Source organism: Daphnia pulicaria, chromosome 7, assembly GCF_021234035.1.
Source record: "Daphnia pulicaria isolate SC F1-1A chromosome 7, SC_F0-13Bv2, whole genome shotgun sequence".
NCBI lineage: Eukaryota > Metazoa > Arthropoda > Branchiopoda > Diplostraca > Daphniidae > Daphnia > Daphnia pulicaria.
The window spans coordinates 7,266,111-7,335,561 of NC_060919.1; the positions used below are offsets into that span (position 1 = coordinate 7,266,111).

The window sequence follows — 69,451 nt, forward strand, 5'->3', positions numbered from 1 at the left end:
TGAATCAAATAGTCTCTAAACTCCTGTCCATCTTTAATAATATTACAGAGAGCCCAGACAGCTGTCTCGGCAACATCTGAATGGGGCGAAAAAATAATTATTTTGAAATAATTAGAATATTTTTAGGTGCAGCAGTTGACGAGAAAACTGCTGCACAAAAAAACGAAAAAAAGTAAAAAATTCATCTACCCCCTCCAAGTTTTTTTAAAAATATATCTCGCAAACTACAAAAGCTAGGTGATTGCGGTTTTTACCAATCGACTACCGAAAAATGTTGCACACAACCCATCATCTTCTTAACTTTTAGAACCCCCAGCGACGATTTTCGCTTAATCAAAACCCCTAAAACGGTCTCTTAGAGTAGTAAATCGCTTGTTAAAGCGAAATTGATAGAATACCTAGATTCTGTAAAAAATGTTTTTTCAATTTTTTTTTACAAAATCCAAATTTGTTTTCTTTCGCAAGGACTTAAAAAACGTGTTCAGACATAGTTCTGGAGAAAATCCGCTTGGTGTCACTACCATTCATCGTGGCAACCTGGGATCCAGGCTTATGTGAAATTTATAGTAAGTGAACAAACCATTACCTCTTTTACTATGCTAGATGGCAGCACTCGTGATGCGGGAGATACCTCGGCCTTCTTTTATCTACTGTTTAGGCCTTTCCGTTTCCCTCTCTCACTTGTCTGCTGGCCCCACGCTGACGAACAGCTTTCTCTTGCAGAACGTACTTACACTCCTCCACATTTTCCTCAAATTCAGAAATTATTCCATCCGTGGGTGGCAACAACGATTTTTTTGTCCTTGTTTAAAGTTTTCGGGGCCAAAACTTGAGCTACAGTTTTTTTAACGTAAAATAAAAATATTGTTGATGAAAAAATATGAGACCAATTTTTTTTTTGTCAACCAATCTGTCTAAGTGATTCGTTTCCCTTTTCAGAATACATTTTTTTAATTCTAGATTTTTCATCCTGTAAACGAGCAATTATTTAAATGGTCTAGAATCATTTTTAATTATAAAATCATTTACATTCCTACAATAATACAAGAAACTATACTAAAAGGGAAAATCACTGAAATTTGCCAAACATTGCAATAGAATTTGGAAATAAAAAACAATTCAATCGACAGTCAAAACCTATGTAATCACCATACCTCAGTCTATTCACACCAGAACAAAAAAAAAGGAAGAAGCTATGCATGACACAACCGGAGAGGGGGAAAATAAAATATAAAAGCGAAATCGAGAACCGAACGGACTTGCCTAGTGAGCCAGCCGAAGGGATCTAAACTGTGTTCTGCGCATTTCAGTCTCTTCAGAAACTTTCCTTTAGCGTGAGAATCATACAAAAAGAATTGAATGTTTCCCAAAGACATTTCATTCGATTCAGCCCACAGTCTACCCAGAATCGCGCTAGACAATAACATTCTTCGCAGCAGACATAATATGACATGTAGACAATAGCAGCGTTAGTTTGGGGAAATGCCGAAATCAGTGGCACATATATGTGTTACGTGTAAATGTGAGTAAAGAAATTATGGCTCAATCAGCGGTATAAAAACCGCCGTGCAGCCATGGAAACACGTAGACAATTAATCTTTCAATGTGAATTGTCTTGCCTGTCTGAGTAATCTGGCTCCCTTAGACAGCTTAAGTTGCCTCCGTTCAATTTTTGGGTTGTCCGCTACTTGGTTGTTGTTCAAGACGGGATTCAGCGAGTTTTCTTTTTCCGGTGGTACCACCACTTGGGCGAGAAACTCTCTCGGTATTATCGATGGCACTTCCAAGTAATGGGTGTCGCCTTCCGTGAAGCCGAGCTGGATGGAAGCCACTTTCTTGTTAGTCTCATTTTGGGAGTTGAGAGACGGCCACACTGCAAAAGTACCATGTAAACGTGAAAAAAAATATTTCAACATTAAAATTTCACCGAAATATGGAAATTAACGGGGCAGTAATGAAATGAAACACAAACAGCACGACGAGTACTGGAAAAAATTAACTACTCTCTACCTTCCCTCCGTTCCAAAAGAACCCTCAGTAAAGTTCGCGACAAAGAGCCGCAGTTCCCGATGAGCCCGCTTTCGTGTGTCAGTTTCTCCTTGCCTGCTTCCTCCCCACACTGTTTAATTACAAAAAAAAAGAAAAAAAATGTAATTAAAATACGAGAAAACGACATTCCCGACCGTTAAGCACAAAATTAAAGTATTTAAAAAAATTAATGTCAATCTCACCATGATGAGCTTAAAGCCATAGCAAAGAATCAGAGGGCCGCAGTACAGGGAATCAGGCACCTGGAGGGGAACCTCGACACGGTTAACGGCAACCTCAACAACCACCCGTGATGTTTCTTTGCTGCCGTCATTGGGACGCAATTCATCTTTGATGTACTGCTTGACCCGATCAATCACTTTTAGGGACGCCACTTCATGCCCAATAAAAGAGTCAAAAATGTTTAGCGTGAGCCTAAACAGGGAGAGAATGAAAATTAGTTAGGGCCTAGCGGCCTAGCGGCAAAACAAAGTTATTATTACCGCTTCTTTTCATTGAGCACGTGCAACAGCAACCAGTGATTTCCTGTGCAGACAGGAATCAGAACGTTGGTGTAGTTGGCCAACAACTTACAGCCGGCTCGTTTTTGTTCTCGCATGTTCAATCCGATTTTTTCCAGACCGCACCTGTAAGCGGATAGGAAAAACAAATTAGAACAACGCAAAGGAAATTTTAAAACAAATCACCAAAAAATCAAATATTTACCTATCCAATTTAGCGTAGAAATAGGCAGAGCACACAAACAGGCGCTCGAGCTTAACGACAAAGTCGTGGATCGCAACATCGAAAAAATAATCCACGATGCTGCAATTAGGAGAAAATGATTAAAATTTATGACAGCGACAAATTTTCAACGGCTAACTCGTGCATTGCAACATCAAAAAAATAGACTCACTTGTCGTTGAATTTTTTCCAGGCTGTAACAGCTGACGGTCAGACGGAGTTAGAACTATTCCGCGACAGCCTAGGTTGTCAACGACTGCAACTACGTTAGAACTCTCTTCGGCAGGGTCGCTCGTGAGCAAGTCTACAGTTTCCGGCCCACACGGAAACTCGCCAGCTTTAGGCTTGACCCCCACTAAATTGTGAGTGTCAACTTTAGTAATACTTTCCTGGAGTTCATCATCCTTCTTTGTAATTAAGTTCTTTTTCGATTTGGGAGGATAACTTGCCTATAAGAACAAAAACACACACATCTGTGAATATTCATTTTACATAATGTTAAAAATTATCTACCTACTTCATTGTTATTGATGTCATTCTTTCCGTCAAACTCGTGGATTTCCCAATCCATTTTTGAAAATTGAGAACCTAATCAAAGTAGGTGTCAAAGTAGTTAAGCTGGAATAACTGATGGATTCAATTGTTCTTCCGGCCTTCCGGTCTTTCAGCTCCATTGGAAATGCAGACAGTTGAATTCGCCGGAACAGTTCCAATTCGGCACTCTTGATTTCAGATTCGGACAGTTTACCGAATTGACGATGCTGTTTACTTTTTCGGGCGTTATTGACGAATCTCTTGACATATCGACGACGCCAAGTAAAACGGGGAGCGGTAAATTTTCATAATTAGTTTGTCGATGGAATCTGGAACGCGGATGGTCGTGCCAACCCATTTCGTACAGCGAATTTCGACATCCTCCGTTTCGTCAACTTCTTTCTTTAAATCCGGAAAGATTGGCCAATTTTCTAGTGATTCATAGAGAAATGGTGGTCCAGTATAAAAACGACGATCGGTTGAGAATTCGGTGGCTAATACACCACGGCTGACGTCATCTGCTGGATTTTGAGTGGTGCGAACATAACGCCATTACTGAGGGTTGGACAGCTCCAGTATTTCACCTAGCCTATTTCCGACGTAAACATGGAAACGATAGTGAGGAGAATTAATCCATCTCAACACTGTAGTAGAGTCCGAACAGTTGATGGTCTGATCAATTTTGAATCGGATTTCTTTAGAGAAGACTGATGCTAGACGGGCTGCCAGGAGAGCAGCGAAGAGCTCGAGTCGTGGAATGGAGACGTATTTGATTTTAAAGTAGTTGAAGAAGCTATTGGTTTATTAAGTGATTGTTGATGTGTTTTCCCACAAATTTTGACACATCTTAAAAATTTATCTTCATGAGGAACATTTTGCCCTTGTTAAATGTTTTTTCAAGGTGGTAGAAGAGGTTTATTTTTTTTAATGGCGTCATTCTTCCGGGAATTTTGCGTCGTACTTCTCTTGCTTCAAAATTCGTTTGAAAGCCTTTTTTTTCAGAAGAAAATTTTCGAAAATTGCGACAAAAATCTCAAGACAGCTTAGGAAAAAATCTGACATCCTGGTATAAGCAACTTATTGTTCCCCGGTAGCTCAGTTGCAAGAGCAAGTGGGTGTTAACCCTGAGTTACTGGTTCGAATCTAGCCCGAGGAGCCAACCTTGAAGCTTCTCTTATCTTTGAGCGAGAGCCGCTGTGGCGTAATTGGTTAAATATATTTCCGGAGCCAAATTTTGCTCCCATCGGAACAGACATTGAACCTTTGGGTCATGGCATCCTTTATTTGCGTTTCCAGTTCCTTGGAAGTCTTACTCTCCGGTATGACTTTGTGAATGGCATCTAAAAGGTTTGGAAATGAGAAATGCATATAAATGAAATGTAATAAATAAGGTACATATATATAAATCTTTAACGAAATTACTTACCATAAATTTGTTGCAATTCTGTTCCAGGTAGCGGAATTGCAACGTCTTCGCAATCGGGACGTTTTGTTGGCGTGGCGGTTCTTTTGTGCATCTCCATATACAGCGGGCTGTAGAGCGCTGCCAGTAGGGCGGTTGCTGCTCTTCTCGCGAATGTCTTCGTGAAGGTTGTCTTCAGCTGAGCAATAAAGGAAGGCTTGATGGGAAACGCACCCTATCAAACAGATTAAGTAACATACATGGAAACCTTGAGTTAAATGTAACATATACATGGTTCGTTGCACATATGAGTATATATATGTACACGACATCTAAAAATAAGGTTAAGATTATGGTACCTCCAGTGGTCTCAATCCATGGCCTTCCTCAACCTCAAACTCCAAAACACGAAGCTCCTCCTGTAGTTGTTGTAGGATGCTTTTGGCAGCGACTGGACGTTCTCTTTGTAGATTTTTATGAATGTCGACTCGGGTCAGAAACACCCGCGCGCAGGTCATTCGAGCCACTTCTTCCTATACATACAAAAAAATATAAACGCCATGATGTTACAGATGGTGGAAAACAAATAAACGTTTTTAAAATGTAAGTTATGGAATTAATGAATACTTACAGTGGTAAAAGATGAACAGAACAATCCCGATTCCGAATGGCCGGCGACGTCATCACTAAATCGACTAAAATCGACGTCCATTGCAACTGCATGGTCCTGGTTACCGGCCGAAGGTGGAAATTCTACCGTCATTTGCGGCAAAACAGCTAGAGGATCGGCAGAATCTTCATCAATATTTTCCTAAACAGCGAAATGATTATAAATTTCGAGAAATATTAATTGACAATGGAACAAGAGTGTGACTTACTGGACAGTTGTCAACCGAGGCGTACTCAAAATCCATCTGTGGTGTGAAATATGTTAACAAACCAGAATGCCAGTTTCGACGGTGTAGGCCCGCTCAATATACGGGTTGCAGTGTTGCTGCTGAAGAGGCGGAGTGGTGTTATCCGAAGAATGAACACGTAATAGGGAGGGCGCGAAAAAAATAACACTAGCTCTCTTCGGAACTGCACCATCTAAATGAAATGTACGATGTAAACTGAAACATGTAACGTAAACTAACTATAGATGTTATTACTTGTCTTCGGCATCGTCGTTCCGGGAAAAAACGATCCAACGGATGATGGGGCCGCAAAATAACCACTGGTATTGCTGCTGTTTGGGACCCAATCGGTAATTTGCTTGTCAAAGAGTTGAAGTCATTTCAATTTCACCTTTGAAATTTTATTTTTGGGATTTCTTCTAACGTCAGGTGTGCCGTAGACGCGGCAGACTCAAAATCTGTTATTTTCAGATGTGGGAAATTAGTCTCCAAGGAGGGGCACCACCTTTAATACCTTTCAAAATAAGGAACTCAGAGAAAAGAAGCGCTTCAAAGTTCCCTTAACATGGATCTGAATCTTTCCCCATTGATGATCATATGATGACTTTTTTAAATAGTGTAATACATTAAAAAAGTTAGAAGCCTTAGACAAGCCAAGGAAACCATCACGTATCTAAAATCACAAAGCGTTTTCTTGACGGCCAAATTCCCCCTTCTCAAAAGGCAATCATTTTTTGGGACGATGAGTTAAAAGGCTTTGGTGTTGTTGTGTGAGCAAGTGGCCGGCAAACATATTGCCTGCAGTTCCGAAACAAAAATCGCGTGTTAAGGCGCCTCGAGTTGGAAATTCACGGACAGATCACAACAGAAGAAGGGCAGGTTCTAGTGTAGCAGAATCTTGGGGCTGTAAGTCACGAAGAGAAGACAAACAAAAAGGCAATCGTGCACTTGCCTTCTATAAGTGACCTTTCACGTGATTATGTCAAACATTATAGGAAAAACAAACGTCCCAGAAGCTAACAAGAAAACCAGAAGCTCCTCCGAAACCACATTATTCCGATGCTGGGTGAAAAAGGTAACACCTGTCACGCCGAGACATCAAAACCTTCCTTGCATGTTTAAGACAGACTCCTTATCGAGCTTATCAGGCACTTGCATTTGTATCAAAAATTTTTTCGTTAGCTGTCACATGGAAATGGCCTGAGAAAAACCCTGTCAAAGGGATGCCGTGGTTTCCAGAAGAAAAACGGGCTTAATGAGGAAGAAATTGCGCGACTCTGGAGTATTTTGGACAACTACCCAAAACAACCCTCCGTCTTTTTCTTTAAACTGCTTTTGCTCACAGGTGAAAGCAAGAATGAATGAACTGTTGAAAGAGATACGGGAAAAATTTGATTTAGAGAAAGGTCTTTGGATCAAACCCTCTTCTCTGACGGAGAAAAAAAACGGGAACACCTACCTCTTTCGAGTGAGGCTATTGAAATTTTGCAAGAACTTAAGAATCTGAATTAAGAAAGCCCTTATGTGCTTCCTGGTCGTAAAAAAGTTCACTCAATGAATGTTCAAACTCTTTAGAGTTTTCTGATTTAAAAAGTGTCTCATTTGGTTTCGAGTGGATTTCGCTTAATCATTGTTGGCAAACTCCTTGGCCAAACCCAGGCTTCCACGACGCAGAGATACGCATATTTAGCAGATGAACCCATAATACATACGACTTCTCTTTTTGGAAATACGGTACAAGAAGAAACTGCAAAAGCCTCCTCACCTTTTATAAGCTGCACCTGAATTTTCGTGAGGGGAAAATTCCAGGAGATTTTGATTCACAGGAAGTACAGGTCCCATACTTGCAAAGATCACAATACAATCATTGGAAACACCAAACTTATACGTGAATTATCGGTTAAAGATCTACCTCAATACAGGAGTTTTCCTGCCCTCTTAACTGCCATTAAAAACTGGCAAATGATGAATGCATCAGGGGCAGCTGACAGAGGGTCTGGCTTTATTAAAAGCTCTCAAGGATCCTTGGTTTTCGCCTTAGAGAAATTTTGCCTAAGGCTTTTTTTTACCAAGGGGCTTTGGCTTCTTTTATTTATATTTTAGTGACTTTTTTTTGTTTTGAAAGATCTTCCAGCTGAGATAAAGACAGCTCAGTCCAGAGAGATACTAGCTCCAGAGGTACTTCGTCTGCGATCAATTTAAGGGTTAGATTCAGCTTTTCTTGCTGGATTCCTTCGAGCTTCCCTTCCATCTTTCCCTCAAGTCTTCTTTTTTGATAGCCCTCTTTGAACAATTGCTGACCGTATGTCATGAACTCTTCCTTTGTTTTTTAGCCTGGTGTGAGAGCCTCTGGAACCATTTCCCTGAACGTCTCCTTGTCAGGAAAATTCTCCACAGCCACTGCATAAGTCCCTGCAGCTTTAATAAAAACGTAATCCCCTTTCTTTGCAATGGCGTCCAATTTCTTAAGCTCTTCACCGAAAATATGGGGAAAGTTCGGCAATCATATCATACCAGAGAGCATCTTTAAAATCTGTCTCCGATTATTTATTCACGTCAATCGTTGGAAAAGGCGACGTAAAAATTTGTCTCTCTTACTCTTTGAGTCTTTGTGTTCAAAATGAGAAAAGTATTCGTGGAATAGGTGTATATTTTTCTTTCCCGTGTAAAATTGAAAAGGATAAATGAGAGGAAGCTATATTTTCCCTTTTTTTCAGCGTTCACTTTTTCCAAAGGTCCACCATTTAACGAAGCAACCGCAAGGGAGCTGATTTCTACCCTTCCTTCCCCTTAAATTGGACAGAAAAGATAAAATCTGTAATTCCCTTGTGAAGGGTGTCTCTCAAGAAGGAATCTTTGAGGGGCTGTATCGCATTTAAATCCACGTTCGCCCTCACTTCAGGAGGGAGGTTTTGCTCAAACAATTTCTGGATCAAGCCCGGATGTTCAATCATCTTCCGGACGAACCGGTCAAAAAACGACAGTTTTTAATAAGCTTGTCATACATCGGCAATAAATCCAGGTGTTTTTACCCACAAACCATAAGCTTTCCTTATCCTTAAAGCAAGATTGACCTAAAAGACAAAAATCCCCAGATCAATTTTGAGTTCCCCGAAAATAACCTTGCCTTTGAATGAAGCAAAAATTCTCCCTTTTTTAAAAAGCCTTAAAATCCTCAACAAAATTCAGAATTGACATTGCAGGTCGTTTTTCTCCTACAATTCATCTAGGATTGTCTTCAAGGGCTTGAGAAAATTCAGGAGATGGATTTTTCAGGCTGGGGCCTGACCAATGCCTGGGTGGACCATGTTATGTCATTAGTCTTAGTGAAGTCATTAGTGAACTTGCTTCCTTCTTTCGATTGCCTGGAACTTCCTTCTACTCATCCTTCACCGCCACGTTCTTGGCTGGTGAGCGGTACTTCTTGGGGTAGGGATATATCATATTCTCTTTTACTTCATCATCAATTCCCCATTTTATTCCATTGATGTATTCCTTCTCCATATAGCCCCATTTTTTTCTTTCCCGATGATTAAAATAAGCAATTAAAATTTCAAACATTCAGCTTCAAAAACATTCGTGTGAAAAATATCATATTACTCAGAGTATGAGTATGATCTTGTGTATCTTAACCTTTGTATTTGATGGTTTATTGATGGTTTTATTGATACATTTGGTTTATTGAAATTTGTCCTCGAAGCAATTTGTTGACCTGGAGCTATACTGAATTCAAACATTTCACTATAACTTTAAGTTACAGTGAAATACAGAAAGAAGAATAAACCCAAGAGGTATGACTAGTGAGAAAGTAGTAAGACACTGGGCTACACGGTGACATTCTGCGACGGATGAGTCAGAAAGAATGAACTATACAATAGGATTTTGCCTTGGTTTTTATACCAAAAGATATGGACAAGTAATGTTAACTTATTCCAATATTATTTTTTACAACAACAAGGGTGACTTTCCAAATGTTAGGCTTATCGCTTCTTGGGAAACTTTCGCAAAAAGAGAGGGTGACTTTGTAACACCACCCGCTCTGTGATGATATCTGAGTCTAGACGATTCTTAACATCATTTAGGCAATGTAATCATCGTTTTTAAATGACTGAGATGTCATGTATTGTGGATTCTCCGTTGCTTTTTCTGATGAATTTGAAAAGTTGCTGCTTCACTAACCTGAGAATGAAAATAGAAAAGTGGCAAACTGCTCTTCTAATACACCATTTCATCAAATGTTTAAGATCCGTGACATTCAAGGGTATGCACCCAAATGGGTCCTTTTTTCTCAGAGGAAGACATCAAGTTTTTAACCCTTCAAATTTAACCGTTGTTTTTTTGCTTCAGTGCAATGTGATTCGATTAGGACTGCTGAATGACATTCATCATTCTTCGAAGAAACTTCCCCAATGAAACAATATGTATGAATGCCAATGAATAGTTTGTTCATATACCAAGCATTCGATCAAAAATTAATAAGTTGTTTTAATAGTTTTTCCAAGGTGCATAAAAGATGGTATATAAAAGGTATGGAGGTTAAAGGTATAAAAAGATAAATAGAAGATGTAAAGCTTGGCAGTGCATTTTTTACCGAAGATAAATAGATAAAAATGATCTTTATTTTAGTGTTTATTTAGGTCAACTCTAGCTATTCCAACATGTTAAAAAATTATATAGACAATGTTTTCTTTGCCCACTTTTAGTTTTGGTTTCAGATATATTTTATTTACTTGAAGTCTAGTGTTAATTTCTGAAATCTTCGATAATCATTTCTTGTTTAAAATACAGAATGTTATTGCTTGTCCACACGATTAGTTTTCCTTGGTTTTAATATTTTTTTCTTTCCTGGAACTGAGCTGAGCAAGAGAATATTTTAAAAGACTAAAATTTAAAAACGCCTTAAAAAGGCTTGATCAGAAGAAAACAGGGAAAGTAAAGAGTTGGAGGAAATCTAATTAGAGATGAGAGAACAATATTCTGACAGAAGACTTCTTGTACCTTTGTCATCCAAAATTGCCGTATGTTCAGAATGATGCAACATAGAAGTTTTTATAAAAAGTAGACCCTCTTAATATTGCATTGGGGAAGAGGGATTTATCCAATAAAAAATTAATTAACCAATCAGTATTTGAATAGATTTCAGATAAAAGTCAATTGCGAAACCCCACTCCATTTTTGTTGCAAACATTCAGAAGTAGATAATGATCAATTTGCAGCTTTGCCATTAAATTTAAGGGTTGGAGGGTAAAAAACGGTGTAAATTAAACCTTTCGAAATGTGCATGTAAATACTTGACCCATTGACTACCTTTTTCAATGCAATTAAATTATAATAGGCAAATCTGACAAGTGGTGTAGTTTCCAGTGGAAAGTCAGAATCTGAGCTTTTACTAATCCTCAATCATTTTTTTAACATCTTTTCTATAATAGGGGAGTTTAATTATAGACAAAGAGAAATTGTGATTTCCGATTCAAATTGAATACCCGATTCAAAAACGAAATTACTTTTGACTAAATTGGCAGAAGTCATAGCGGAAATCCGTGTGCAACTCATTATATAACGCATAGATGCTAAAACAACACGAAAGAAGTTTTGGCCTTTACATATGTCATTTTCTGAAGAAGAAGATGCCTCCAGTAGACTATTAAATCAAAATTAACCATCAGTCGTAACGATCGCAACAGTAACACCAATTTCATGTTTTCAGCTACATCATATTTATTTTTCTGAATCAAAAAAAGATCTTGTTAATGAATGAGAAGAACAAGTCTGCAGCTTTAGACGTGTACAGATGAAATGAATGAATAGACGTATTATTTTTAAATAAATACACATAATAAACATAAATTTAAAACACCACATTACGCTCTTGATGTCACGGATGTCACAAATGGTTTGACAAAGCCAGCAGTAAGTGAAACGAAGCATTAATTCCACTATTTATGAATCCAATAATCATCATTTAGGAGATTGGTTCGAGACTTATTAATTTCTCAATTTTTGGAGCACGGTAACTTCCACTTAAAGTACGTGAATTCGACCACAAAAAAAGTAAAGTGATTCTAAAAATAAATTTTTTTGTCTCGGAAAGTTTCACTAAGGCAACTACCCTTCAGTAATACAACAAAAAAAATGCCCGAAACCATCAGTTAAATTTTTTAAGAACAAAACAAGCCACAATAATACTTACAATGAACTTCATGGAAGACAAGAATGAATCAAATTTATAAATTTAAACTGGAAAAGTTTTATCCATATGCATTGAAGTAAGAAATCTTTCCATTGTTCGGGTTTACTGCAGCACAAAGGGTTTTACACGATCTTCAATTGCATGCACAATTGCTTACTAGGAAAAAAATATGTCACATGGAATGGTTGCAAATCTTTTGTTTATTATTATTACTTGCAATCCATAGCAGAAAAAGAAAAGACAGCTGGTAGGAACCCCGAAATTTTTACCATTAAGTACATTGGGTAACATATTGGAAAGTTATGAGATTTGTAACATTGGCGTATCATTCCACAAATCGAAGCCTGTCCTCGGCAAAGGACTGGCATCGACAAAGGCGTCCAAGTGTGCAATAAACTTTTATCTAAAATGTTTGTTGATTTCCCTTTTTTCCGACATGCAGAATTTAAACGAGCTTCACGAGAACTTGAGCTTTTGTTAGCTTTGAGCTTGAGTGCGCTCTTTTAAAAAAATTGCGATCTTGAGCTTGAGACATCTGCCTCATGAGCTCATGAGGGTTTCTAATTGAATATTTGAAGTGCCACGAGTTCAAAACTGCCTACAACCAGAAAGAGAAAATAGAGTTTTTATCTTTTACTATGAACTCTGTGTACAACGCTAGAAAACATATGGAGGTATTTCACTTTCTTTCATAAATAATTTGTGGTCTTCAACTGAAACTGAGAATTAAATTGTATGTCTAGAAGAATTCAATTCTCTCTGGTCCGAAAAGCAAAAAGGCCCTAAGAACAAAAATGCTGACAAGTCACACTTGAAGCAACATAAAATAGTTGGACATTTATTGGATGGCACTTTAAATTTAAACAGATAAGAACTCCAGATGAAGATAAAGCAATTTTGATAAGTTACTTGCACTTGCCTCAACTTAGTTCAAAATCTATGCTTCATTAATTCAAAAAGGTATTGGCAGATTAATTTTTCTTAGAAGCACATCATCACTGATCTGTTTTCTTTTAGTGAAGTGGATAAAGATGGTTTTAATTAGCTTGTTTGTGGCTTGATTGGCCCAATGTGTGTCGTTCCCATTCCCATGTCCCCATGTCAAAAGTTCCTGAGAACTTCAGGGTGCTTGAATTTTTAAAGCTTCTTCCCTTCTATAATCAGGTACCCGACGTTATTGTTTTTTTTTTATGATCGACTGTTTTAAAGGAGAGATTTACCACCGGGATCGATCCCAAACGCATAAAATGAGGAGGAAGGGGCCATTTTTCTGGATTATAATTGATTTCTAAGTCAAATAACAAAGAAAATTCATTGCCTTGGAAATCGTTCAAAACACCGGGACTGAAGGGAACATCGATAAAGAGGAATTTTTGTGGAAAAATAAAATATTCCATTAAAAGACGAAAGCAGAGGCTAATTGCAGTGGGAAGTGCATAAGTGCTTCATTCGGTTGGAATCCAACGCGCTCGAGGGGAGCTTGAGATACAAACTGTGGCACTACTCCTCAATTCTTATCAATAAAAATGGGGATTCCTTTATAGGGATCATACCAGTTAAGCAAGCAAATAATTGTCAGACGAGAGATAAGAGATCACCGTTGCAATGAAAATAAATTATTCTAAGTAGCTCCCCCCCCCCGCCTATTATCGTTAAGGTGTCTAATTATAGCGCATTTAAGTTCACCACTAATAGTTATTACCTGATTTAATATTTCTTGTGGAATATTTTCGTCAGAAAAATCAATATAAGCTTCTAGTAAACTAAAAATTGTGTGCAAATCATGACTCCACCCATTATAAAGTTTTTCAAGTCCACCAGCCAACCATATAATGTCTTTTCCAAAATCCCATAAGACTTGGCAAGTTGTGATACAACACATCCTGCTGCATATGATTGACTAATTATTTGTGATTTCTGTTCTGCAGTAATAGCCTTTCTTTTAATATTCATCACACTATATATTCCTTAGTTAATGATACCTACTAGAACTATTTCACTTAAATATATCAATGTTTTTTAGGTATCTGGATGATGTCATGGTCGGGGTATTGATGGTTGCTATTTCAGAAGAAGTTATCCCATTTGTTGCAGATACTTGGTATCTTGAAAAAAATGAGATGGTCTGTAGGTGTGTATTATCAAGAGTTTTGGTGGTTAAGATCTAAATTTAACATGTTAATGAATTTAAAATTACTAGATCCTGCCATAGAGATGTCATCTATTTTCATGATTCGAAATCAAAACACTGCCATTCATGTGCTAAAAAAAAATTTCCGTTGCTGAACATCAACATTCATTATCCTACAATTTCCAAAAATTTTCATGGTAGATGGTTGAATATACCACTGGATATGGATGCTTTTGTTTTCCCTGTCAATAGGTGAGTTGTATCTGTGTTGATGTAAAGCATTGATTTGCTAACATTTTTTTTTAATTTAGAATTTCAAGTAGAAAACCGTGCCCATCCAAATACTTTGTCAATAAATGTGTTTTGTAAGTTCATAATTTAATGTTAATGAATTAAATATTTACAAAGTCTACTATTAAATTAGGGATGGAATTATACCCGGAAATTTCTATAAAATGCCTAACACAGTAGGAATGGGATGTGCTCGCAGTGTGCCATCAATTATGATTCAAGCTACGCCGAGACAGATGAATGATGACGCTGGTTCACAAGCTGGGAGCTACACTCCTTTAGTGACACTTATACATCGAATCGTTTACGTGACAACTAAGGGGAAACCAATATTCATATGCAATCTTCATCCAAGTGGATATGTTGTAGGCTGTTATGGGCTGGTAATTTTTTTTAAATAATCAGATCGGGGAGAATTTTCCCGTTCTCGCGCTACCAAGAAACGGCGCCATGCTGCATTGCCAGATCAAACGAATAAAGAAAACATCCGAAAGAGCCCTATATTTCTTAATTTTCCCTCACATTATTTTTTCAATTCTCAAAAAGATGGAATGGTTTACATCCCTCGAAACGTATTCCGTCGACCTACGGGACGTTTATTTTCTTTTTCACGGTCTAAGAATTACTGATTTGGGTACACTGCCGGAGACAACGTGCATCTCCTGTCAAAAATTGAAGACCGCGTTACCAAAAATTACAATACATTCTAATAATTTAAAGCATTTCATTTTTAGATTGAAGAAAAAATTCCTATTGTGGATGGAGCTTGCGTTGCAAGTGGTGTTCTTTTTTCTTTTAGAGAAGCATTTTACGGACGGAAGGATCGGCCTAAATTGAGGAAACAACGACAAATTTTTTATTATTTTTATTAACAAAATTATTGCTTGAAATCGCAAGAATAACAAAGAATACTTTTCTCGGAGCAACTTGTCTGGCTGGGTTAGAGATGGGGAAATTTTTCGTAAAATTTAGTTGATGACGCCATCGCCAGGTGTTCTTTTACCCCGTAATAATAACATGGGCCATCCTACCCCGTGAACATGAGCATGTTGCCCCCCGGCTCGATCCACCCTTCTTCATTTTAAAAATGCTTTTGGTTTCAAACAAAACAAATTGTCAGAAACTAAAAATACGCTTTTTATAGCTAATTTTTGCCTCTTTTTTAAGCCTAGCGGGAATAAAAAATGTTGAGAAATAAAGAAGTGGGGGCTCAAAAACAAAGAAAGCGACAACTAGTACAACTCTCCCCTACCAGCCGTCATGGGGGAGAGAGAAAAAAATATATGATATGATTCAGATGAAGAAACTGGAGGATAAGTAATAATTATAGGAAACAATCTATAATAGGAGGGACCGAAAAAAAATCAAGGGAGGGCTCTCGCATAAGGCGTAACGGCGAGATACGCTACTGCAACCCATCTAAGCAACCGAAAAAGGAACAGTTTGAAATCTGACCTGCAGTTTGTTCTAAAAAGAAAATGTGTGTCAAATTTATACAGCGAATCGCAGTGAATCAAAGCGTATCTCTTGATCTTTTTGAGCTACTGAAATGAAAGGGGCGACGGGGGTGTAGAGGAGTAGAGGCATGGCGTGGAGGAGGCGATCCAGGCGATTGGCTAGCCGGTCATTAGCAATGAACCACGGCAGCAGCCGCCAAGAAGTATTTGCTCGGCACTGTCATCCGGCACATCAACAATAGTTTCCATTTTCCCTCCCATCACCTCCTTCCTCCCAATTCTTTGGTCGAGTCGTTGTGTGCTGCGCCGTGACCCATCGACCCATCCCGCCACTCACGATCTGGGCTGGAACAAATGGTACGATAAGAATAACCAACCAAAAGAACTGCGTCTTGTAAACGTGCGCGCTTCTCCGAGTTTCCGAGACTATCGATGAATCAAATGATGTCGACTATTTTTCCTGAAATATTTTCTGATCGAGATTTTCTGGCACCAAGATTTTGATAATGTTTTTTTTGTTCACGTGAAATAGCCTCAAAATTTCACGGCACCCAGGGTGACATTGCTATTAACACTGCCCAATTTTGCGCCATTGGAGAAGAATAAATGGGTGGCTTCATTAGTCGTATCAACGGTAACGAAACCCTATCCTTCGGCTTCCAGTGAATATCCAATTTGACGAGTGTTGTTCCTTTAGTTTTTCATGCGGCCAACATCGCCCAGACATAAAAGGTGGCCAAATTGCGAGCCATCCACGTCCAGGGGACGGGCCAGAGTTTCTGCAGTAATCGGGTGTCAACGACAAAGTACAGCATGCTGTCGTTCATCCCATACTTCATCTTTAAACATTTTACAAGATATTACATCTTTTTTTTTCATTTTCATAAAAGTACTCGAGGTAATCCAAATTAATCTTCTATACTGTCCAAGTGCATGACATTTAATATTTTACATTTTTTGAGCATTGCGAGTAAAAATCAGAACAGTCTGCTTGATTGCGAGTAAAAATCAGAACAGTCTGCTGATTTTTACTCGCAATGCTCCCAAAATGTAAACCAAATTAATCTCCTATACAGTTCAAGTGCATGACATTTAAAACATTAGTAAAAATCTTTATACTTTTGAATTTATTATGCTTTATGCTTCTCGTTCTGATTTTTACTCTCCAATACTCACAAAATATATAATTTATTTCGAAATTTATTTATATTTTATTTATAGGAGATTAAATTGGTTTACATTTTGGAAGCATTGCGAGTAAAAATCAAAACACTTATTTTCTGATTTTTACTGCCCCTTCTCAAACTGTTACGCAAGTTCTTGCTGCCCAAGACTAGCTGTCGCTGCTATGCATTTATTCCACCATTCGTGCCTAGTAGTCCTGGCAGATTTACCAATCAGCTATGTTTTCTGCAGCATACTGTCTTACCAGCACTGTGGAACCACGAGCAAGCTTGGCCATTCCACAAACCCGTTGACACCATCAAGATTGGCTTACCTGTAAGTTAATCCATTTTTGTTTGTTAGAGATTTTTCTTCACGCTAACATTGTATTTTTTTCATGTGACAGGACTATTTCGATATCGTTAAACATCCCATGGATCTAGGAACTATAAAAAAACGCAGCGATGGACGTCATCCAAACGACGTGCATCAAAACGCAACATTCTGCGTCCGTTAGTTCGCAAGCTTCTACTGATGCCGTTGCTGCACAAGCCTTTGCTGTCGCTACTGCGCAACATTCTATTGCCACTACTACGCATGCTTCTGATACCTCTGCTGCTGTCAATAATTTTTCTGTAGAAGATAGAGCGTTAAAAAATTTAATTATATATTTGCTACTTTTCTTAGCACCCTTTCATTCCCCCTATTTATCACCCCTATCACCCTATCTATTCTATATTATTTTTAAAAATAAAATTTGCTTTTTTTATGGCCTAACCTATTCTTACAATTTCTACCTTAATGGAAAGTTCCAGAACCCAAGAAATTTTCTGAGTGAAATTATGACTTTCAAGCGAACCTTGAAATGGTTTATGGTAAGGGTGGCAAACGAAATCTTGTAAAATGTACTGCCATTTTTTAAATAAATTATTTATTTACTATTTATTATATATAAATTATTATTAAGAGACAACAAGAAAATACGATAAGAAATGTATAAATATAATAAGAAAAGACGGGTTCAGACAAAATACATTTCCAATCACAAGTATCGCGAGAGGTAGCCATATCATCAAAGCTCCCACTAAACAGCCCTCTCTGCCTGGCGTATCGAAAGGAAGTCGAAGACCTCGCTTTACGTATTCGGTCTCCGAGGCTCCGCCTCAGCCCTCTAGCGGCTGGATTAAAACAAAATATGTAACACATAACGACATCTGGGAGTCATGAATGAATATAGTTAAGGTGCACTGATTGCGGGAGATGTTATTCATAATGTAATAAATATGTTAATTCATTATTCATAAATATGTTATTGTGTTATTCATAACATTCGGCCATACATGACTGCTTATTCGGTATTTTCAAAGTACTATCTTAATTTAAAAAATGTCATCAAATTAACTGATTCCGAATCAACAAACAACCCATTTTCTCCATTTTCTCTGTTTTACCTACACTTAGGGGAAGAATTTTTGTTTTTGTCAATGATTGAGAGATTTGTTGAAATATAATAAAGAAAATTGACAAACTAATAGCTTTTGGTTCCAACTATGTTCAGTAATCTTTTCAATGTTCCCCGTGCCAAATTTCTCGAGTTATAGTTTTTAGAAAAACAAAAAAAAATAAACAAATACAAAAATAATGGGGAAAATCGGAAGAGTGGGTTAAAGATTGGACAACCCCCCCCCCCCCCCCAAAAAAAAAACAAATAACAAAAAACAAACAATGTTTATCTTAGTTTTATTGAAATAAAATAACATTTATCAATATGTTTCTTTGGAACGACAAATCGAATGAATTTTGACGGAGGGCATTGAATTTTTTTTAAGTAGTCATAGAAGTTGACTTCTTCCTGAACTGTATTCAGATTTTTATAACAAAGAGGAGGGCAGCTAAAAATGGATGTACAATTTAAAACACGCTGTGGAAGCATATTTAATCATGACTACTTTGCCGCTCTCTAAATTGGAAAAAAATTACCCTACAAAGACACAAAAAAGTGCAAAAAATAGTTATAAAACTCTTATGCAACGTTCCCCTTAACAAGTTCAGTTTTAAATTTTTCTAACATTTTCTATCCGACATTCTCTTCTGCTTTCCGATATTCGCATCTCCCCTTTTATTATTTTTAGACATTGATTTATCATAGTTTGACACCAGACAAATACCAAAGAAGCAAGCACTAAGCAAAGCACTGGGGAAAATAACTAGCCTATGGAATAATAAGTTTTATCGTTCCATTCTTGCAGATTAACTATCCGAAGAAGCCTCTGGTCAGTTATTAACATTATTTACAGATATTTTTGTCTTGTGTAACTCTTTCTCATCTGTGCCAATTACCAGGAGTAGAATTTTGTACTCCCTGCCCAACGATATCGAATTCAACGTATGATAGTTTATACTCCTTCCTATCCAACTACAAAAGTTTAGATAAAGCAAATCAGCTTTTTACTAAACCTGTCCTTCCATTTCTTACTAAAGAAGTTATTGTGCCTTTGAATGAGCTTGTGATGAAGCCCCTGGCCTTTAAACTAGACATCTTTCAAGGCTTGTTTCTTGGATTGGGAATGGTTTTACGAAATTGGAAACGAAATTATTTCAGAACCTTAATGTCATTCGAGACCGTGTAACGACTTCCATTGATAATAGGTAGAAAAATTTCTTGATTTGTTTTTCGGTTACATCTTTTTATTCCAATAGCTAGCTACTTTTCATTTTTAGATTTGGGCACTTATTTGATTTCACAAGACAGGATACCTGCATGCTTGGAGCTCGCACTCATTATATAAAAAAAAAATAGTAGATTAAGGATAAAGTTTCCAGGCCGGAAGCAATAATGCTTTTAAAACAGTTAATGGCTGATGTGGCTACGCCTATTGGCGAGAAAAGTACCACATCTATTATACAGAAGACTTTTTGAACTATGACTTGGGCGAGTCCGAGTCCCCTAATAACAATGAATTACAGAATTACTTGAGAGACCCAGAAACTAACATAGAAATGATAGATAAATATCCCCAAATAAAACAACTGTTTTTAAAGTACAACACAACTATCCCTACTGGCTACCACTGCCCCTGCTGAGAGACTATTAAGTCAAGCTTTCCTAATTTTAACTTTAAAGACAAAATAAGTTACGTGTGCTTTGTTTTAAATGTTACTTTTATTTAAAATGGCATATGGACTTTGAAATATTTTTTCTTATGAAAAACTTATAAATACATTTGACATTTTCTATCGTCATGACTTATGACGTAGACAATTTTCTGTCAATGACTTTACTTTTTGACGGTGACGTTTGATGTGTTCTTTTCAAGTGACGTACGAACAAAAAAATTATAACTTCTAGTTTTCCTCTCATTTTGCTTTTTTTCAGCAATTGGAAGCAATGGGGAAGATTATGATCCCTTTAGATAACGGGATACTTTGAGCAGTGGCCATGATCGCAACCGTAGAGGCAGACAATAAGACTGCGGTCGAGAAAGCACTTGCAGAGTTAAGAAAGTTGGACGATGAATCACGTAAACCACTATTTTTCTCTCCAATTCTGGAAGAGGTATGGCATACCGATATAGTTGTTAAATATATCAGAAGGAAGAAAAACGAATACTTAGATAATGATCTGGCCAAAGTATTAGAGGACCATGGCAAGCTGGATTACAAAAGAGAACTTGACCGTGGATCGGCAAACTAACGTTCAGCTACACAGGCAATAAAATTCAGGTTTGATCCACATCACGGTGATTCCGGAGCTGAACCGTCTAGAGGCTATCGAGGAGGGTATCGGATAAGATCCAAGAGATCGTGGAGGCTACCCTCGAGGAGAAAATCAGACGACGGCAAAAGAAGCCAGGATGTTCGGGGAGCAAACCACCCACTTTGAAGCTATTTATCTGACAGAAAAAAGTTATAAGGCACGTTTATAAATAGTTTTTAATCACACATTAACGATAGTGAACGTAAGAAGTATACTTTTCATAAGGTGAACCACCAATGAAAAGGTACCTTTGATCCTGACATAAATTACTACAAAGATGTGGTCCATCCAGAGGAGTTTGATGTCCAGCGTAACCCCTAGGATCGTGAGTTTTGTAGCATTAGGGATACATTAGCCATTTAAGAAAAGTACTGGATTTTTACTTGGATTTTAGGCTCAAGTGAAGACAACTGATGAGGTTTTATGAGGCAGTGGTGTGCATTTAGGTCACTCGCTAGTATAGAACTGGGTGAGTGGTTTATTAAAAATATATGATAACTTTTGGGGTGCAGTTCACTTTGGGAAAGTAAACGAAAAAATATTTATTTTGACCTGAGTTGGTGAAAAAACCTGAGGTGGCGCCGATTGCTTCTGTGGCACTGAGGTTGATGTGGGTCCCTACTAACACGGCTCAATCCGATTGTTATAAGACATAGGATTGATAGATCCAAATCACAATTTGAGGGTTGAAGCATGGTGTGTATATAGTTATTCGAATCTAGGGTGAGATTAAATAAAGAATTTGCATCGTATATCCCAAGTATATTACATTCATATACTGATTGTACTTCAAAGAAATGTACACAGGGGTATAGTTTGGTTTTGATACCATTTCGTACATACACATAATGTACATAACAGTATAACCATGTTATGTATAAATTGTGGGCATTACTATTAAAATATCATTAAATCACTGAATTCCTCCATTTAAAAGAGTCGGAGTGGTTAGAGCAACGACCTACAGAATCGAAGGACAAAGAACAGAAAAATTTAACAATCAAAAGAAAATGGAACAGTTAGCACAGATTCACATAAAGTTATTCATTCAGTTTACAAAAATTCAAATTCTCTTAGCAATCCTGACCCATTAAAAAGAAATGAATTTTTAGAATACATTGAAAAAATAATAAACACAGAAAAGAAAGATGGACTCAAAAATGAATTTCAACATATTTTGTGGATTCGATTTAACTTATTATAAATTTACTTTTTCAGGGGAATACCAGAGAAGAATTTCCTTCGCGTCTAATTCGGGGAAAGAAATCCCATTAATCGTCCTAATCTGCAAACACAGTAATTAGCAACAACCAGAATCAAATAAAAAATCATAAAAAATCATTTTTCTATTTAGATTGTAGATGGAATCCCCATTATCTTAACTGTTAATGCCATTGGTACGAGCTATGCTGTAAAGGCGATTGAAGCCATACCAAAGATTCTTTATTTTTCATCAATGGCCGAATGACTCCACCAGGGATTGGAATCTCTATTTTTCTTCTCTGTTATTTATTTGGAAAAATTATTTTGACAGGTTATATGATATTGAAAGATCATGAAAGTGTCAACAGTAAGTTCAGGTTCAAACTATATTCATATCTGATGAGTTTAATTAGTGTTTTATCGTTAGCAATGTGTAATACTACAATTTCCTTAATGGAAGATGGGAACATGTTTTAGGTGTGAAAATTTGTATTGAAGGCGAAAACACGCATACACACTTGTGTTTTTTTACTCATTCCCTGTTGTACTTGTCTCTACTTCTTCTCTCTCATTTTCAGTATGGCAATAAAATTTCATCATCTTAACACATGATGCAGCAACTGAACTTCTTCTTACTGAAAAATAACTTAACACAACAAAACAATATGCATTCACGACAATTAGCCTAACTGGTATACTTTTCAAACATCTCCTTTTGTTTCTGTTTCATAACAATTAGAAAATGCCTGATAGAATTGAGGACAACGTGAATATTAAATAAATCAATAGTAGTAACTTAAAATCACATATTTCGTACACTTAGCGTAAGTTATCTTGAATTTAGGACAGTCTAGATGTATAAGGACAGATTGAAGAGCTTCACCTTAAGGATGTGTATTCGAGCACTGGGTATATACAAACAAGGGTTTACGCAAGAGGAAAAACTAAGTGGGAGAATGGTGAGGAAGAATAGGGAGTCGGCTTGCTGCTACTGGTGAAGGCAGAGGAAGCGAACGTAGGAGACCACTGGGTGGTCGACGAATTGCCACTGAACGCTGAGCGGCTGGTAGCTACTGGTAGCGACTATAGCGACAGGAGAAGATGTCGTGGATGCTGGGTTTTAAATACCAGCTGTGTCGCTTGTAATTTGGAGATGGCTCCAAATTACCCAGTGATTTCCGTAGATTGAACAAGAGAAAAAGGTACCTCGAAAGGTTTGACAAGAGAGCAATAGGAATACACATGGGTGAAAATATGATGAGTGATGAACCTGATTCGGCAAAGTGACGGTTGTTCCAGATAAACAATTATAGATTGGTTAACTGGTAATAGGTGAGGTTGCGGGAATAGGGAAAAGCGATGTGAGGGGAAACGATCAATACTTGCTAAAATGAATTACAAGATGCAATTCCTATACAGAGACATAGAGGGATTGTATTCTTATTCTGTGAGAATAAGACATTCTTTGGTTACCGTCATTGTTGCCATTGCCTCTATATTAGACAACTATCTAAACGTAAGTTGCCAAATTTGTGAGCTGTCTGGTCTCTTCATCGTCTTGTGTTTGCTACTGATGATTTACATAGAATATAATTGAATATCATGAATATCATTGATATGCAATGTGTATCATGTAGTGGTTATAGCACTTGGCCGGTGGCCCTAATGTGCTATGAGGGTACGAGTTCGGTTCCGTTAGCAGGCAAACATTTTTCAAATAAAAGGATCTCAGGTACCGCGAAAAAAAGGGAGGTGATCCCTCAATAGACGACGGGTAGGCTAGGGGGTGGCCAAGGACGCTACGGAAGCCCGGTAAACCAAAACTTTTAAGTCGATTTACTCAGGGATGCGTTCATTTGCACAATTTTTTCTTAGTACCATTCAAATCGCCTTAACGAGCTCTATCTAATGGCGTTAAGTTTGATTAGATTGGAGATTCCATGCTACTGTAGGTCACTGTCAATGGAATCATTAAAGAAAAGTAGGAGGTAGATCATATGTCACTTCCATTTTTGTCTTTCAAATGTTTCATTAATTTTTTGTATAGAATAGGCGATGCAATACTAGAAGACCAAACCATCTCTGACGAGAGTCGATATAGATAGTTTATGCTTATCCGATTATGATAAACGAAGCAATCGAAAATTTAAGACATTCTTACTTCTTGACTTCATTTGACCAAGACCAACAAGTAAAGGAAAAGCTTAAAAGCATGTACACAACAGGATCGTAGTTGTGTCCCAATTAATGGACTATTTTGACGCGTAGTAATAACCATGTGGACTTGCAGGGAGGCTGGTCCGCAGTTAAGTAGGCTCTCCTGGCTTAGTGAATTGGAAAAACTTCCTGTGAATGAGTCAATCGCTTTGTTGAATCATTATTTTCATTCAGTGTGAAGTTGCCGAGGGTTGAAACGTCTACACCGCTATCAACTAAGTTCTTCAAGCCATTAAAATTTCTGTTTTCGATCTCGAGCAGTAGAGCTCTCGTAGCTCCATGTTTTTCTGTGCTTTGGGTCAGTGATATGCTACAGACTTCAGAGATACAAAGTTAGTTTAAATATTCAAAGGTAAACTGTAATGTTAAAATAAAATTTTACCGTTTAAATACAAATACGCTAGGTGGCATACAGTTTCCCAAATGGTGTGGTACGAACTACGAACTTTCTTCTACCTATTTTTACATAAACTATGTTACTTTTGATACCAACAAAGAAAAATCAGAGGCTTACAGTGTTGATATGAAACAAAAGGAACTTGTAAAGAAAATTGCTCGAATAAGAAACATCAACTGGCAGGCTCCCTCAGCTTTCGTGTTAGAATCCAGTCTTTGGTACTTTGGGCTGCTCGCACTTTCAGTCTGTTTGCAAAGATAGTTTAAGTAGCAATTTAAAATATTAATAAAATATATAATTTCTTGCAATGTACACCTGCTGAGTTAGTAGAAGGAAACACCACTGCTAGGTGGGACAAGTAGTTTTCAGAAAAGAAGCATGCAGTTTCCCAAATGATGTGGTACAAAGTTTCTTCGACCTATTTTTAAAAAAATATGTTACTTTTGATACCAACAAAGAAAAATCAAAGGCTTACAGTGTTGATATAAAAGAAAAGGAAATTGTGAAGAAAACTGGTCGAATAAGAAACATCAACTGCCAGGCTTCCTCAGCTTATTCGTGTTAGAATACAGTCTTTCGTGCTTTGGGCTGCTCGCACTCTCAGTCTGATTGCACAGATAGTTTTAGTTACAATTTTTAATATGAAGAAATATAGAATTTCTTGCAATGTACACCTGCTGAATTGGTGGATGGAAACAGCACTGCTAGGTGGAACGAGTAGTCTTCAGAGTGGTAGCAAATAATCTTGAATCTTCTAGGATTTTTAACAAAAAAATAGTTTAGATACTAATAATGGAAAAATAGAGGCTTTACAGTGTTAATGTTAAAATATTTCAAACTTATTTAGAAAAAGCTAAACTATAATGAAATACTCTCAGGTTCCCTTGGTTGTTGCAAAGAATCCTTCAGTGCTTAGGACTTGTAACACCCCTCTGCTGTTGAGAATTATAAAGATTTAAATTTAATTCCAATTCAATTCCAATTTGAATTCTTGTAGTTTACTTTTTACCAAAACTAGGTTAGTTTTGTTGCTACATTTGTATACCAAAAATAAAGGCTGACCATGATGACAAAGACATACATTTTTTAAAAACATATATTTTTTAATGTATGTTTTTAAAAAATGCTAAAAATTTTATGAAATCTCAATTTACTTCTTCAACAAATGTTCGTGACGTTTTTTACTTGAGTATCCTCACTGGAAATCAGACGAAGACCCCCTGCTAGGAGACGAACAAAAAACACCAGTCTCAAACAAAAATTAATTAAAAATTATTAAGATTGAATTGGGGCTCGAAATAAAAATTATGTAATAGAGAAATGAATAAACTATTCACTGTTAGGAAGAAAAGGGGGGAAATCAGAGTCATAGATAAGAAAACAATTTTTTTACCGAGGAGAAGTTGGTTTTCCCATGTGACGCTGTAGGCGACACAGTCCACCCTACTAACACAGCGATGTACCATGGATATGACTGAAGCGTACTCCCAAGGATAAGGGAGATACAAACAGCATATCCATGGAATGCTTCATGTTTATCCTTATTTCCCCTTCCCCGCACGTACCATTTGTATGTCCCTTGAATATACCGGTTTGTGTATACACAGTATCCTTAAATAACATCCATCTTTGGATATGATTTCTGTCAGAAATTAAAAGATAAAAGTCTACCCCGAGACTTGAACTACTGACCTTCAATTCCGGAGCTCACCTCTCTAACCATTTGACCAACTGTTCGTACAATCTAGGAACAAACGTTTGGGAGTAAAGGAAATTGAGATATTTTTTAGCTTTTTCATCCACTGTGTACCTAATATGGTTATACTGTGATGCACATTCTGTGTATGTACCAAATGGTATCACAACAAAATCATACCCCCGAGTATATTACTTTGATGTACAATCAGTATGTTAATGAATATACGCTGGTGGATCTACGATGAATATTCTTTATTTGATCCCATCCTAGATCCGAATAAATTTATACCTACGCTATACTACTGCCCCACAATTGCGACCTGGATCTATCCATCCCATATTTATCTACATCTTACATAAAGAGGATGGGCCGTGTTAGTAGGGGCAACTTGGACACAAATTTGATTTGGCACATTTGCGGAGAATGCGCAACACAGGATGTCTAACTGCTCTATAATCTGGTTTTAAAAAAATATAAGTCAAAACTGTTTTCTAAAAAAGGAAAAAATTTCCTTTTAGAAAATTGTTTTTTCTACATTTTTAGCTAACTAGGAAAGTCCATAATAGAAAAAAGAAAACAGAATAGACGACTCGACTAAAGGACCAAAAAAACTATTTTATTTTTTGTTCCCATACTACTTGAACTATTAGGCTACAATAATTTTTTTAAAAGATGCGCATTATTTAAGAACATAACTGGTAATTTTTAAAATGCAATCCCTCTAGATCGCAAGGGACGAAAAACGGTGAGTACCAACTTTCCCAGCTACCTACTTTCCCCACTCTCTCTCTATCCCTTCCGTCAAATTAAAATTAAAGCAGAGAGTTCAATTTGCCTGCTAAATAAACTTTCATGGATGACTATATAGCTTATGATTATATACCTATATACCTCTTGAAGATAAATGAATTTCCTATTTTCCTATTGGTAATTCAATGGATGTTATTCATTCTGATGCTGAGAAAAATGGCGTTCCATTTTACCCCGGGGTCTGTTCCATTTAACCCCGTCTTTTTTGGGCCGCGTGTGGGTCGAATGAAAAAAAGCTTGGTTATATTTTCTTTTGTATCTCGTTTATTTTTAAATATTTATAAACGATATTTATTCAAGGAAAAAAAATCAGTGGGTAGCCAAGATGTAGCTTAATAATACAGACCAAAAAAAATATTAAAATGTATCTATATTGTCCGAAATCATAACAAATAAAAATAAGGCAGACATTTAAAAAATGTTGCATTTCGCCCCGGTCTCCCCTTAAACCGGATTAAAACCAAGGTGTTTTTAAGGTGATTGAGATCTTCTTTTTATGTCTCGTCTCCTAAATAGTAACACACGAATATCGCCAACAACGATTCAGTGTTTATTTTTATTTTTATCAGTTTTTCATTGTTAACATTCACAATTTACAGAATTTTCACACGAATATTATAACATGGATGAATTTTTGAATTTATATGCATTTGAAACAGTTTTTAAAACCATGCGAAATATAGCACAGGTCATAGGTACAGGCTTACTCACGAATATTAGGTTTGAGGATGAAGAGAGGTGTCCTGCACTTCACCGTGTGGCGAATCACTGTCATCGTCGTTATCGTCTACATCATGTTCTTGTACAGTATTAAACTTTGGCATGTCATGATATGACCTGGAGATCTGTAGCGGATGGCGTGATGAAAGGCTGATGGGCCTGTTTGGAACTGGAAGATTATTAGGATCTTGCCCTATTATTGCGGCTTGACGGAGTTTTGACGGAGAAGATTCGCTGATTGACTGTCGAATGTTATTCGATGGTGATGAATGGCCTACATTTCCACTGCCGTTTTGGTTGATTCCAGATGAGTTAGTTGGATTTCGCATAGTCGGTTGCCGGCGGACACTGGAGAAAGCCCTCAAACGATCCAGGGCTCCTTGAGCAGCAGAAGCGCTCGACGATGAAGTGGCAGCCGCACGCCGAGTTGAAGTCCTGTGCAACTGTTGGACGGCTGCTGCTGATGTAAGGACTCCTAAATTTTTTAGTATTGAGAATCTTGTGTTAAAGTCACTTATTGTTTGGAAATGCATGTAATTATGCCATTTCACCTTGTTTCGCAGTTGTTTGGCGCCTTCTTGCACGAACCATTCCGTAGACGACAGCGGCCAATGAACTGCGGCTGGATGGCTGTCGATGGACTCCTTTCGGAGAGCCCATTTCTTTTCCCACCACGAGATAAGTCTGCATTTCTCCTTTGCCCTTGACTTGGACAAGACCGCGAGGCTGCAATCGATAACCCCTTTCTGACAGAATCTATTTTTTTTAAGACCAAATTTATGTGTTTGTCACCACCCAACTCTGTGTAAAAATCTCTTCTTTTGCGATAACAGAAGCTGTCGTGTCGCTAAAAAAGTAACAGATCGAAAGCATATTCCCTGTAAGTCTAATTATTTATAAAAATCGAGCACCAACCTGATAGACGTCGCGCGTGACTTGAATTCGACCCATTTGACCAGTCGAGTCCATGCGCGAGGCTTCGTTAACCGTATTGCCCCAGACGTCGAACACTGGCTTGCGAGCTCCAATGACTCCGCCCACAACTTGCCCCACACCTATACCTGTTGGATTTTTTCCAAGTCCAAATAATCATGCAAATTATTTGCGATTATTTGAGAGAAAATGTAAACCAGAAGTCCAAAATAACGCAAAGAACTAACCGACTCTTAGTTGAAAGTTGTTAAACGAATGGCGATTCACTTCGTCCAGACGATCTTTCATCGCCAACGCAAAATCTGTCAGGGCTGTTAGGTGCAAATATTCGTCTTCGTTTCCCTGCGAAGACATTTGCATCAGTCAGGAGATTTCGCAAAAAAAAAGTTTTGAAACAGAAATATAAATTATATTTTGATGTTTTACGTACATTCGTGGCTGTTTTTTGGACCGGATCCAGCCCAGAGACGGCCATGTAGGTCGAGCCAATAGTTTTGATTTTTTCAATTGAAGCAAAACGACTTTCGTCAAGGAGCTCATCAAAATCCACTAATTTACAAATGGACACTGTTAAGTCGTTTTATTTCGTTTCCATAGGTAATTTGCGCAGTTCAAGTAAAAAAATTATTCACCTATGATTTCGTTGAGTAAACGGATGCATTCCATTCCTTTATTGACATCCTCTGAATAGAATTCGGTGAAATTGGGAATACTGAGATCGGATTTCATATTATTTATTCTTTTTATAACTTTACGATTTTTTGGGTTTTTTTAATTAAATACCTTGCAAACATCACCCCAACGCCATCTTTTGCTTGAGAATATAACTCCTAAAAAGAAAATAGTAATATATATAGTAGTATGCAGCATGTAACATATTGAGTCAATAAAAGTGGAATAATTTACATCTGCTCTACGTTCGCTGGACTCGGCTGCAAGGAAATAAGTCGCTACGTGGTCTGGTAAAATATTTTTGAGCAATTGGGTATTGTAAGTTCTCGTTTCGGAAATGTCCGTCAACTCTTTGGCCGCCTGCTGTTTCCAGAGGAAATCGAGCCGCGAAGTCACTTCCACCAAACGTGAATGATAGCCAACGACGTAAAAGAACAGGAAGATCAGCACAAGCATCGACCACTTGTCCACCACGTACCGTCCGCAGTCTCCCTGAACGTCAAACAAATCCGTTGCACTAACGTATAAAATTTGATTTACCACCATGACTTCTTTTTGCTGGCGAACTTACCTGGATCTCATCAAAGACTTGCGGGTAAGCTGCCGTCATCAGGATTGTGTAAACAGTGACCATGACTAATAGGATGGCTGATTTCATCATGTAGTTTAACTTGAGGAAAGAAGCCAAACAAACCATGGCCAAAACCCAAGTGTACATGTGATACTGAGGTAACAGGCAAGAAGCCACCACAGCCGGCGTATGATTTGCGTTCGAATCGGACGTGATGTTGGTTAAATTTCCTTGCTGAGAACAGTTCTGGCTATTTTCAAGATAATACTGGCCGACAGAAGATTCCAGGTGTGTGATGTAATCCGCAAATAATACCTATGTAATAATTCAATATTGATAAACGATTTATTCTTTGCAAAAATAAGACAAATTCTTTTTTTTTACCATATTAACGACAGTAGTAATGAAAACGATTCCAACGACGAAACAAATATACAAATTACGTAGAGTCCGCTTGCGGGCCAATTCTTTGGACGCGTGTCTAATCCAGCAATCCGGAAGCCACGGCATTTCTTCCGCCACCGCCAGAATGAGCGCCGATGCCAACATGATTGTCGCTACCCCTAACGTAACCCACAATCCAATTGTCCTTAAAAATAAAGTTAGAAGATCCCTTTATTCACTTATTTCCTGGAATATTTATACCACATTTTTAGTTTTGCTTACTTGGGCATGACTATCACAAGTGAACACGCCAGCAGTATCCATATGATGAAGACGCAGAAAGCATTAGATTTAAAAACGTCCTCTCGCATATTGCTAAACTACAAAATAAATGATCCGTGATAGCTATAATTGCCTCTGTAAAAATGAGCGATATATGTGCTTATTCTAATTACATTCGATTCCATATCGGGTCGCAAGAACTGAAGTGTCACCGGGTGGACGTGCTCGTTCCGAATTTTCTTGTTCGAATCAATCTCAATTGAAAGGTCCATTAGCTGGTCCACCTCTTCCTGGAGATTCAACAGCGCCGCTTCGGGGGCCGCTATTCGAACTCTTCGAGAGCCACCGCGGTTGCAGGGGGATTCCTGCTGTCCCCGTCGGATGGAAGACGGCGGAGATGGAGTGCATTCGCCGCGCAAAGCTTCGTCGCTCAATAAACTGGGTAAGGCAGATGTAGAAGATGGATGAGTTGATGAAGCGTTGGACACTTTCAGTTGATGGGATTCTTGGTCGGCGAGATCGAAAGATTTGGTGAACGATGTCTGACCGTCGTCGTCGTCGTCGTCCAGACCACAAATGTCCAGCTGAATAATTCAACGAATTTGTGCTGTGATTTATTCGACAATTTTTCCTTTGACTTGTGAAACGCTTTTTGTTGACATCGACTCACTCACAATACCAACCAAAAATAAGTGAAATTTCATTGAAATTGCTGGCGATGCTGGGCTTACGTTTTCGAAAGGTATTTCTGGCGACCAGTCAGCCGAGTCATTGATCAATACGGATGTGTCGGGGCTGGAAATGGCACCGACTGAGACTCCCCCGAGAGACGGCCTGGCACTAGCAGTTACGTTATTGCTGGCCTGACTTGCTTTCCTCTTGATGGGATTGTCTTCGTCCTCTTCTTCGATCCAGGCCTCCAACATTCGCGTGCGACAGCAGCCGACACGATCCGTGGAAGAGCGGCCGTAATGTTCATCTTTGGAGATTTTCTTAATTCGCTTTTTTTTCACGATCAAGAAAGTCTCCATTTTATGTTCCTAATTTGATCAACGGTTTCAATGACATTTACTCTGTTGATTGAATTAAAATATAGGCCTATATTTACCTTTAGATAAGCGTCTCGAGTGTCGCCGTAACCTGGCTCGACGTCATATGTGTCAGCGAGATTATCTAGAGTTGCTTTCGAAATGTGAACTCGCCTTTATAGAGAAAGTATCAAACGAACGGATATCCGGTTTAATAAAAGGTAAAAGGCCGACAATTTTCTATAAATTTACCCGGGGATACCCCCTGATTCCATGTGGTTGGCCATTGTGACGTCAAAGGACCACACGTCGAATTGCCACTTGTAGACGCCGAGGACGCCGCACAAAACGGATCCGGAGTGAATGCCAATTCTCATGTTCAAGTCAACCTTTTAAATTTGTGCAACAAAAAGAAAACGAACTACGTTAGACTTTTTTGTGAAAGCATCATTTCTTAAATCCAGAATGGCGTCATATTTCTTACTTGGGTTTTCTGGCGGACAAATTGTATTGCGCAGATCATGTCCAACCCAGTTTCGACACAGCAGTTGGCATGATTGGAACGAGCTTCTGGAAGTCCTGACACGCAGTAGTAGCAATCGCCCAGCAATTTGATTCGCAAACAGTGATTTTCCTATTGATTACATCACGAATATCACGAATATTAAAAAAAAATTAATTTCGGTTATTAGTTGTTAGATTCGGAGTTGGAAATTTACTTCAGCTAGTCGGTCGAATTTCCCGAAAAGATCGTTCAATACTCGAACTAGCTCCTGTGCGCTGCACTGGCTGGCTAACTCTATTAGATATTACGTTAAATGTCGGTTACGTTTTATATTCTGATCAAAGGAAAACGAAGTGAATTGATTCAACGTGCTGCTGCGTACCAGTGAAACCTTTGATGTCGGCAAAAAGAATGGAGACGTTCTCGTAACGATGTAAATAAATCTTGTGGAATTGCGGAATGGGCGCTGACGTCGGCGCATCAGCTGACACGATTGGAGTTGAGACCAATTTGCTACCGACTGCTGTTGCGTTCCCGTTGCCGCCACTCTTCTCCGTGTCTTCCTCGCCAGCGAAATCCCGAATCATCTCCATGACAACAAAGCGCGGTAATACTAGAAGGTGGGTTTTTTATTAATTTTTGCTTATACCATATATCCGTCGACGTTTAGCAAATAAAAAGAAATTGACATGAGTAGTATTACTACATACCTGACAGAAGCAATTTCTCTTGCTTGTCATTTTCCTTCTCCGCCTTGCAGCGCATCTCGTGAGAGCGTCGGGTTTCCAGAAATGCTTTCCTGCCAGCGCGATCCGTCAAATATTTGGCGTAGAGTCCCGCAAAATTCATCGCTGCATAAAGAACCAAGTCCGCGCCGCCACTCATGGCGATGCAATACCAATCCTGATTTTTTGAATAAAAAAGAAACAAAGTTCAATTATCGTTGAAAGCAAGGATGTACGTATACATGTAGATTATTTTTAATATTTGTGTGTGGATGGGCGTGATTCATTTTATGTATACCTCCCAGGGCGACGGATTGCTGCTGATCCGGACCGAGTGAACCACGAAAAAGGAAGTCAGGTGAATAATGACCGTAGCTCCTGCGGCTGTTTGTTGTAAAAAACAAAAACAATATTGATGGTAGACTCATTCCAACTTTTTGTTTTTTATCTTTGAAACATTTTTACCTGATACGGACCACAGGAGTGGCAAAGGTAGCATGGCATAAGCTGCGAATATGATGAAAAGGATGTACCAGACCATATGCGTCGTGAGTTCGGAGCTTTGGATTCCTGATTGATTTCCTCTGCCGCCAATGTCGTCGAAACCGAGACCTACCAGGACTTAAACAAACACGTCACCAGATGGCAGTCATTGAAAACAAAATATATGGTGTACTACCGGCAGCTCGGGAGAAAAAAGGGACGGAATATATAATAAAGCGGAAAACGTGAATTTTATATAAAAGGGAATGAAAATGAATAGGGATTTCCCCGACAAGAGAAAGTCTTGTAAATCTATTCTGTGTTCCCGTCTTCCATTATTTTACGTCATTTCAAATTACAGTTTCTTCTACATATAAAAGTTGGGAAGGAATCGTCGACGAACGTCCAACAATAAATCACGCGAAATTGTTCACTTTTTCTTTATGGATGCGCTTTATCCTTTCGGTCACAAAAGTTAAACTCGAAACTTTGGGCTCCAGCTCAGACCCAAGTAATTTCTATGTTCCCACATTCTTCTAAGACTTGTTCTCTTCATGACAGATTCATGATTAACCAGTTTTTGGAGGGGGAAAACCTTGGTGCTGTGTGCCTCGCTGCTGCTATTTCAAACCAAAGTTTTTACTCTCGCGAGATGAACAGGTTCTGCAACCCTGGGTTGTCACGTCTAGTTTTTATTTGAAAATACTCAGATGTCCATAAAGATTTTTCCTTCTCTATATGAACCGTGATGAAATCGGGGAAAACCATCACAAGCCGGACCTTCAATAAACTAATAGTACTTTGGTGGTTTGAACAATAAAGCAGACAAGGTGAATAAAACGCCGCTTTGTTTGATTATTCATGCCGCGGAAAATTATTTAATGACTATAATACTAAAGAAAAGAGGAAAAAAAAGGCTCAATTGGTTTTGAGATTGTGCCAAACGATTTTGTTTGGGAATATCCTCAAGCGAAATATGTTTCGTTTCTAACTAAACAATAGGGTCGCAATCATTCGGAGAACGATATATATTTTTACGTTTACACGTGGCGTTTATATAGGCTACCGTGTCTGCAGCAGGTCGTCATTTTTGGGAAACCCGTCAAGTTTATTGGCTGACGTCCAAATGCCCCATAGCCTATAGAACTAGCGTAGGTTTTTTTCTTCTATGATGAGCTTTCAGCAGCAGCTTACCTTGTAGGTTCATCAGGAGCCAGGTGGCTAGGGCAGCCCAGTGAAGGTAATTGTTGGCGAAACATTTCCAGCATGATGCAAGCAAACAGAGTAAGATGTTGACGAGGATCAAGCACGATGTCCACGTCACCGTTTCCGTCGGGTAAACCCCGTGCGTGTGATGGCTAGCGACTCCCGGTGATGATGATCTATCGGGGCAGTCCGACGATGAATTGAGAGAGGCCGGCGAATCGTCAGCAGCAGAAAAACAGTCGGAGGATTGCTGGATGCTCACGCTGGCACCACTGCCGCTGTAGTAATGGATGGAAATGAGGACGACGGCGATGATCTTGAGGGCCACGTCAACTCCGTTGACGACAATGAAGGACTTTTGACGCTGCCGGTGCGAGTATCGCTGATAAGCCGACTCGAGCGGCTGATTTTCAAATCTGCCGCTCAATCCGTTCTGCAGCGACGGCAAGTAGAGTCCGCCGTAGACGACAGCGCCACCGCCGCTCCGCTGGAACCGGGCCGCCGTCGAAGTGGCACGCTCCAACGCTTTATTATAACACCGAAGAAAGTATTTGTTAAGTTCACGTTTGAGGGCGTCGTCGCGGTACATATATCTATGCTTATGTCTCTACGTGAGCGGCATCGGGATGTGTGACAATAAAGGGGCCCCCACCAGGCACCAGAAAAGAAAACACTTCCGTAAGTGTCACAGCTTAAGCGACGCGCGCTTCCCGCCATACAAATGTATTTCTTAAGTTATGCCATCACAAAAAAAAGGAATAATATGCGATGCTTGTATATAACAATTCTTATGGTGATTCTATGACATCAAAGATGTGCACGATCGCTGTCGTACGCCGAAACTATTTAAACAATCAACTGCTGATGTGAAATAGATTATTTTTTAAAAATACAGACGACTCTAAACGGGCCAGATCTTTATATTCTTACGTCAAAAGATCGATACATTCATTTATTTGAGTGTAGATAACTTGACTAAGGAGGTCCTGCAGTTTGGATGTGTCACTTCATAAAACTGGGCCAATTATATAATGCCCAGGAAAATTAAAATAATTATTTTCCTTTTTTTTTCTAACAATTAAAAGTACTTCAGTTGCATTTCTTCTTCAGTAGTCACTACAAGATCTAGTTTCTCTATAGCGCTCCCATCAGTTGAAAATATTTGAAAAGCGACGGACGGATCAAAAAGAGAGTGTTGTCAAGGAAAATGAAAATCCACAGCTGAAACTGACGTACCCCTTTCTCTTCGAATCTTTTCATTTTTTTAACTATGTACATTGGACGCAATAGTACTTCTAAACAACACACACACACAAAACTACTAACAGAACATCTAAAAAAAAAAATAAAATAAAAAATCAATAGCGACAACTTCAGTTTCAAGATCTTTCTAGTTCCTTTTTTTTTCTTTTCTTTCATGGACGAAACAAAGTTTGTTGACTTGGTGGGGTGCCGCACTAACACACAGAGAGAAACGCTCTGTGTGCTGTAATCCGACGATTACATCATCACATCTTCGTATATACTTTTGAATGAGAGAATGACTAAATAATATTGCCCTTATTCTCTCTCATTCACAAGATATTATATATTTTATTTCTGCGCTGGTGGCTCTCTAATATGATATAAGCAAAACACCTATCGAATTACACACAGCCAACAATGCTGATGAATGTTATAAGATATTTGTATTATATGCGAGCGCTATAGCTGGCTGTTCAATTTTTCATTTCACATGAGGAAGAGTTCGGTCTTGTGTAACCTCTGGCTCATTGTGTATCCACATACACTGCGCCTCCCTCGCACTCGTTGACTGCTATAGTACATATATATACATACCTACCGACTGGCTTTTGCTATCTTGGTCACGTAGGTACTTTGGGGGCAGGGTGCGACCAGGGTGCGACATCCGAGCTTTACGGTTTCGCTTTGAGATTTGAGTAAAACGGTCAAAAGATGAGAGACAATAAGGCATCAGCCAGCAAGAACACGCCACAAAGCTTCTTTTTTTGTTTTAGTTTAGCCACTTGACTTTATAGTCAAGTCAAAGCATCAACAAAAAAAAAATAAAAAAGAAAGAGTCGGTTTTTCCGTGCACAACGAGAGGCCGGAATCGGATTACTTTTCTGGCGTGTGTTGACTTTATACTATATCCAAAGGGAGTAGACACACACGACGAACCTCCCCCAAAAAAGAGAAGAAAGGAAATGAGGGAATTCGTCTTGACGGTCATATATAGGCTACAGTGCGTGTTTTTCTTGCATCCTTACCTAGATGAAGATGATGCTGAGACTTGACCGTCGACGGAGATGTGCAGGACGGTTCGTCGTCGGTCGATAAAGTTCCACTTGATTCCATCGTCCTCCTCGGTGTCGAGATTTCGTCGTCCATCTATATGTTGCCGGCTGCTGCTGCTGCTGTCGCATTCATGAACGAAAACGAACGACCTGCATTCAGTCGAAAATATCAATCGAGATCGAGACATTCGATTAGGAAAAAGTCAATATTGAAATACATGTCAATATAGGCCCTACTACGCTTGGCAGCAACATGATTATATTAGAGGGTTCTCGTGAATGAAAGAATTAGGAAATCGAATTCAGATCGAATAGTCGCCATCTGGCTTTTCTTAATATCATATATTGTAGTCGAAGGGAAAAGGGCTGCCTGGGAGAAAAATGAAACGAATCGACAAATTCTTACAAATCTTGAAACTCCATTTCTTCCTTATATCATACCGCCCATATATAGCGCAGTCGATTCCCGAAGGAGTGGTCTACCAGCAGAATTCGTATTATAATAATTCGCCACATTGTTGTATCGCTTGATGTGCGCCCATCAAATAAGATCAGTAGTATATAAAGAAAAGTTTCTAAACTGCCGTCACTGATCACTTCTTTTGTCGGTCTGCAACTATCAGTGATTATAATACACAGCTCGTTCCTCTTTTATTCCATAAGTTTTGGGTCCGTTTGAGACGAATTTTTGGAAATGTTTTTTAAAGACGTGATGTACAGTTTTACACAGCTATATAGGGGAGCCTGACTGTGGGTATGGCATATGGTGACGCATTAGTTTTATAATTCAGCTCTCATGATATTCTATTCAGCATGGAGAGTATATAGGAAAAAGCCTGTGCATATTTACGAGTTTCCTCCTATTTATGTTACCACTACATAAACTGGCATGTAGCGAAGAGGGGAAGACGGGCTATAATGTATAATCTGATATAATGACGTCTATATACTACGGTACACATATTTCGTTCGACGGAAATCCTCCCCAGATCCCATATCATATGTTACAAGACAAGGAAGTTTATTCAAACCATTGTGTAGCCGTGCCATGTACTATATATGTGACAAGATTCACAAGAAATGCAATATGGTTATAAGCAGCAGGTGCGCGTATGTTTCGATATTAACTATACCAGCTATTCTGCAGAATTGCTATTTAATTGGCAGCGAAGATTAGGACGAACGATGAGAACGAACTTTCGCGGGAAATATAAATGATATTCAAAATTCTAGCGCGACGGACATTTTCAAAATGAAGAATTTCATGAAACAAGTTGAGCATTATTAATTTCATCATCGAGTGTATAACTATACTTTTATGGGAGAATAAAATCGATGACAATAGAAGATATAGGCTGTGGGTTGAATACAATTTTGCACGACTTTGCAGTTATGGCTTTCTCATTTGATATTCCCCATCCATAGTCTATCTCTCTATGCATATCTCTATCTTTTGATTAAATACTCTGTGAATAAAAGACGTGAAAGCCGAAAGCCACACACAAAAACCCGCGAGAGGACAAGCTATTAGTTGTAACAATGCGCCGGTCGACTTTTCCTTTTCTTTTTGGTCTCCCTCCGGGAATTGTCTTCGTCGTCGGGATGTCTCCCCGGTTTGCAGCAGCACAGTGCTTTCCATTTCACGGAGCTTAAACGCCAACTCTGCTGCTCCGCGGCATTAGATTGTTATATAGATGTTGTGTGTGTGTGTGTGTGTGTGCATGTTCATATTTATTTTTAAACATGAAAGTCTAATCACGTCGGCGACTGAAAGTAATACACAGCAGCGGGCGTGTCGTCGTCGTCTTCCGCATGTCAAGATTTTAAGTCAACAAATGCCGAGCTCTGAGCTCCCACTCCCACCGCAAGATACACCCACTATACCGGAATATGTACATTATAATGCTGGGCTTATTTCTTATAGAGTCTCTACCATCAAAGAAAAAAAAAGAAATATAAATATATAGGACTGCTGCTGTGTGGCTAGCAATAAGCGGAAATGGAGACAAACGACATGACTTGGAAGATATAGTAACTTCTTCCAAAAAGGATATGTATACATAATAGAGATGCAGACATTTTCTTTTCGCAGATTGAACCAGTCCCAGCATTGCATTTAATGACACATCACACGCAGCGAAGCTTGCCTTTGAGTCGGTCCGACGAGTTGGTTAATAACCAATTGACATTTTGGTTGTGCACAGCAGCAGTTGTGCTGCTGTACTCTCTCTATAAGCAGATTGTTCGTGCCGCATAGTTGATGTGCACAAATGGCTGAGTTGCAACATTATAGATGAACTGGACTGCGCCGTATAAAAGTGCCATGCATAATTTAATGTTCAAATTTTTTTTTTTTTTTTTTCGCTCCCTTCCAGCAGCCGTGTCGAATATGGAATACAAATGTTAGAATAGTATATGCAATGGACAGTGACATATTGGTCTTTGTTCAACTGTCGTTCTTCCCATGCAGCAAGAGTATAACTGTACAACTTACACATTTTTTGAAGGAGGCATACGACATGATGATAAGTTAGACTAAATGGCCGTTTGCCTGATATGGGAGTTGCGTTGCCAACCTATACAGGCGAAACCATAATAGGTGTCCAGTGTCTGTTATCCTATATATGTAAGCGTAGAAAATTCTCTGCACTATCGCGATTTGAATCGGGAACGCGCCTAGATTGTTGAAGGCCGAATTTCACAGCAGCTCAGCTAAAAGATCTCTTTGTGACGCTGGCACCATGGCTGGAAAGGAGAGACAACCCCTAGGCAAGGTTATATATATTCTTATAATCGACAGAAGAAGAATGAAGAACGAAAAAGAAAAACTTCAAAGCAAGAATGTCTGAAAGCGCGTCGTGTGTTTCTTTCTTGTCTCTCTCCTTTCGCAATAATATATAATAAGACTCGCACGTCTATTCCTTTTTCTTCTTTTTTCGCCCAAAAACGAATAGCTACGTATATTGTTTCCGTAGTGTACAAAAGACTGTCGAGCCTTTGATGTTGCAGCAGCATGATTCATTTTTCAATAAACATCCTAGTATAACTGGCTCCGGCCGCTGCAGTCTAAAGTTTATTTGTGTGTGCTGCTGTGTGTCTATGCGCTGATTAGTGATCGAATTTCCACAGGCCTGATGAAAGGCGTTTTCGCATACAACACACAGAGTCAGCTGCGTTCGTTCGTGACACAATGGTGGTCCATTGTGACGCTCTCTCTTCGCGCATTCGGGAGTGAGTTCACCTCTGGAAAAAAAAATATCTTGATTTTCTCGACTCTTTCAGGGTGTTATTTTGTGTATTAAAAAAGATAGGAGAAGGCTATGACGATTTGATACGTGACTCGGCCTCTATAAAGAAAACTCAACAGAAAAGATTTGTTTTCGGGAGGAGAGCTATTGGAAAGCTGTCGACCATATAATTTGAAGGGGAATTCCCAATAGAAGAGATAAAGCCCACCAAAAAGAAAAGAAAAGCCACTCGATTGAATGAATAGCGATGTTTCTTTTGCCGTGCTCAAAGTCCGCACAAAGAAAAGATTTAAAAAAAACCCAAAAAACTATTTAAGAACCGTCGACCTGACTGCAACAGCAACAATGCGCCACCAAAGATTTAGTGTGCCCAAAACGAAACGATGTAAACATTTACAAAAGGGGCTTCAACACATCATCATGGGCAGTCATCTTTTCTTTTTTCTTCCTGTCATAATAATAGCGATGAGCTGGGAAATCCGATAAAGAGCCGAAAGTCGTTAAAAGAAAATGCCGCGCTCGTCTCTGTGTTATGTTTGGCTAAAGATAGAAGATCCGTGAATAGAGCACACGATATAGATATGCCAGGTGCTGGTATATGCTGTTGAACTTGGCCAATATTTTCCTGTATATAGGATATAACTGCTGGTGTCAATATAGCCAAATGAACTGCCGGCCCTTAGTCACTTTCTCGATTTCTATTATGGCGCTATAACTTACAGAGTTTTGTGTATAGACAACGGCGCCGCTGTTACAGATAATACAGCGAATATAAGCGATGCTGGGTTGCAGTTGTATCTAATACTGTCGGGGGGCTAATATATAGCCGAACTGTTTCAGCGGATGAGAGATATATGGTTATGCAGAAATCGTTGGGAGCCAAGCAAGTCTCACCCCCTCCCTCCCATACACTTTATCTGCAATGTTGTTTATTATAGCTGTATAAATAATATACTCGTCATGGAGAGACCATCTGGATAATATGCTATCAGTTATTATCAAACGCCCGGCAATATTGATCCATCCATCATGGTTATTATAGACGCGCTGCTCCGCACTGTTTGCAATGGCCATCGGCGCCTACGTGTTTTGGCCGGTAGCCGACCCTGCTGTGCTCTGCTGTGATCCCGAGCTAATAATATTGCACACAGGCAGATACTACTATACTACGTACATATACATAATGCAGTCTAGATTTCCTCCTTTGTTTGTATAATAGATAGAATAACTCGCTGGGAATTCCCAACTTATCGCAAAAGCTAACCAGCAAACTCCCACGCATGCTGACCTTATATATAAATCTACAACTTTCCATTTGCGCGCACAGAGACGCACGAAAGTCGAATCAATCAATCATTCTCCCATTTCACGACGCCAAAAATAAGAAATAACCATCTATTATATACTTAAAATCGAGCCATAATTATTACAATCAGAAAATAAAGACGAAAGTCTTCAGATTCGCCAGCGCGAAAGAGAGAGGGGAATCAAAATCAGCTGATATTATAATGAAGAAAGATTTCATAGACGTGTTGTTCACGCTCTCGTGAACATTTTAGAGTCAAATTCTTCAGTGGTTTTTCCCATAATTTTGCGGCCACTGAAGCACGTTCATTTTCCGCTTCAAGCCAAAATTCGCCGATCGTGAAAATCGTGACAACTTGAATTTATTTTAAAAAGTCGATATGAGAGTGGTTTTGGGTCCCGTGAAAAATGAATCGGAGCCGAGCCGAGCCGAGAGCCTTAAAGCCACACGACGTAGGAAAGCCGCAAAACAACCATTTATCAAAGCGCGGTTTAAGTATAAGATTTTATTTATTTTTTTATTTTTGAGTCCGGTCGATGATAATATAGCAATCAATTATCAACACGCAGCGGTGAACTCGTCGTCGCAATTTGCTCCAGTTATTATTTAGTCTATTTCTTTATTCAACGGTGGTGAGTCGACAAAAGAAATTGGTATGCGCCCAAAACGGTAGCCATAATCAACGTTAATTCCCTTCCCGGTGCCACAGCAACCAGATGACGTAGCGCAATTTGATTTATTTTCATTAAGTAGATCAGCTTATAGGATAAAGGAAAAAGATTGTTTGATGTATGCATCGCCCAAATAAGAGTTGCATCATAAGCGCGTTCCAGCGATATAAAACGACGCAGTGTTCTATACATATTCAGGTCTAAAATAATAAAAGAATGGCCAAAACGGATTTTGGACGGCTTTTATATGTTGACACCCAACAGCGACGAGAAAATTAATTTTTCACCTTTCGATGAAAATTCGAGACGATCGAAACAAAAAAAGAATGAAGGAACGCGCTGCATGTAACTAAAGGCGTGGTAGTTGGCCTACTCACGCACGATTGTGACCGCACCCATTTTGTTTTGTGTGAGCTGTTTTTTTCCTCCTCCCCCCCCCCCCCCATCCTTTCCCTTTATTTTGTGTATCCGCTGGACCGATTTCTAAGATCCTTTCAGAGTTCCCCAGCATTGAAGCCCTATCAAAATATCTTTGTGGGTCAGACTTGATAGACTGGGATTTATCTAGTTAATACCCCAACTGTGATGCTGTTGTGTGTGTGTGTATAGCTTATACACATACAAAGATACGGTTGATTGAAGCATTGCCGAATTCGACATTGCGATTCAGACAGAGAAGGACAAATTACTATAGAGAGAGAGGCCTAGCCTACTATAGGCAATCGGCAAATCGATGAGATGGGACATATATATTGTGCATATCTATATAGCCCGAGAGAGATAAGGCCAAGACTATAAAGCATACTACGGTTGGCGGAGTTCGATCCATCAAACGGATGGACCAACAGTTTCGCGGATGAGAGAACTCAGTGTAGTAGCTAGTAGAAGAAGGGTATAGCAGAGCACTGCTGCTGGATATATATGGCAAGGACAGGGCAGCAATGCAGCGGATGAGAAGATGCGCCTACATATCTTCGCCATAGTTTCGTCTGTGTATATAGTATGCGCGTCGCATCTTTCACGATTTCACTGCAGCGATGCATAGACGAGAGTCTCAGCGCTTGTCCCGCTCCCCTCTTCCTTGTTTCCCATTTCATGGCCTCTCCGTATATTATAAATGGCTGGATCCAGACCAACAGACGATGCACATATTTCTCATTTTCCTGTTTAGTTTTTATTCTATTATTTTTATTATTTTTATTTTTTGCTTCTATTTCATTTTCATCCACTCTTTTTTCTTGTTATAAAGATATGTATCTATATATCCTTTCGCTTATTGCTTTGTTTGGTGTTTTCTTTGGCATCGGCTGCCGGTTCATTGGGGGAAGGTGGACGTAGAAATAAAAAATACAAACAATCGATCACTCGTCTCATTGCGAAGAGAGAGAGAGAGAGAGAGCAGAGTTATAGCGTCGGATAGCATCATTGATCGTGTCGTCGTCGTCAGAATTGAGACGCTTGCAGCCTCTTCATTTGAAAGAAGCCAACAGTCCGTTGAAGACGCGGTGATTCAGCAGTAGCAGTCTCGATAATAATGTCACCAGCAAGCTTGAAAAAGAAATAAATAAATTGCGATTTCTTTTTTTCTTCTCTCCATTGATGAACCCCATTCATCCGCCGGTTCAAAAGACGGTCGCTCCACAGCGAGATGAATCGCAAGTCGCAACTGCTTGTCATTTCGTTTTAACGTTGATGGCTTATATTGCTTAGAAAAATATTCGAATAACATCGGCATAAGAGTGGATTTGTTCTATTTTCTGTATTTTTTCTTTTCTTTCTTCCATGCCCGACCGCTTCCGTCGATTTTTCTACATCGCGCCCCGTTTCCTCTCTTATATGCTTCCAGCCTTTTCCGCTTCCGCGCATCCACAACTTACGTGTGCGAACCGTGCTGAGCTATATACTAGCAGTAGCCAGCCAGCCTATATAACACACATAGACACTCACAGCGAGACTCTCTGCTCGTATTTTCTTCTTCTTTTTTTTCCATCAACTTCAAAAGTCTTAAGTACCCAGCATCTTAATCTTCGACAGCCCAAGAATCACAAAAGCTCTAAAGACTATAGGCTAGTGTATTATCGAGCTGTAAAAGTTGAACAGAGAGGCGCAGAGAGGAATAATAAAAGGTCAAACGACTACTGCACAGCAGTGGGATATTGCCACCCACTTGGTTTGAGTTGAAACTTTCAGACTGATTGAAAAAGCTATATAGAATTCAGAAACATCAAACTCACGCTCCATATATTTCTATACTTTTGTGTAGTATGCGGTAGTATGTGAGAGCAATCTTTCAGCGGGCTGACTTATTATAGACCGCGACTTTCTTATCCGAGATGCGGTGACTGATTGGTGAAAAAGTCAAGAAGTTGACAAAAATCAAGTCCGTTTCTTATTTTTCGCGCTTAATATTTTCTTCGCTGGCGACACACAATCAAGCAGTTGATGGGTGTAATACACTCTGTGCATGAGACGAGTGGTTAAGACGGAGCGACAAAAACTGGGGGCCCTGCGTGATAGAGTTGCATATCTGATAGGACACTCAGCCAACGAGAAAAGGAAGTATTTTCGAACGAAATAATAAAAAGAAGGACACACACGCCGAGTTGCTATACAATGAAAGAAACAGAGGCGAGCTAAGAAAGAAAGAAAAAAAAGATATCAAACCCATCGATTCAATGTAAGCTAGCTGGAAATAATGTAGACAGTGCGTAGTATAATAAAAAGATAGGGGGCCTCTGCTGCTATATCATCCATGTGCTAAATGGTGGGCCTCACTAGTCACTTGGAACACGCCTTCCTTTTTTTCCCCTTCGCACGATAGGAAAAAGAGAGTGAAGCGAAAACACTTATACGTACAGTATATTATATACAACCCCGCGCGTATAACACATTGTTAATACTGGGCTATAATTTTGTTTTTTCTCTTTCTACAGCTGCAACTGGAGCGACTTCTTATATATAGTATATGGACGCAATTCTTTATTCTGTATATATGGATGACTGGTGACATAGTGAGTGTTGACTCAAGACGGAAGTTATTTGCTCATCTGTAAAATGCAAGCTCGGTGTTGGAGGAAATAGATCTCCGAGAGTCGTCTCCGACGTGTGTATCTAATCCATTCCAACTCTTTTGATATTATTATTTGACTAGCGAATAGGGTATATATATCGAGGCCACCAAATATCGAAGGCAAATACCAACCAACGTCAATATTTGACTTTCTCTTCTCTCTTTCTTCTTTAATGGGACACGCGGTAATGTGGAAGAGAAATTATTATTTTACCCTTGATTTTTTTTTTTTTTTTTTTTTCATTTAGTCTTTCCAATCTCTGCGGTGTTGACAATGGAGAGATATAAAATAACATTTAAAACAGGCAAGAATAAATTCCAACACGTATAGTTGTCACGGAGCAATTTCGCTGTGTCAACACCCCTAAAGCTAAATAAAACCGATTGTTATGGTGGTACACAACTGCCACACTACTATTTTCTACCCGAGATGAAGAGCTGAGATATCTTGGAATTTGATTACTGTTATGTAACCCGTCGACAGCAAACGTCTGTCAACTCGTCAGACGGGCAAAATTTAATAAGTCAATTTAGAATAATTTAATAAAGAGTCGCTGCTGGTTATTCTTTGAGTATATACATTGAAAGTAACGAGAGCAAATCATCATTACAATAAACATAACCAAACGAAACCATTTGAATGGTAATGGTAAAAAAAAAAATTTTTTAGAACCATTACATCTACTTTAAGGTTTACTGCTACGTTTTTTTTCACGATTTACCAGAAAACCCGACTATAGAATTCATCGTAAACTTGGGTGCTATATATTCATGCAGATGATCACATTGCGTGATATTTCGTACTTTTCCACCGAAACTTTTTGTGCATTCGCCGGGACTTTTGAGCTCTGCGTTTCAACTGACAATCCCATAAAAAGAAATTGCAAGTAGCAGCAACTATATGGGAATTCTATTTCGCTGTAAATAGCAGAACTTTGTTAAACGGTTTTTTATGAATCCTATGAAGCAATTACCGAGGGACCCATATAGACTTGAAGAGTATTACAAGCGAGCACGATGTGTTATTATGTCTGCCTGTCTACTAGTACGGATCTAAATGTAATAAAGCGGTAAAAAAGAACTTTAGTAGTTTTCGATGGGCCGGACGACTCCGGGACTCCCACTTGACGCCCTTAACTTTTGTAATAGGAATGCAATATCTGACGGACAAGTTGCTGCTGCTGCTAGCTGTTACGAACGGCTTTCGATTGATTTATGGGATCTTAAATCACGGCGATATTATCGTTACTATCGCTATATACCATACGACTGTGTGCGTCGTCCACTGCATGGCCAAGTGATATATATTTTGTCAGTCGAGTTTGATCATTTAGCTTTCGAGATGTACGAGATCACGAGCAGCTGCTGCTGTGTATGTTTTGTGAGCATATACGTGCCCTTCCGTTTTTCCTTTTTTATATCCTTTCCGGGACGTCTTTCTTCTTCTTAATGTTGTATTATTGAATGGCAAGTGTAACGTCGTGTCACTACAAGCTGCGACGCCTTTTTCACATGATCGATGAATCTCTGCGGAATCAAACAAAAAGCGCAACTCATCTTGTACTACATATTGGAAAACGAGCGTACCGTATACACATATCTATTTATCCCATTTTTTTCACCCCCTTTATCTAACGCAAAAAGAAAACTTAGAATTTCGAAATCATTTCAATATTTGTTTCCCACATCAAATGATTATTTCTTACAGGGGCTAAATGGATAATTTTGCGGTGATGTCAGTCACTCACTCTCGTTTTTCAACACCTGCTTATTCTTTACGGTGGCGGTTATTGGGTTTATGACAGGTACGCCAAAAGAGTGAATAAAGCCAATAAGTAAAACATCTGTTTCTATATACATGAAACCTACTCACGTGGTTTATGACGAACAGCAAGTTGATGCGGTGCGAAAAAAGATCCTATCATCATTCCGACAAAGAGAGGAGAAGAATATCACTTATTTGCTGGATTACATTGATCTGCTTTGAAATCATCAGCACTGCAATCATAGTTTATTTGATAAAATTTAGATGTCACAATTTTGGTAGAAGCACGACTTTTACATAAATGGCACTTTACGAAAGACCGGACAGTCTGCTTTCTCTGAGGTTGCGAGGGCAACTGGCCCGGGATAGAGCGTGTGCCTGCGTGTTAGTCGGGAGTAAAAGACGAACGGGAGACGTTACGTGTGAGGGGGTGTGACGTCGAACCAGAACCACTCGCCCAGTTCAAGCCACGCCTCCTCGCCATCTACTAACTCGATTCATTATTCAAACTTTCTGCATTGATAAACATTTACCTTTTATTATGCATCAAGTTTACTCTTCAAGAGTTCATGAAACGCCGAAATGAACTAGTTTTCATCGATTTAATTAAAACTGCAATTCGTTTTCGTTTTATTTGATAAATAATGTTTGATTAGGACTGCGCTGCGAGTCCTGCGACACAAAGAATCTGAGAGTGTGCTGCAGCCTGCAGTTGTTATATGAGATTTATACTGTAATCTGTAACTTAGAATCTAAAGAGAAATGAACTTTAGAGGAAGGAACGATCCGATTTGCAGCTTGCCATCATGGTAAGTGATAAATTTTAAATGTGTTAAAAAATAAAAACTCTGCGGAAAAAGGTTCCGAAGAAAGAATCGTGCACGGGAAGTATTACTTTCTTTTCTTTTTTCCAATTTTTTTCAATTAAGCCGAATTATCACGCTGCTAGACTACAAGACTTTTTTTCTTTTGAACAGCCTTTTTCAATTCCGTGGATAACTTAACAACTCCATTTGAAAGAATAACTTAGAGATCGACTCAACATTGTGATCGATTTAATCCAAGTATCGATGCGTGTAAAGTAACGGGACTTTGACACGAAACTCAAGAGGAAGAGGAACCGGTGTCCGCGACGCTGTAAAACCTTTATAGCATTTAGGCAAAAAACATTCACCAACCTAAAAGAAGAAGCTTGATTTAGTTCAAGAACTGATTCAATAAGAAAACGATGTCTACGCCCAAAAAAGCTCCTCGTGTGTTATCCTTGCCTGCCAAGGCATATCTTGTTCTCTACAATGTTATTCAATTTCTGGGGTATGTTTTTATGAATGCGGATGTAACCTCGTATATTGTTTTGGGACTAAAACTATTATTCTTTTACAAGATGGTCTTTCATCCTGTACAAAATGGTAGACCATTTCACCAACAAGGGTCTCAAAGTGACAGGTTTGTGGGAACAGGTTGAAATTCCCCTGCTCATTTTTCAATCGGCTGCTGTGTTTGAGGTGAAAAAAAAAATTATTACCTATTTTCTCCAATTTATTGTTTAATGCTTGTTTGTTTATTTTGTTTCTAGATTGTACACAGTGCTACAGGCATCATCCCCAGCAATGTTGGAATTACTTTTGCTCAAGTTTTTTCCAGAGTTTTTCTCCTTTGGCCAATCCTTTACTATGTTACTGAGACAAGAGACCAGTTTGGATTCCCCCTTTTATTGGTTGCTTGGACTGTTACGGAAGTTCTTCGCTACCTTTACTACATCTTGAATTTACTCTCTGCTGTGCCAGCAATTTTACAGTGGTGCAGGTAAATATTACTGTTTACAAATTTTACTTTTGGTTTTATTATCCACTAATGTTTTCATTTTTACAGATATTCTTTTTTCATTATTTTGTATCCTATTGGAATAACGGGTGAGCTTATTTCCTGTTACTGTGCTCTACCCTACTACAGCATAACTCAGGAATTTTCAGTTTTACTACCAAATAAGTGGAATTTCACATTCAACTTCTATTACTACATTGTTTTGGTCATGTTGGCTTATATTCCAGGTATTTATTTGTTCATTACAGATAGGTTAACATAATATACATTTTTTTTCTCCTTTAATTCTTTTAGTGTTCCCTCAATTATATGGTCATATGTTTTTGCAAAGAAAGAAGATTCTTGGCAACAAAAAACAAGATTAAGAAATCATCTGAAAGAATGCTCATTTGTTTATTGTTATGTTAGTTAAAGAATACAATTTGGTTATTCATGGTACACTTGACTTTGTTGGATTAAATAGATTCCTCAGGAAATCTGTTCTGTCCTGGTTTTGGCCATTTGCTTTCCTACTGACAATTTCATCTTCTGTGGATCTTTGAGTAACATTCCAACTATCCATTTTATGCATCTTTTTCTGTAATTTCTTGCTTTTGTCAATATTTTCAATGAAGAAGTTGGTTTCTCTCTTAACTTGGGCAATTTCTGTTCTCATTCTTTGTTGGCGAACAGCCTTTTCATAGGCTAGACGCTCATTTAGATGTGCCCATTTGAATCTAGGGAGATATTTGATGTTCCACAAACATTCATGGTACCTGCTCCGTCGCTTTCCTCCCACTTTTGTATTGTTGAGACGTTCTGCCACTGCTTTTGCTACTCTTTTACTTTTAAACTCGACCCAACCCTCTGAAAACTTGTTGCTCCTCTTCTTCTTTTCGCCACTTTCTATGAGCAGAATAAATTTTACTTCATTAGATAAAACAATGACAATAATTTGAGCATACTTTCGATGGGCTGCAGAAAGGATTTTCCTATTTCGCCATGAACACCAAGAAATTCTCGAACAAGTTGAGGATTCATTCCAGAAGGAATAGATGACAGGTAAATGATTCCAGGCTTCTTTCGAGATTTTGATTTTTCCATCTCTTCATCTTCAAGTGCTTCGTCAGAAAGATCCTCGTCATCATTTTCTGGTGAGATTTGATATTCTTCCTCCGTTTCCATCGTTGGTTTAGTTTAAGGAAATCACTTTGAGTCTTTAAATAACGAAAATATACTTGAACTACAGTGAAAGACAGTGTTAAACACACGTGTTTTGAGCACGGATAATACTTGCATGGGTGGAGCTGAAGCGGCTGTTGGCGCTTTAACACACGCAGCTTTGGTCTTGTCCTTGACGCACGAGGGAGTGCTTGATTTGTTGTATCTTAAAGTGCCTAGGGGAAAGTAGTGCACAATTATGTCGGTAGGGGCGCATGAAGCAGCTGAAAGCGCAGAAGCGATTGCTTTTGGGAATACAAATTTACATCTAATCAATATTTAAAATTTTAAAATACTGTTTTTTCTTTTCAGATCGATTATTTAATTGGTCAAGTCTGTTGGCGAATGCACCATCTCATCACTGGCGGTGCTTGATAAACTTGACGGTGCATTCGCTTGGAAAGGAGAAAAACAACTTATATTAAAATTAGACTCGATCCGATCCCCGAAACAAATTTAGTTTTTCAAAAAACAAAAAAAAAATTATTTTATAAGAATGGGAAGACTGGAATTAACTTAAGTAGAATCGAACGTTGTCAACATTTCACGGCTAATTCACAAAGTTGTATTTTTTTCTTCTAGATGGCGTTTAATTCGAGGAAAAATTGTGTAACAACAATGCCTCCAGGTCAATTCAAATAGCGCGTTTTTGAAAGGTTGTAAAACAAGCTGTCGAATTGTAATCTCTGCGATAAGTTTGTGTACACATAAAACAATCATGTCAAACTATTTTGTTCTGTTAATATAAGACTAATGCCCAGATAAACAGTAACTTCCACAAAATTCGTTGCTTGCAAAACCAAACATAACTGTTAAACTGTGAATATCTACACGGACATTCTTAATTTCTTGAATTTAAGAAAATAGCTACAAAATCTTATTGTTTTGGCGTTTGTAATTTCTATTTCCGTTGGTTTGATACAAGTTGTGTACTTTTGGGCACACATCCCATGCACGGGCGATGGGATCATCGAATCATGCATTCCCCCTTCCCCAAAAAATATCCATACACAACTACACATTATTTTGCATTACGCGATAAACATTGGAAATGTCGCTGCGTATCGTGAAATGAAAAGCAATGAATAGAGGACACGTTTTTCCCTTACAGACACTTGAACATATTTTGAAATGAAAGTCTGAATTTCTCTCTGCACTGGGCACAGTTTCCTGTAAGCGCGCTGACGTCTTTGAAGGCCCTACCTTTGAAATCCAACCCCAAAAAGTGTCATGCACTATTTACAGTACTTATTATATTTGAAGATGATTTCATTTGAGATCTTGCCGTGATATAGCTCTCTCTCTCTCTCTCTTGTACAGAGCCGGGCTCACCATCAATTCATTTTAAGCTGACAGACTTTCTAAATATTCGCTCATGCAAACTTTAAACTGTTCTCTTAAAATAAAATAAAAACATTAAAAGTCCTGTAAATTTCAGTTTTCTTTAATAATTTTGTCCATCGATTTTCAATAACCTGCTCATGTGAGGTGTGAGTAGATTTTTATTGCAACAAACAAAACACTAAAACAGTCTCATATCGCTACCTACCGTTTCTCCTTTTGTGTTATAAAGTGAATTATGGCAAAGTCGGTGCGGGTATTATTTCTCTCGTTATTGGGTTCTGTAAAAATTAAGAGCAATAAGACATACTTGAAATCGTGGGAGTTTTCGCACACTAGAGGGTTGACTGGTGACTGATGGTGAGCAGCTATCGACTAACTACTGCTATTCTATGGTCGCTAAAAATGAACCAAGGGCAGTGAGTCATTTGAATGCAATCAGGACGAGAGGAGACGTATTCCAAAGTCAATATGGTGCGCGCATTGCAGAATTGAACAGCAGCGCAACGAGTACAAAAAACCAGGAGAAAGCGATGCTTTTTAATGTTCCGAAGGCCAGTGCTGGGCACACCTTGAGTGCATGCAGCAAAGAGGCGTATTTAAAACGTTCAAAAAGTTTTCAAGTGATTCTCTTTTGTTTTCCCCGTGCGCGAATTCAGTATTGCACTCACATCACTCTATCCGTGTATCTACTGTATACGTGATTTGACGGCAGTTATATACCTATAAGACATTCGGGTCACTGATTCGAGACAGGCCAACTGGCGAATTGTTTTGTAACAGGATTCAGCTGTTTGGATTGATTCGATTGACAGTATAATCGATGACTTGAGCTGCTGGAGAGTGACAAGGACTTTTATTTAAGAATATAAGGCTACTATATAGCAAGGCTAATCGTTATTCTTGATGAAAATGATCCAAAGCTGTTTGTCTGCATATTTAGCTCGAATGGGGAAAAAACTTAGTTCCGTGAGCTTGATAAACGATTTCCCTTATTCCGCATGTTTAAATCGTCGCTCAGATTCCTTGAAAACCCAATCAATATACCATCATGGATACACGGCAGGTCGACCGAAGGAGGATTTCTCTCTAAATTACAATGTGGAGATCTCTCTCTCTCTCTCTCCATACAATGCAGCTATATTGTCACAAAAAATAAAGGAAATTCAATTTAATTTAAATGGGGCCTAGTGGTCAAACTGGCATGCAAATGACGTAAGAAAAAACAGAAAACGTCCCGGACCCCTTCTAAGGAGATGCTCTTTGTCTTGCTTTCTCGCCACTAAAAGATATGAGATTGTTTCTTTTCATTGTGAAACAAGAACAAGACCCCATCCGTTGAGATGACGGTATGGGGACAGTATGGCTAAAAAACGATGAGAAACGGGAGGAATATACAACAAGTAGAAAGAAAAAAGGGGAGAGAGAGAAGCGTACTGTACCCGAGTCGCATGGAAATAGCAAACCGGACAAATCTATGTGAGAGACTTTCCCACAAGCACAGCGCAGTGGCGGCGCGGCACCGCTCCCGAAAGAAAAGGGTTCGGCTGCGGATGAAGAAGAGACACGAAATGCAGCAAGAGATAAAAGGCAGCAAATGGGGAAGCTGGGAAGGACAAAAGAGAAGGCCGGTCGGGTGGGGTATTTAAGTAGTCTTCGGCGCCCAGTTGCGAGAGAGAAGACCCACAGAAGCCAAACCGCCATCAAATGCTGGCAACGTCCTGCTGCTTTTGAGACACAAAAAGGTCAAGAAGAGCCAGCTGCTTGCTTAAACGGTCTCCCAGTGTTCGTCCAAACACCGATCCGTTCAAACATCCAGTTCTGTGGACACTTTTATTTCGTTTCTTTTTGTTCTTTTCTTTTCCACCGCATTTCGTGAGTCCCGACTTGTCATAGCTTTGACGTCTCGACGCTATCGTTTCTCCATTGTCTGCCGTGTGCTCCGCATCTAGCTCTGAAATATTATCCTTTCATCCCGTTTGTTGCACGCTTTCCGCTCGCCCGTCGTAAACCGCGATGATCAAATTCAATTGCTCCTTTTCGGCATTGTTCCTGCTGTTTGGTTTCTCGGCAACAATAGGTACTACTATTCAGTTATTATTCAAGTAGTTAAACAATTTTTCGCGCAGTTTGTCTGTTCTAGCGTGTGTCGAATTCGAAATGATCAGCAATTCAAATGGCGAAATTCGCTGCGCTTCACGGTCGTCAGTGCTTACATACGACTCTTTGATTGTTTTTTTTTCCAAATTTTTATTCAAACAGGCTTTTCCGTGTCGAATAATCGGAGATTGGATACTGACAGACTACGAGCGGATGACAAAATGCTCGCTGAATTAGCCGAAAGTGGTTCGGGCGAGAGGATTCATCTGGATTCTTGGTTGAATCCGTCGACTTCCAACACCAAATCGTGTTGCGACCGCGTACCAAAGAAATACTTTGTTGGAAAGGGTATGATTTCTTATAGATTAAAATTGCCGGCCAATTCAAGCGCGGTATTACGATTCATTAAATTAATAACTATTAATTAATCCCTTTTTTTGTTTGGGCGTTTGTGCTTCGCGTAGGATTGGATGGTGATATTTCCGTAGATATGGGCCAATGTCGACAGTCTTGTTCAGCCAAAAGGACGAAGATCAACCGGAAAGAATTCGAAGCCATTCTGAAGGCCAACTATTCTGTTGACCCAGTTGAGGTATACAAGGAGTTGTCTTTTTCTAGGAACTTTTGCCTTTTTATAATAGTCTTCTATTCTTTATTTGAAAATTGACAACAGTCGTTAATTTGTCGAAATTTCTTCGTGTTGTTGTTGTTTTTTGTTTCTTCCCGAAATAGTTGTACTTGGCCATGCAACGAGATGTTGCGCCAAAGTCGTGCGGCGAGGACTCGCATTGTTTACCTACGCGCACCGTAGTGGAACGACACATGACCATGTCAGGGATGCAGGAAGTGGCTGTTATCGAAGACTGCTCTTGCATGTCTGATCCTGAGCTCTGTCATCGTGTCGAGGAGCGCGTCATTCATTTCCCAGGAACGCCATTTGAAACTTCGGTCGATGTCGGTAGATGCTCAGGACCTTGCATGTCTGGTAGGGTTTTGACTTACTTTTGATTTTCCTAGAAATTGCAACTGGCAAAAAATTCACAGTAATCGTCCTCGCTCCATCTTTTTGATCCCCATTATCTTATTATAAGCAAGGAAATTATAGTGTTGAATTTCTCAAATTAATGCTCAGATCAAATGTTGTAAGCATCGCATAATTTCTAGATTTTCGCTTAGTATACGTTATCACATTTTATTGAGTATTGTCTTAATCCGAATGAACAAGAAATTTCAATTTTTTCCGATTATTTTGTCGTCAAGGTTAAACATATTTTGAATTCCCCCATTGTTATAGGTAATGCGCTCAGCTGCAGGTCGACGCGGAATAAAACTGTCGCTATTGCTGGACCGAACGGTATTAAAATTGCACCTTGCCCATCATTGCGTTTTTTTCCCAGGTGCTCATCACACCAACTCTCCTTTTTCTCCTTTTTCTTGTTTGTATGTTAATTTCGCAGGAGATGCGTGCGTCGAAGTGATTGATAAGTGCAGCTGCACATCGTCGTGCTACCGCGCCTCGTCGATGGAACATGTTTACGACTTTGCTCCGCCGCTAGACGACGAAACATCAGCAGACAGCCCTGCCATCAAGGCAAACAATTGAAAACAAAAAATGCAATGATTACGAATGCGTCAAATGCAGATTTCACGCTTTCCAGGTGGTCGATGTCGGCAAGTGCGTCGGAGAGTGCAGCACCTCGCATCACAAGGAGCGCTGCGTTCTCAGGTATTGGCTAAACATCATTTTATTTTTAAATTAGCGATGATCACAAAGTTTCGTTCTATCGAAACATTATAAAGAGACAAGGATGACAACTCCAAGTGCCTGATGTCCCTTACTCGGCGGGAGAACAACTGCGTTCCTATGGGCTTCCAGCTGCACCGCTTCCGGAACAAGAACGGTACAATGAAGAGCATGCTCTCCATAACCGACTGTGGCTGCCAATAATATCTGACCATTCTATACACACCGAAAGGATTATTCCGTGACAAAAAAAAAATCATCGTTGAAGTGCTTAACAACGCCATCACATCGACATTTTATTTAATCGTTTTGTATTATCTAATTTGATATATATATTTTTCAGTCGTTTTGGTTTATTGGCCAATCTGCTCACTTTTTTTCCAAATATTTCCATTCACAAAACGAATTGACGATCTATGACAGCCAGCCGCTCAGAAAATAGAGGCACTGTGATAATGTATGGAATGCATTTTAGAAACCCAATAAGAGAACTAAGATATTGCAAATAATCATCAAGGAATTTCAAAACATCATTTGAAGCGTTTTGGATATCTTTTATGAACTTGCTTGCTGCTCGCTTTTGTTCTGTTTAACCGGTTTAATCTTTTGTAAATAAATAAACAACGCTGAACTTAAAAGACGCCGCCGCTTTGATTTGCTTATCGGAAATCAGTGACTCTTTACGGAATGATAATGTCGATTACAATTTGGACCGGTATATATCAATATATGCACACTCAGTATTTTTCTTGAGCAATTTAATCTTTGTTTTTTTAGAAAAGTATAAGAAGCAAATAAAAACATTGAATTACGTTGTAATTTATCCCAAAAATTTATTTTCTTAAAATAGATATTGACAATTGACATAGAAATAAAAATACATGCTAAGAATACGACAAGTTGTTTTGAAAACAAAAAAATGAATCGAAGACATAAGGTATACACATTTCTGAAAATAAACAAGGTTCTATAACGAGCGCGCTAAACGGGAATGGAGGGCTCACACACTCCCGTGACTCACACTCGCTACACCTTTGGGAATTTTTTAAAAAGATCAATATGGCAAAACATATAGGCGCCGAGCAGTCGTGTGGAACTGTGGACGCTCTGTGTATAGGAATAAAAGGAGCTGTGAAAAATCTTTCTTCGGGGAAGCCTATTATGGCCATACGTTTTACAGCAAACGGCTGTAATTTATCGTCCGATCTGCAGAAATATTGACCCATTCGGTTTTCCTTTCTCTATACGGCGCGCTGTTTGATCGGGACGAAATTAGAATTGAAACGACAGATATATACAGAGTCACTCGTCACTTTGCGGTGCTTTCCTGAATCTTTCCTATGGTCCGGCTCATTTTTTTTTAAAGATGCGGAATCTCATAATGCGTGTGCCATCCCTGTCAACAGCCTCCATGAATGACTCTATGGTTCTATTTTAGTCTGGCGCCGCTCTGAAAAATTGCGTCTCCGCTCGACCAAATGAGGATCGGTCAACCTCACTCTCCTCATCTCAAACCACAAATTCGCTAAGGTGAAATGATGAGTAACAGGCTCAGCCCACGTGTGCTATGCAGCATAGTGATAGTTCCCGCATCAGCAGATGCACTTCATGCTGGCAGCAGCCGAGTCGTGATCGTTCACGTTCGACTTACTCATCCGCTTCTGAATGGCACAAGTTTACATAGTTCGAACAACACACGGCACTATACTCTGCTGGACCATTTCAATCATTCGAGCCACATTTGGTCATCTTTGTTGAACGCGCTAGCTCTCTAAGTTGCTGTGCATTCACGTTTTCTTCTGAGTCTTGCGCGCACCGTTCCACATAGACTTACTTGGTTCGGTTTGACGGCTTCAATTATATGAGTTTTGCTGTTTCCACGGACGACGTATTACATTATGTATTTTATTCAATGAGGCAAGCTTGTCTGGCGGCGTGACCGCAGCAGTGCCGTGTTCAAGCGTGGGAGAGATCTTGCGGGACAGGAAGAAGGAAGTGAAACGCGTGTGTAGGCTAGCTATACCACACACCGCTTGGAGTCATCATCACGTTATCCGGATATTACGTACAGCAATTTACACAGTTGTTTTGCCGTTGCTGGAATCTGTAGGATTACGAAAGTATAAACACAGCGGGAGAGAAAATGTCTTTTGAATCAGCGATTGAATAAATGAATGGACGAACAAGCAATAGTAAAAACGAAAATCTATTGTTCGATCATCTGTATACTTGAACAGGCCAATAGCTGCTCTCTTAGTCACCTATGGCATTTATCACCGTGACTAATAGGAAAAGAAATAAAATCTGAAACCAAGAGAAAATCCTGTGAGGCCAAGGAATTTCTTTCTGTCCATGTTTTGCAAGAGATCTGTGAATGAAAAGGTGTTCGCTGGATGGTCTTAAAATGGCAGTTCCAGACACGACAGCACCATGAAATAGCTGCTGCAATATGGTTACGCTATAGTTCTAGCACGTCTTGTGGGGGGGGGGGGGGGGGGGGGAAGAAGAAAATGAAATATTATTCCCTGGAATTTCCCATATTTTTCTTGACAAGGTCTAATGCATCGATGAATAGAAAATTTGTAGGATCTGTTGCGTTGCAGCCGATGAGTCATAACGACCGGCTGTTCGGAACGATTCATCAGGGATGCCAGTGATTTCAACTTCGACTAAGCCAACATCCAAATAAGACAAGGAAAGCGCTTGGCATGCTGCTGCTAGCTTGCCAAAAGCGTTACTTTTTTCTGCCTTTTTTCTCTCTTTCGTGTTTCTTTTGGCGCGTACTAGACTACTTCAATATCTAGGATTGGTTTGTGATTGGCTCGTCCGGGAATGTCTACACATGGTGTCTCCCTCCTCAACCACCCCGCCCTCGTCCCTTATCACATTTAAGATAGACTGGCTCGAACTTTCCGTGATTCAGATCGAGTTCATCAGTGGAGAACGGTTGGTCAGAACCTTTGGTGCAAACGTTTTGAGCCAATCACAGTACACAACCCCGCGCTATCCAGTCAAAAGTTTTCTTAGTTTGATTTGGGGCTAAAACAAAAATGCAGCTTCTAGTTCGTCTCCTCTGCCTTTATTGCAGCTTTATGGTTCCATTAATAATGGCCAAAGCTGTTTACCCCACGAGAATCTTCAACGAATCGGCATACTCCTCCGATCATATTCCGGTAGTGAAGCGCTTGCAAGAGGTACGTCACACAATTGCACATAGATCTTGAACCGTGCGGAAATCGATTTTGAGTTGGCTATTATCTGTGGTGTATGATTTTTTAATTTCACATTCCGGCAAGTGCAGGTATTCGGCGTGTCTGATCGCCAGCGACAAAGGCAATTGCTCTCTCCGCCGCAGTACATGTTAACTCTTTACGCTACCGTCGCCGACAACAGCGGCGTCGTCAAAGCACCGAACCCTTACGGCGCCAAAATCATCCGCAGTTACACGGAGAAAGGTTTGAACGTCCGCGCTCATATTTATTATTCTATTGATCCGTCAGTGTAAGAGCTACAAACGAATTTGTGAGTTTCAATTGTTCATTTTTCTATTGCAGAATCGTCACGAAGAAATTATTTCTCCTTCAATGCATCCGGAATGGGAATAAGTGAAACGATAATCGAAGCCGAGCTACATTTGTATGTCCTAAGAAGTGAAGCATCATCGTTACTTCGTGAAGTACGTTAACAGTTTTTCGATTTTTTTTTCATGAGCTTCCATTTAATTTGACTAAATTATTTTCCTGAATTTTAATTAGGTACGTATATATCAGATACTCGACTCGAATTGGGTGGAACCGGATAGGAATCGTATGATCGATATCCATTATGTCAACAGTTCTTACGAGGGCTGGTTGATTTTCCGAGTCACGCAAGCCGTGCAGAGTCATTCTCTGGTAAATGGCGGATCGAATCACCTGAAATTCTTGGTGACAGCCATGTCGACAGCGAGACAGCCTGTACTGTTGCACGTATCGAGACGCCGCGATCGACACTCCAATCGCCAACCGGTTTTAGTCCTTTTCAATGGCGACACTTCTTCCGTTTCTGCTACACAATCGGACGTAATGCATGACTCCATTTCCACTTCCGGTGAGTTTTTTGTCGATCAAACGCTTTTTCAAATGTACCGCTATGAATTCTCAAACTGGCATTAATGTAGTAGGGCAACTAGACTTTAATATGTTGACGGAGAGTTTCTTATTAGGATTTTACTCAAACAGCCGTTCGATCAAAAATGTATAATTTTAGATTAAGTTCAAAGACGTCCAACGCGTTATAGCCTAATGTTTTTTGAGAAGATAGAACAATCAATTTCAATTACTATCCCAATTAATCGTAATCGCTCACTGAACGAATAATTATTTATTCTCTTTCGAGAAAACTATTGCTAATATAAATTTTCATTCTAATGCTCTTGCTATTAGATACCCGAACAAGCACAAGCAGAAACGAGGCTGGAGTTTTCCGCAATCGGCGAGACCTTATGGTGGCGACCGAAACGAACGAGCCATTTCAGAAAACGGCGACGCATCATAAACGGGATCACCATCACCGTCGTCACTTGACCAACACAAACGAGTGTCACCGACAAGAGCTCTACGTTGAATTCGAATCGATTGGATGGTCAGAATGGATCATCGCACCCAAAGGTAACAATTTTCATTCTCATCGATTAATTTGTTGAGCGAGCTAATAATGAGAATTCATTGAATTTCAGGTTACAACGCCTATCACTGCACTGGAATCTGTTCGTTTCCACTTGGCCAAAGCCAGAAACCCACAAACCACGCCACCGTCCAATCCATTGTGCACGAAATGAATTTGGCAAAGTCGGTGGCCATGCCGTGTTGTGTCCCCAATCGATTGCTATCCCTCTCCTTATTATACTACGACGAAAATGATAACGTCGTTCTGAAGCAGTATGGTGAGATGGTGGCCGACAGCTGCGGTTGCCATTAATTTACTTCCTGTAGTCAATCATACTTTTTTGTACAGTAAATCATCCACCCTCATTCTTATTTCATCAATTTAATTTAACCGCAATCATTGTTTTTTCTATGCTAGCCTTTTCTTCGGGCGTTTTGTATTTCGCGCTTTCGCTCGGGGAAACGAAAAAAAGAAAAAGAAAAAAAGAAAGAATCAAACCGACGCGTTCAGCTACAAGCGCTACAAGAAAGCCGATTAAAGAGACCCACGGTCCCTTTAATTGAGGGGCTAATATTCTCTCTGAAGCGGATTCCGGTGATTCTCACAAGATTCCGTCGAGTTACTTCTTGTAGGGCCTTGTGAAAAGGACACGTGATTTTGCGCCTGAATTGTACGAGGATTCCTGTTTTGTCGCTCTTATTTTTTTTATAACTGACCTTATATGGTATATAAACTAATCCCCAGAAAATACCTACCACAAAAATGTTTCTATAACCTAAGTTCTTCGGGTTATTGATCAATTTATTACATTTGGCCTTTTTATTTGTTACTGTTCGTTATATTTAAAATGTAGCAACCAAAATCTGTCAATAACATATAAGTAATGATTCGTTGACAGCTTTTCTTGATTGTTCTATTATGTCGCAGCGTCCTTCAACCACATTCCTCATTTCTTCGATTATTCTTTACCTTCGTTACAATGCAGTGTCCTGTAATATTCATCATGCATGAAATAATACCATTTACCAATACATCATCTGATAGCATTAAAATCAAACGAGTCCATTCTTTATACTAACATAAGAACGCAACTATTATGTAACCAACAGCTAGGCTAACACCACTGTTGGAAAGATTATTACATGGCGTTAGATTTTGGATGTAACTTTCACAACAGTTTCTTCTTCTTTTACGTAATCTGGTGTAATACATTCGAGGAATGGATAAGGTGCGTGCCCAAGCCCTACAAGTCTGCCTATTCTTGATAAAAAAGTCGCTTTTGAAAAATTTTCTATTTAAAAACAGAGAAAAGAAATGATAAAAAAAGCACACAATCAACCAGGACATCCGCCTCCCAGGATTAGAATATATAGTCAGACCACGACCATATGAGATTGATAAATCTCCTGAGATGTCAACCTGTCACCTCCATCAGATGTCGCACCCATTTAAGCTGCCCTCGCTATTCAGTTGTGTCTTATTTTGTTCCTTTTCTTTCCTTTTACATTTCTAGACGCTCTACGACTATACAGCACAACTCCCCTGGCCTACTTAATTGATTTCATTAGAAATAAACATCGGAGCATCGGAGTAAATTGATAACAAGCGCAAATTGATAAGGCTGCATCCTAAATGTATGATGGACACAAACAAGAATAACCTAAAACTTGTACATAACATTTCAAATTTAACTTAATTTTCTTTTACCAAATATTAAGTGGAATTTTTCTTAACAGAATATTACTTTCGTTTATGTGAAAAAATTTACGAATCGTTGGACTGGGGTTATTGCTCAGCAACACAGTCCAATAACAACTCGCGCACATGCATCCGAATTTTCTATAAAAAAACCTTTTCTATGAATGCTGTGAACGATCGACCCTATTTATTTACAGTAGTTTGGAAAATAAAACACAAAAGATCCGTGAACCACCCATCGATTTTGGTGTTTAACATACGTTATACGTTCCGGAACCTTGACAAGCCTACGATAGGATGTAGTATACATGGATGTAAAAAGCCGTAAAAAGCTGTAGATGAGATGGGTTAGAATATGTGCCACTTGGTCGTTTGTTTTAAAGACGGTACCCATATACACCCGGATATCGCGTTTCTCGGCATGTTGCCTGTAGAAAAAGAAAAAAAAACTAAGTCTGACGTCATTCGCAGACTGCCGGCCACAATATTTCGACACAACGATAAAACTGAGTTGGATATATATATTCTAAAAATCTGAGAGACGCAGCGTGAAGTGATATAAGAAAAGGCGAGTCACGTGAATCATCCCTTCCTTCTGGTAGCCTATTGAGCTGAGTTGTTTTTCGCCTTCGACTCATGCGTGTGAGTAAGCTCATTTCTCTTTGCCTTTTGTATTTAAGGCAAATTTCGATCAAATTCGTTCACTATCTTGTTATTTGCTCTTTTGCTTTACCGTTTTATTTAACATTATGTTTTCAAATCCTGAGAAAAAAATTATCTCGATTTGATTCGGGTTCAGTTCTAAAAATTCTCCTGTTTTCTTATCTCTCCCCCATTTTTCTTACCATAAATTCAATGAAGATTTAATTTATGGTTGTTTTTTTATTTTTTTTTCAGTTCAAAATTAAATCCAGGCTCTATTTTTCCCTCTGGATTGGGCATAATTTGATTCCGGCGGCCGGTTCCGACTTCCGATCCGGATTCCGGAAAATCCAAGGCATTTTTTCAGAGTATTTCACTATTTGCTCCACTGTTAATAGTTTGGCATTACGTTTTCAAAAAATCAACAAGAACGTTTTTACTTTTTACAATCCGAAATCCCAATATTTTCTTGAAATATTTTACATTACTTCGTTATTACTTACTAAATGTGTATGAAATTTTAAGTATTTAAAACGGATATGGACCAAAACTTTACATATATCACATATCCTTCGTTTACGTCTTATTATTATAGGTTTGTACAAGAGAAATCACGATTCCATCCACACAGCATCTGAATTTGTTCATTCAAGTTAAAAATTCAAGCTAGTAACCTGCTGCTTTACTTGTATTATTAGCTGTTATTATAACCCTTAACTGAAAATTTCTTTCAAAGTGGAGGTTGTTAGGTAAACTGGTTTTCTCTATTTCTACTGAATTTTCTTTCCTCTGTATATTTTACAACCTTCTAACAGCTTTATTACTAAATCTAGGGTTTCCAAATATTGGAACTTACTCAATATAATAATGGCTTCATGCTCTAGAAAAATCAAGAGGCCATTTGTTGTATCAGTTGAAGGTAATATCGGAAGTGGAAAATCATCATTTTTAACACATTTCCAGTCATATCCTGGAGTCAAAATTTATTCAGTAATGTCATAGTTTATACTTATTGATAGAATTCTTAAATAATGCAGTTTTCAATATATATTTTAGGAACCCGTTGAGGATTGGTGTGATGTTGGTGGCCATAATTTGCTAGCTCTCTTATATTCAAATCCAGAAAAATGGAGTTTTGCATTCCAATCTACTGTACAACTGTCACGTTTGAACATTATTTTGCAACCCACAAATGCAAACATAAAAATGATTGAGAGGTCACTTCAAAACAACAGGTGTACACTATAAAACTTCTAAATTCTTAAAAATTAAATCTAATAAATCTTTATTTCTTATTCAAGATTTTGCTTCCTTGAAATAGGGAAGCAAATGGGAGCTTTGTCTCAACCTGAATATGCTGTCTTGACAAAATGGTATGAGTGGCTAGAAAAGAAAGCAGACATAGGTTTAGACCTCATTGGTAATTAAATTCTTTATTGTTAGGCTTTCCCAAATTATTAATGAATATTTTTCTTTTCGGAAAGTTTATCTGAGAACGAGCCCGGAAGTTGCGCATCAAAGGATGAAAAATCGCAAACGTCCGGAAGAAAATGAGGTTCCACTTTCTTACATTACGTTGGTTCATGATTGCTACGAATCTTGGTTGGTTGGCGACGGACAAACTACACCCAATTGTCCAGCACCTGTGTTAATTTTGGATGCCAACCGTTCCCTAGAAGAGGTGTTTAAAGTTTATGAAGAGAACCGAGATAAAATTCTTGGACGCCATAAACCGTAGTTTTCAGCATTTCCGACGGCTATATTATCAGATATGCACAACGAAGTTTTTCTTCGATTTTTTAAATAGGGTAGTGTTGCTTTATTCATGAGATTGAATTGTTCTGTGTAACAAGTACAATCTTCATTCCCTGAGGGGCGTGAGGTTATTTAATGAGAACACAGAAACTGCATTATTGCTGCAACGCATCGGGGCCTTTGTTTCTCTTATCCAAATATGGGAAAATATAAACAGATGCAATGACGAACGTTTGAAAGATGTTTTTTCTGGTCTTCATACCTACATTTCATCTCGTACCATGAATGAACAAAGTCGGGTTGTAGCCATTGAGGGGAATACTGGATGTGGAAAAACGGAAGTTTTGCATTGGCTTTCAAAGTTTCCTGATGTGATAACTTGCGAGGTAAGTGCTTTATCAATTGTTTTAAAGTTGTGAGTTGTTTTTACTTTCAAAGGATTTGTAACATTAAATTTCTGAAATTGCGAAATATACTTTCTTTAGGAACCAGTAGAAACATGGCGACATTTTTCAGGGCAAAATTTGTTAAATCTCAGATATACCAATCCCAAGCGCTGGAGTTTTGCATTCCAAAATCTTGTTCAATTGACCCGTTTGAAGATGTATGGCGATAATGAAAACAATAACCCGCAGACTGTCAGATTCATAGAAAGATCTTTGCACAGCAACAGGTGGGTTTTTCTTGTCTAGATGAGAAAATACATTTATGACTTCGACGGCTCGAATTTTTCAATTGATTTTTATAGATACTGTTTTTTGGAAATGGCGAAAGAAATGAAGCATTTTCATGAAATTGAGTTCACTATCTTAGTAGAGTGGTTCAAATATCTGGAAAATGAACCTCGCACACGGCTCGAACTTATCGGTAATCGACAATTATTTACTGAAATATTTGTATAAACCTGTTTATTGATAATAACCTGAAAGAAACGATTGACAGTTTACCTACGGACATTGCCTGCTGTGGCGTTGGATAGGATTAAAAGCAGAAATCGCTTCGAAGAGCAAAATATCACAATTGATCAGCTTCAAAATATTCACAGTAAATACGAATCCTGGATTTCAAATGGTGCGTCTGGATTCAAATTCGTTATAATAGATGCGAATAATGATGCGAAAACTGTCCAAGAACAAATCATGTTCCATTTGAAGGAGCACCATATTTTAAAATAAAACCCTTAAGAAGTTTACAAAGTTCTCCGTTTTTAACTAGTAAAACATTTTAATTAATACATTTCTGATGTTCATTAAAAAAACTACAGAATTAAAAAAAAAAGTTTACACAAAACACCATACTATGTATCAGTAATTAAGATTCTTGTATATGTTGGAAGTGTTCAGTAACGGTGTATTCCATAACGGAATGGGATTTAGCACGAAGAACAAAATTAAAGAGATTTAACAATGTACATGTCCCAAATCCAAAGAGATACTACAATAACACTGAACATCATCACAGATTCTAACAAAACAACTTTAGGGTATTAAAGTTACGAGTACATTCGATCGATGGCTGCTTTATATCGATCTTGGACGACTTTTCGCCTTAATTTGAATGCTGCAGTAACATGTCCAGAGTCAGGCGTCCAGATATCGGGGACAAGTGTGAGAGCTTGGGGAATTTCAAATTTTTGTAATCGACATTTCGCTCCGTGTTTCTGAAGTTCTACAAGAACTAATTTCTCCATTTGTGGATTGCAGAGCTCTTCAAGGGTGCTCATTTCAATCCCATCTACGAAAGAGATTACATTAACATAAGCAAAAATAAAAAAATACTCGTATATTAAACTAAAAATTAATAACAAAAACTTTCCGCTTACTTTTTTCGGCTAAGTTTTTCAGGTGATCAAGGTTTGGTACTAATAAGGCCACAGGAAATAATTTTGTTGGATCAGCATAAATGCAGATATTATCGACCAATGGGCTGATTTTCAATTCGGATTCTACTTTACCCAACGATACATATTCGCCATATTGTAGTTTGACCAAGTCTTTTTTCCGGTCAATAATCTAGATTAGCAATATAATACAACGATAAATCACCGAAGAACATGAATGTAATAGAGATAACTTGCGGTTTGTATAACCTTCAAAAGAAATAATATTTACTTGGAGAAATCCTTCCTGTGAAAATTCCCCAATGTCTCCCGTACGGAACCAATGCCTTCCATTCTCATCGTAAAACTCTTCTTTGGTTTTTTCGGGCTGTTTATAGTAACCAACAGCAACATTCGACCCACCAATGTGAATTTCTCCGCGCGGATTTGGCCAATCTTTGATTCTGTAATTTCCCTCTTCCCAGGAAACTAACTTGACATCACAACAAGTAAGGGGTCCTCCGGTCATACCTTCAAGAGACACAACGTGACATGAAGCGCTGACATAATTGCATATAGAATATATTGAGTGTTGATTGTAATATACCCAAAGAATTATCATCGAGATCCATGACAGTTGTAGCAGCGCATGTTTCTGTAAGGCCGTATCCTTGTAAGACGGGACAGCATAATGTAGTTTTCAAAGATTTGTGCGTCTCCGGTGCCAGAGGTGCACCACCGGACAAAACGAACCTAAGGCGTCCTCCAAGCAATGCACGGATAGGCTTGAATAATGTCCTTTACAAGAAAAATAATTTTAATTTCAACTGAATAATAAAATATCTTTGGCATGAACTTACGAATTAATAATGGGAGTTTCATATCCTCTGTCAGTCCATTCATTCTTGTACTCCATAGCCAAATTGAAAAGCATTTTAGTAATCGCAGGACCTCCTTCTATTTTTTCTTGAATGCTTTTATGAATACGGTCAAGAACGAGAGGTACGCTAGCGATGATGGTTGGTCGAAGGACGGAGGCATCACCTTGACTACCTCGTTTGATTTTACTCGATTTATCTGTCATAGTAAGCGGGGTCGAATATCCAATTGGTATTCCATACAACATCCATATACTTTCTAGAAAGTCAATGAAAATGCCAATGATATTTCTATTGAGAAAAACTGCGAAACATTTCCACTTTACCTGAAATCAGCTCTAGTACGTGAGCCAACGGAAGGTACGCCATGTAAACGTCGTTTTCGTAGAAAGTGGTCACACTTGTGTACCCCAACATAGCATTTACAACATTTTGATGACTCATGATTACTCCCTTTGGTGATCCTAAGAAAATATTTAATGATAATTAACGAAATCAAAATAAAACCAATAATTAAAATGTATACCAGTCGAGCCACTTGTGTACATAATAATGGCCGTGTCATCAGGCTTTGGTATCAATCCCGATTTGCTTGAAAAGTCACCGAGTCGAATAACTTCTTTGTACGGGAGTACTCCAACTGTGTCTCCATAGCCATTCGAATCTAAAGGTTTTAATGGGTCTTCCATGACAATCTACATAATAAAGAAATGTGAACAATTTGTTGTGATGATTATTGTTTTCAATGTTAAAGAGTAATTGAAATTTTTTAAGTGATTAATGTAATATTTAGTTGTGTGGAAGTTAACTGAACAAAATATTAAAGAAAATTCTTGCATATTACTGCTGCAAGTGATTTTATGATTTAATAAAAAGATTGGGTAATCACGCCGATAAACATTCCGATAATACGCGACAAGACAGGCTTGTATAATCTTTACTTGTCGCTTTACTTGTATAATCCTGTTTTAAAAAATCAAACAACGTCGAACTATGATCAGACATAATAAGAACGCTTACCAGTAAAGAGACATTTGGGGTACATGGCAAGATGTTCTTGAACTTAGGTAGCAGTTCTTGAGAGGTAATAACACAAGAAACTTCTGTTTCATTAATTCCATGAATAATGGCATCATCACCAAGAGTGGCATATAGTGTAACTATTGGCATATTTTGTTTCATGCACCCATTTGCAGAAATTAACCATTCAGCTCTTGTCTCAGCAAACACCACTACATTTTCTCTTGGTTTCAACCCCAACTCCCTCAATCCACGACCAAAGCTTTCTGCTTCACTGTCAGTTTGAGTAAATGTGCGCCATTGAAATTGACCCAACAAGAACTATTGGAAACACAGACATGTTAAAGTTTCAATTAATGATATTAAAATAGTAATTGTACCTTTTTAAAAACCCTTCCATTGGGTTGCATTTCATCCTCTTCAGCCAGAATTTCTCTTGTTCCAAGAGCTGATTTTTGGCCATGCTGACGCACTGCAAAACGAAAAACCTTTTCCATGGTATCAATTTTATCTTGGAGGAACCTAGCATGAACATCCCTGATTTCTGTAACACTTCTGTATAGAATGAAATCATCTCCACTGGTCAATGACACTGCCTGATTTAAAAAGAATATATAGTGATAACAAGAAATTAATTAAACTTAACAGGTTGTGGTTCAACTAGTTTACTTACCCTTAACTTGCTACGATTAGCTTTGACATTCCATGGTTTTTGAATTATATAGTAGATGGGCCATGTTATAAAAGTGTAAATACTGAGGACACATCGAATGAAAAGAAGAAGTGCTGATTCCATTGGTTTCAAACTAAAAAAAGAAAACATACATATTTTTCAGCACATAAATCAAAGAAGTTAACAAAGAATACAATGAGTGTATACCTCGTCATCTTCAGCTTATTAAATCTTAGCAAAGATGCAGCTCAGTTATCATCGAAGAGACACCACTTCCGTTGCTTCACAAGGAAACGAATCAACGTCGTCTGTACTCTGTGGAAAACTGTTGGTGTAATCATACATTACAAGGCCACGAGAAAAGAAGGACGTTTATTATTGCCATCGTGCCACGTCCAAGGCCATTTTTTTAGGGGGAGGGGGTTGCTCACTACTAACTGTTTTTTTAAACGGTTAAAAACTAACAATAGATTAGAGTTATTAGAGTTATAGGTCAAGGACAGATGAAAAAGACAAATGCAGACGCAGCATCAGCGCAGCATTCGACAAAATAAGATTTTGCTGAATCGCATAAAAAATAGTAAAAAAAATTAAGTGAAAACTTTGTTTTTAATGAGATGGCATTTCTTAGCGATTTAATTATGTATACCATAATATGCAGCTACAAGATAATTTTTTAAAAAATTATGAATTAAAAAAAAATTTAGTTTAAGCAGAGCTATAGAAAACTAATATAAGCTCTGGTTTAAGTTCATTATGACATTTTTATGAACCTTGACATTTATACACCATATAAAAAGTGCCAACAATGCGGTGTTCTAGTGCCATCTACCACACCTACACGAAACATTATTTCTTAAAATTATTTATAGTTTACCACGTCTTCTTTATCTATGGTTCGGGTTCGGGAGCCACAATGACAGAGATTTACATCATAGCCTAAGTCATAAGTATAAAATTTTTGAGGCTAAAACCAGGGGTATTGAGAGATGGTTGCCAATGATCATGTTAAATTTCCCATTCGAAGGGAAGCTACTTTTTTAATTTTTACTAGCGAAATTTCAAATTTGTATGGACATGATACGGAGGCCCCTTTGAATCAACGCCATCTAGGACATTGCGACACATGGACATTCAAAGAGACCTTTTAATAAAATAAGCGGACCCCTTATAGTATAGTCAAATTGGCCATTTGACCCCAAACAAATTATTATCCGTATTTTTGTTCGTGAGCAATATTTTTACCATAACAATGTAGTTATGTTTAAAATACTTGTTAAAAATATCGTGTAGAATATGTTTAAATCGTGATTTCAAATTTCTT

At 38.6% G+C, this 69,451-nt stretch overlaps 8 protein-coding genes and 1 long non-coding RNA gene across 10 annotated transcripts; 6 read left to right on the forward strand and 3 right to left on the reverse strand.

The window, feature by feature from the left end:
- Positions 1-27,489: 27,489 nt before the first annotated feature.
- On the reverse strand, positions 27,490-47,156 carry LOC124350944 (adenylate cyclase type 8-like). Its single transcript, XM_046801680.1, has 24 exons — positions 46,895-47,156; positions 36,700-36,876; positions 34,418-34,954; positions 33,206-33,361; positions 33,039-33,124; positions 32,726-32,918; positions 32,398-32,628; positions 32,230-32,309; positions 31,995-32,144; positions 31,763-31,899; positions 31,591-31,684; positions 31,214-31,522; positions 30,656-31,066; positions 30,483-30,580; positions 30,201-30,405; positions 29,817-30,131; positions 29,480-29,737; positions 29,357-29,403; positions 29,206-29,285; positions 29,004-29,122; positions 28,801-28,915; positions 28,556-28,701; positions 28,192-28,396; positions 27,490-28,115 (listed from the first exon to the last, which is right to left on the reverse strand). Exons 2-24 carry the CDS (start codon positions 36,818-36,820, stop codon positions 27,637-27,639), a joined length of 4,572 nt encoding a protein of 1,523 aa, XP_046657636.1. The 5' UTR covers positions 36,821-36,876; positions 46,895-47,156; the 3' UTR covers positions 27,490-27,636.
- Positions 32,888-33,310, forward strand: LOC124350966. Its single transcript, XR_006921309.1, has 3 exons — positions 32,888-32,972; positions 33,046-33,098; positions 33,222-33,310. It is a non-coding gene; the product is annotated as an uncharacterized LOC124350966 (long non-coding RNA).
- A 705-nt stretch (positions 47,157-47,861) lies between the features above and the next one.
- Positions 47,862-49,048, forward strand: LOC124350954 (very-long-chain (3R)-3-hydroxyacyl-CoA dehydratase 2-like). The gene is made up of 5 exons (XM_046801690.1): positions 47,862-48,100; positions 48,171-48,291; positions 48,363-48,592; positions 48,659-48,837; positions 48,905-49,048. The coding sequence occupies exons 1-5, from the start codon at positions 48,015-48,017 to the stop codon at positions 48,973-48,975; spliced, it is 687 nt and encodes a 228-aa protein (XP_046657646.1). The 5' UTR covers positions 47,862-48,014; the 3' UTR covers positions 48,976-49,048.
- Positions 48,985-49,964, reverse strand: LOC124350956 (activator of basal transcription 1-like). Its single transcript, XM_046801693.1, has 2 exons — positions 49,555-49,964; positions 48,985-49,495 (listed from the first exon to the last, which is right to left on the reverse strand). The coding sequence occupies exons 1-2, from the start codon at positions 49,772-49,774 to the stop codon at positions 49,041-49,043; spliced, it is 675 nt and encodes a 224-aa protein (XP_046657649.1). The 5' UTR covers positions 49,775-49,964; the 3' UTR covers positions 48,985-49,040.
- Positions 49,965-52,774: 2,810 nt separating this feature from the next.
- On the forward strand, positions 52,775-55,782 carry LOC124350951. The gene is made up of 8 exons (XM_046801687.1): positions 52,775-53,231; positions 53,414-53,599; positions 53,716-53,843; positions 53,984-54,236; positions 54,546-54,605; positions 54,709-54,842; positions 54,910-54,977; positions 55,052-55,782. Exons 1-8 carry the CDS (start codon positions 53,168-53,170, stop codon positions 55,197-55,199), a joined length of 1,041 nt encoding a protein of 346 aa, XP_046657643.1. The 5' UTR covers positions 52,775-53,167; the 3' UTR covers positions 55,200-55,782.
- A 2,116-nt stretch (positions 55,783-57,898) lies between these two features.
- Positions 57,899-60,162, forward strand: LOC124350950 (bone morphogenetic protein 7-like). The gene is made up of 6 exons (XM_046801686.1): positions 57,899-58,189; positions 58,297-58,450; positions 58,550-58,671; positions 58,751-59,084; positions 59,420-59,644; positions 59,713-60,162. Exons 1-6 carry the CDS (start codon positions 58,046-58,048, stop codon positions 59,952-59,954), a joined length of 1,221 nt encoding a protein of 406 aa, XP_046657642.1. The 5' UTR covers positions 57,899-58,045; the 3' UTR covers positions 59,955-60,162.
- A 1,764-nt stretch (positions 60,163-61,926) lies between these two features.
- Positions 61,927-63,963, forward strand: LOC124350955 (deoxynucleoside kinase-like). 2 transcript variants are annotated; one of them, XM_046801692.1, is made up of 7 exons: positions 61,927-61,982; positions 62,238-62,506; positions 62,578-62,731; positions 62,816-62,972; positions 63,039-63,217; positions 63,284-63,402; positions 63,467-63,963. In XM_046801692.1, the coding sequence occupies exons 4-7, from the start codon at positions 62,850-62,852 to the stop codon at positions 63,718-63,720; spliced, it is 675 nt and encodes a 224-aa protein (XP_046657648.1). In that variant the 5' UTR covers positions 61,927-61,982; positions 62,238-62,506; positions 62,578-62,731; positions 62,816-62,849; the 3' UTR covers positions 63,721-63,963. The 2 variants fall into 2 exon arrangements, with proteins under 2 accessions (XP_046657648.1, XP_046657647.1); XM_046801691.1 differs by having other exon boundaries at positions 62,238-62,492.
- Positions 63,964-64,007: 44 nt separating this feature from the next.
- LOC124350958 (deoxynucleoside kinase-like) lies at positions 64,008-65,113 on the forward strand. The gene is made up of 4 exons (XM_046801695.1): positions 64,008-64,123; positions 64,223-64,410; positions 64,486-64,604; positions 64,680-65,113. Exons 1-4 carry the CDS (start codon positions 64,019-64,021, stop codon positions 64,910-64,912), a joined length of 645 nt encoding a protein of 214 aa, XP_046657651.1. The 5' UTR covers positions 64,008-64,018; the 3' UTR covers positions 64,913-65,113.
- Positions 65,071-68,589, reverse strand: LOC124350949 (long-chain-fatty-acid--CoA ligase 4-like). Its single transcript, XM_046801685.1, has 11 exons — positions 68,335-68,589; positions 68,128-68,260; positions 67,835-68,050; positions 67,455-67,775; positions 66,961-67,129; positions 66,761-66,898; positions 66,417-66,693; positions 66,164-66,354; positions 65,849-66,087; positions 65,560-65,749; positions 65,071-65,471 (listed from the first exon to the last, which is right to left on the reverse strand). The coding sequence occupies exons 1-11, from the start codon at positions 68,340-68,342 to the stop codon at positions 65,230-65,232; spliced, it is 2,124 nt and encodes a 707-aa protein (XP_046657641.1). The 5' UTR covers positions 68,343-68,589; the 3' UTR covers positions 65,071-65,229.
- Positions 68,590-69,451: the final 862 nt, after the last annotated feature.

Coding starts and splice junctions, on each gene's coding strand:
- LOC124350944 (XM_046801680.1), bottom strand. CDS start 36,820: ATGGACGACGAAATCTCGACACCGAGGAGGACGATGGAATCAAGTGGA. Junction 33,125..33,205: donor ACTCCTGTGGTCCGTATCAG/GTAAAAATGTTT, acceptor TACAACAAACAG/CCGCAGGAGCTACGGTCATT. Junction 30,581..30,655: donor GACCCGATATGGAATCGAAT/GTAATTAGAATA, acceptor TTTATTTTGTAG/TTTAGCAATATGCGAGAGGA.
- LOC124350954 (XM_046801690.1), top strand. CDS start 48,015: ATGTCTACGCCCAAAAAAGCTCCTCGTGTGTTATCCTTGCCTGCCAAG. Junction 48,292..48,362: donor AATCGGCTGCTGTGTTTGAG/GTGAAAAAAAAA, acceptor TTTTGTTTCTAG/ATTGTACACAGTGCTACAGG. Junction 48,838..48,904: donor CATGTTGGCTTATATTCCAG/GTATTTATTTGT, acceptor TAATTCTTTTAG/TGTTCCCTCAATTATATGGT.
- LOC124350956 (XM_046801693.1), bottom strand. CDS start 49,774: ATGGAAACGGAGGAAGAATATCAAATCTCACCAGAAAATGATGACGAG. Junction 49,496..49,554: donor CTTTCTGCAGCCCATCGAAA/GTATGCTCAAAT, acceptor TTCTGCTCATAG/AAAGTGGCGAAAAGAAGAAG.
- LOC124350951 (XM_046801687.1), top strand. CDS start 53,168: ATGATCAAATTCAATTGCTCCTTTTCGGCATTGTTCCTGCTGTTTGGT. Junction 53,232..53,413: donor TGGTTTCTCGGCAACAATAG/GTACTACTATTC, acceptor TTATTCAAACAG/GCTTTTCCGTGTCGAATAAT. Junction 53,844..53,983: donor ATTCTGTTGACCCAGTTGAG/GTATACAAGGAG, acceptor TTCCCGAAATAG/TTGTACTTGGCCATGCAACG.
- LOC124350950 (XM_046801686.1), top strand. CDS start 58,046: ATGCAGCTTCTAGTTCGTCTCCTCTGCCTTTATTGCAGCTTTATGGTT. Junction 58,451..58,549: donor CCGCAGTTACACGGAGAAAG/GTTTGAACGTCC, acceptor TTTCTATTGCAG/AATCGTCACGAAGAAATTAT. Junction 59,645..59,712: donor ATGGATCATCGCACCCAAAG/GTAACAATTTTC, acceptor ATTGAATTTCAG/GTTACAACGCCTATCACTGC.
- LOC124350955 (XM_046801692.1), top strand. CDS start 62,850: ATGGCTTCATGCTCTAGAAAAATCAAGAGGCCATTTGTTGTATCAGTT. Junction 62,973..63,038: donor CTGGAGTCAAAATTTATTCA/GTAATGTCATAG, acceptor TATATATTTTAG/GAACCCGTTGAGGATTGGTG. Junction 63,218..63,283: donor AGGTCACTTCAAAACAACAG/GTGTACACTATA, acceptor TTCTTATTCAAG/ATTTTGCTTCCTTGAAATAG.
- LOC124350958 (XM_046801695.1), top strand. CDS start 64,019: ATGAATGAACAAAGTCGGGTTGTAGCCATTGAGGGGAATACTGGATGT. Junction 64,411..64,485: donor AGATCTTTGCACAGCAACAG/GTGGGTTTTTCT, acceptor TGATTTTTATAG/ATACTGTTTTTTGGAAATGG. Junction 64,605..64,679: donor CACACGGCTCGAACTTATCG/GTAATCGACAAT, acceptor AACGATTGACAG/TTTACCTACGGACATTGCCT.
- LOC124350949 (XM_046801685.1), bottom strand. Junction 67,776..67,834: donor ATGGAAGGGTTTTTAAAAAG/GTACAATTACTA, acceptor TGTTTCCAATAG/TTCTTGTTGGGTCAATTTCA. Junction 65,472..65,559: donor GAAAAACTTAGCCGAAAAAA/GTAAGCGGAAAG, acceptor TCTCTTTCGTAG/ATGGGATTGAAATGAGCACC.